The sequence below is a fragment of the Gigantopelta aegis genome, chromosome 8 (genome assembly GCF_016097555.1).
Source record: "Gigantopelta aegis isolate Gae_Host chromosome 8, Gae_host_genome, whole genome shotgun sequence".
In the NCBI taxonomy this organism is placed as follows: domain Eukaryota; kingdom Metazoa; phylum Mollusca; class Gastropoda; order Neomphalida; family Peltospiridae; genus Gigantopelta; species Gigantopelta aegis.
Window position 1 is genome coordinate 24,923,234 of NC_054706.1, and position 68,601 is coordinate 24,991,834.

At 38.0% G+C, this 68,601-nt stretch overlaps 3 protein-coding genes across 6 annotated transcripts in view; 1 reads left to right on the forward strand and 2 right to left on the reverse strand.

Moving 5' to 3' along the window:
• The window catches only part of LOC121380118, a 10,903-nt gene extending 8,373 nt beyond the window's left edge, over positions 1-2,530 (forward strand). For both annotated transcript variants that reach the window (XM_041508891.1, XM_041508890.1), the window contains one exon: positions 2,364-2,530. In XM_041508891.1, coding sequence (XP_041364825.1) covers positions 2,364-2,515 — 152 coding nt within the window. In that variant the 3' untranslated portion in view covers positions 2,516-2,530. The remainder of the gene's footprint in view (positions 1-2,363) is intronic.
• A 21,249-nt stretch (positions 2,531-23,779) lies between these two features.
• On the reverse strand, positions 23,780-36,648 carry LOC121378399. 3 transcript variants are annotated; one of them, XM_041506552.1, is made up of 5 exons: positions 36,184-36,638; positions 31,367-31,451; positions 28,332-28,451; positions 24,379-24,507; positions 23,780-24,015 (listed from the first exon to the last, which is right to left on the reverse strand). In XM_041506552.1, the coding sequence occupies exons 2-5, from the start codon at positions 31,437-31,439 to the stop codon at positions 23,876-23,878; spliced, it is 462 nt and encodes a 153-aa protein (XP_041362486.1). In that variant the 5' UTR covers positions 31,440-31,451; positions 36,184-36,638; the 3' UTR covers positions 23,780-23,875. The 3 variants fall into 3 exon arrangements, 2 of the variants coding, with proteins under 2 accessions (XP_041362486.1, XP_041362487.1); XR_005958722.1 differs by lacking the exon at positions 31,367-31,451 and having other exon boundaries at positions 36,184-36,648; XM_041506553.1 differs by lacking the exon at positions 36,184-36,638 and having other exon boundaries at positions 31,367-31,469.
• Positions 36,649-41,396: 4,748 nt separating this feature from the next.
• Positions 41,397-55,337, reverse strand: LOC121378400. The gene is made up of 5 exons (XM_041506555.1): positions 55,241-55,337; positions 52,917-53,001; positions 44,329-44,448; positions 42,994-43,122; positions 41,397-41,646 (listed from the first exon to the last, which is right to left on the reverse strand). The coding sequence occupies exons 2-5, from the start codon at positions 52,987-52,989 to the stop codon at positions 41,507-41,509; spliced, it is 462 nt and encodes a 153-aa protein (XP_041362489.1). The 5' UTR covers positions 52,990-53,001; positions 55,241-55,337; the 3' UTR covers positions 41,397-41,506.
• Between the last annotated feature and the right edge of the window lie 13,264 nt (positions 55,338-68,601).

The following is a 68,601-nucleotide window of genomic DNA, read 5'->3' on the forward strand; positions in this document are numbered from 1 at the left end:
TAATCCTTCAGTGGATACCATCTCACTGTGGCGTGCCAGGCAATGAAGAAGCAGACAGGCTCTCAAAAACAGGAAGTAAACGTCAGCAGGTATCTCAACGTCAATCATACTCGAAGGTGAAAACCATCATAAAGAACCGCTTTAACACCAACTGGAAGATACGGATGGAAGTGGGAAAAGAGGATAACCATGAGTCACTGGACAGAACACAGCAAGTAATTATCTTTAGAATGAGGACTGGCCACTGTCGCCTGCTCTCCCACCTCTATAGACTCAGACTTGCCCACACTGATGAATGTCCCTGTGGTACAGATGCCGAAACACCTGAACACATTCTTCAGTCCTGTCCATCATATACCACCCTGAGACAAGAAACCTGGCCGTATCCGGTGGACCTAAAAGAGAAACTTTGGGGACCGACGTCGTCCCTTCGACGGACAGCGGACTTCCTGGTGAGAACAGGACTGGAAGTCTGAGCATGGCCTTGGGAACGCAGAAGAAGAAGAAGAAGAAATCTCACAAAGTAATGTTACGTCCATGCTACGACTGGTCTGGAGTACAACTAAATTTTGTCATAAATATTAACATTTACGCCTGTCCTAGTTGCAGAGTAAAATTACGACTGGTTCGTGTTACACACCTAACATTTTAGTATTGCTTTCCATCAACCGTAAGTTTAGTAGGCCCTTCCGACTGCTTCGAGTTACAAGCCCCAGACTAGCAACTAGACAGTCGTAGAAGTCGTGAGATCGGCGAGTTCAGCAACTTCATCGTGACAGATGGTAGCCTGAGCCTAGCATCAAGCAGCCACACAGGGAGTAGACAGGTTTTAAGGAGGCTGATTTTATATTTTAAAATGGCCGCCGATGTCATTATAGAACTAATACCTTTCACCATAGCTTCAAAACTGAAGAACTGAACGAGTTAGAAAGATGCAACTCACTATGTCAAGGCAGTGCTATGCGATGATAATAGTTTTATGAAGGATTAAAACCATATTTGTCCATATTCCAAGATGGCCATTCATGCAATTACCAACGGTCACACTGTTGAATCGGCACAGTTTAAAATACATTTAATCAGCGCAGTCCTCTACAATGGCACAGGTGGTAAAGCGCTCGCTCGATGCGCAGTCGGTCGGGGATCAATCCCCGTAGGTGACCACATTGGACTATTTCTCGTTCCAGCCAGTGCACCACGACTGGAACATCAAATTCCGTGGTATGTACTACCCTGTCTGTGGGGTTGTGCATATAAAAGATCACTTGCTGCTAATCGAAAAGAGTAGCCCATGAAGTGGCGACAGCGGGTTTTCTCTCTCAATATATGTGTGGTCCTTAACCATATGTCTGACGCCATATATCCGTAAATAAAATGTGTTAAGTGCGTCGTTAAGTAAAACATTTCCTTCCTTCCTTCCTTCTAGAATGGCACAGTGCGCGTTACGTGTTTCTACGGACATATTTCCTTTTACAAATGTAAGTATGCCTGTCCCGTTACAACCAGTGACCCACGAGTGGTATATCAAAGGCCATGGTATGTGCTGCCCTGTCTATGAAAAAACGCATATGAAATATCTCCTGATGCTAATGAAAAAGGTTAGTGGGTTTCTTTTGAAGACAGTGCCATAATTACCAAGTGTTTGCCCCTCCCCCCTCCCCCCCCCCCCCATGCCCGATGAATAGTTAATCATTATGATCTAGTGGTGACGCTAAACAAAACACTATTTTAACATTTTGCATCCACACTTGATCAGCTAACTGAAGCATTTTGAGACTTTCGATTGTGGGGTTCAAAATTCCATTTCATACTGGTGTCACTTGATCAGAAACGAGTGTTACAGGACTCACACTGGGATAAATTTTGGTTTAGCCAATTTTCAGATTACGTATATCTATATCGGGTATTTCCTTGAAAATTATTAAAATGTGGTTAATTTAAGGAATATTTTATCAGCCAAAACCTAAATGTTGTAGCCACTTTGAATAAAAAATTAGCAATTGGCTAATTTGGTCATGTACTGTTATTCGAAAACTTGTAACAATAAGCTGGTAACCGATTTGGAATAACCGTGGGTTGTTTGTTTTTTTGTTGTTGGTTGTTGTTGTTTTTTTTGTTTTTTTTGTTTTTTTTTTGGGGGGGGGGGGGGCGTCTCTAGTGTATTAAATGGCAAAAAAAAAAAACCCATCAAACAAAAACAAAATAGTAAAAAAAAAAAAAAAAAAAAAAAAACCCCACCAACCATCAAAACCCCAAACCAAAACAAAACAAATAAAACAACAAATTAAGCAAATATACATTTTTATAGGGGGATGAGTGCGAACGTTATCAATTTCCAATGATTATTTCCATTATCTATTTAGAGTGTAAGGCTGACAATGGGACGTGTGTTCCATTTGGCACCAGGAAGATAGACTTGTGTCGAGTTAGCGAGTGTGGACAAAACGCCGCAGGATATATTGGCTTCTTTCCAATTGCAGGTTCAAATTATGGTATGTATATTAGAACCCAATAGCAAGATTCTTTCTCGCCTTGACCTGCGATATTATTTCATTTAATTTCAACTTATTTTCATGCTTATATAATTAAGGTTCAAGTAAGCTGTCCTGGACATACACACCTCAACTTAGTGGTTAGTTGTTGGTGGTTAGCGAGAGAGACGTTGGTGAGTGGGCTTACATATACTCATTGAGTCGTTAAAACTCGCTCTGGGTGGGAGCCGGTACCGGGATACGAACCCAGTACCTACCAGCCTTGGCTTAACCATTACATGTTGAACGATTAGATTCTATCAGAAATTCAAATAAAACATAAAACAAAGCAATCCACAATAGAGGTGTTTTATTTTTTTTTAACGATTTATTTGCATTTCATATTTTAAAGACTGCATGTCAGTGATTTGTGATTTTTTTATAACACAGAATTAAACGTGATAAGCTCGTAGGTATGTATCTAATAGCAGATTTCGTATGCACAGTTCAAATGTGCAGTTTGCTATTTAAAGAGAATGCCCTGGCATTGATGTCTATTTGGCAAATATTATACTGTTTTAGCCATTTTTAATTTCAAGTTAATTATCTCAGAAGTTATGAAATGTATGTGTATTCTGCGAAAACTGTTGCAAATTTTATATAGGCTCTTTTTCAGGTTTTACTCCCTGACTAATACTTCCTGATATAAAAGGTTAATACACGTACTTAAAGGGACATACCCTAGTTTTTAAACACTAAGGCATATTTTTTAACATTAGAGCAGTCATACTTTACTTAGATTTTATTGTTTAGATTATCCATTTCCATACATTCGAAGTGTTTTTGGTCATCCTGGTGTTTTTAATATCACAAAATGCATTTTTCATTTTTTTTTTAAAACGCACGTGCGTCTGCAAAGTTATGAAGTCGAGGTTTAGTCTATTTTTTAGGTTATTTCACCATTTCAAAGTCACATACTCATGTTTTACTCAATTGTAACTTCATCCAAATGTGTTACAGGTTTGTAGATTAACTGAACTTAATGTTAATTTTCACGGGTTGAAACTAGGGTCTGTCCCTTTAAGAAATTAGTGAAATGAAAAACCTAGTTTCAACGACTACAAACATATCTGGAACGACCATCAACAAATTAGTCAATGAGCTGAAATCCCAAATTTTACCAAGTGATACCATCCGAAGGAACCAAGCTTAATTATGCTCTTTTTTGGGCAGGTGTATGTATCTGGATCTCAAAACAGCATGATGGATTTTTCTACAGAGTAGCTTAAGGTCGGAAAACGAGTTTTAGGGGGTATTTAAAAAAAAAAACATTAATAACGTGTCTCTGCATTAATCGGTATGTCAATATATAGCTAATTTTAATCACACAACTGATATGCACCTATCCACATTCACAGGAATTCAGTTTGAACTATTCTCAGCTAACTAAGGCATTATAACATCATTGTAATCCAATATGGCCGCCAATGTATACGCTAGAACAAAGCAATCGTAATTTACCGCAGTTAATATCAACTGGTAAGAGATTTTTATGTTTTATGGGCCAAGGAATTCATTTATAATGACGTCTTGCTAACTGACATATTGCATCATTATTTCAATCGTTCTAGCCAGTGAACCACGTGGTATGTGCTATCATGTCTGTGGGATGGTACATATAAAATATCCCTTGCTGCTAATCGAAAAGAGTAGCCCACGAAGTGGAGACAGCGGGTTTCCTCTCTATATATATGTGTGGTCTTTAACCATATGTCTGACGCCATATAACCGTAAATAAAATGTGTTCAGTGCGTCGTTAAATAAAACATGTCTTTCTTTCTTTCATTATTTCAATCCAAGATGGCTATAAAAATAACAGACAAGAGTAACAAATGACCAGATCTTACATTCCACAAATTTCTTCCAAATAATAATTTATACTTCAAATACCGGCAAACATTTCAATTTTCGCATTCACTTTGTAATACAATTTTTTTTTATCATAGCATGAATACCACTTTTTATTTTTGGAATTCCCTAAAACAATCATTTTGAAACCAATGGCTTCGTTTTAAGGGTAAACCGATCTTTCCCTTCCAAAACATCTACATATAAAGTTGCTTGATATGGATGAAATTGTCCACAATGTCATAAATGGACATATGCACATACAATTTGTGTGATTTAATCACAAGTGACTAATGTTTAAACGATGGTGGCTGAAACGTTCCGAACTTAACTACGAACGATGTATTTTACATCCTTAACATTTTGCGTGTCATTAAGTACAATACCTTCTATGCTTATAGGCTGCGTTGAACCAAATACACAACCAGGTAGTATATCTCTAGAGTCGTCAAAGTGGTTAGGTACATGTATTTTCTGTTGGTGAAAATGGACAAAACTGGCTTCTACGCTGTGATCAAGTATCTCCAACTAAAAGGGCTGACACCAACAGCTATTCATACGGTATTTGTGTCAACTTTAGGGGATGATGCACCTTCTATTGTCACTGTTAAGAGGTGAGCAACGGAGTTCAAGAGGAAAAAGAAGAGAGCCTCGAAGATGATCCAAGACCAGGACGATCTTCAACTGCCAACACTAAGGAAAATGTTGATAAAATACAAGGATGGGCAACGACTCACCACACATCACAGACAATACAGTAGGCATTTCTCACGAGAGTTGAGGAAAAAGCATTCTGAGAGTATGCTAAAGCAACACATGTCCCCACCGGACACAACAAATGTTCATATATCCTAAGGTCAAGGGCAGAATTCATGAACGTCAAACTTGGTCTGTAATAGTACACGGTAAAGATATACACAAAATCTGACCTCAATATCTTGAGGCATTGGAAAATAAGTCCGTAAACAAATTCGTATCTTGTAAGTTCAAGAGACATATCTCTCAAAATGGGTAAATCCTCATGGAAGTAAAACTTGAGCTGTAATAGTATATGATAAAGCTATACAACAAATTTCAGCTCAGTAGCTCGAGGCATTGTGCAAAAAGATCTGGGAACCTCTGAGGGACAGACGGATGGATAGACAGATGGACAGACTGATAAACATACAGACATACCGGTTGGTTTCAAGACACCCATGCACAAGTCTGTTGTTGTCATGGCTGCAATGCATGACTGTGGGATCTAAGCACTCCAGCATCATTGGCAGCTGTGACAGCAGCGTGTAGACCTCGGAAGAGAAAACGATTAATAGAGCTACTAGCAAGAACTGCAATGGGTAATGGGGAAACAGCAAATAAACATTAAAAGGTTTGACGACCCATGCCATTTTAGGCGGTGATACTGCTGCTATAATATTTAAAGGGTTGCAAAAGCAACAGTTGTCCTAATTTAACGCCAGTTAAATAATGGAGTATCGTACTGCGGGTCAGATCATATACTGATGGGCACAAATAACAGATCCCACGGTAACAGCAAATGGTGACTGAAACTAAAACTCTCAGATCATAGTGCGAGAAGTTGGCCTTGGTACTGGCAGTTAATTTGACCTCTATTGACATTCAGTCCCACGTTACAACTTTGTATGAATTACATGGAAAGAAAGAAGTGTTATACTGTACCACTGAGCTACGTCCCGCCCGAAATACATGGAAGTAGTAAATTAAATTTGGTCTACATTTCTATGTGTTCCATTATTTATTTCTATCAATATATATTGGATGCGCAGGCGTTGTGTACAACAGTGAGAAATGATTCAGTAATATGGCCCGATAGATATACATATATATATGCATGTATAATAACAATATACAAACACTTTACAGATCGCGGAATACTTAATAAAATTAAAAATACAAAAGCCATGGCATAATTAAGGTGTGGTCAGGCCCTCGGTAAAACTATTGAGAGGAAGTCGTTTCCTTCCTCCTTCCCACACAGACTTAAACGAGAAGTGGTTTCAAAATATGGCTGTTGCTATAGTTTCCATTTCGACATATTAAATGCCATAAAACGAAGATGCAAATGAACCTTGTCAATTTCGCTGTTGATAAACTTCACTTGTTTATTAGTATAGAAGTCACGTGTTTTATTCGTCGACGGTGTTCGATGAAATGACCCTTCTGAGTAACGAACAGCAGTGTCAATTCTACTTTTGATCTGTTCGCCATCGTCTAAAAAATCTGAAATGCTGGCCAGCTCCGCAAATAAGTTTGTCTTCAGGTTGTCGTAAAACACGACCAGAAGCCTTCCTTTGAATCGCACCCATGACGTAATGAATTTACTCCAACGGTTAGCATACTCTTGGAAATATGATTGCCACTGTGTAAAATAAATAACTGAGTGAATGAATGAATGAATGAATGAATGGATGAATGGATGGATAGATGAATGAATGAACAAATCAATTGATTAAGCCCCCGAGCGTCCAAAGTAAAGACTGTACCCGAACTGTGTATTATTATGCAGATGATGCTATAGAAAAGGTTCTAGAATTCGGTGGCCCGATGCCCGATGGCCGACACCAAAACATTATATTGTGCGAGTCTAACAAATCTAACACTACGACAGGGGCGGGGCGTAGCCCATGCGCGGTCGGTCTCGGATAGATCCCCATTGGTAGGCCCATTGGCATATCAAAGGCCGTGGTATGTGCTATCATGTCTTTGAGAAGATCACTTGCTACTAATGGAAAAATATAGCGGGTGTCCTCTCCAACAGCCAATGATTAACAAATCAATGTGCTTTAGTGATGTTACGACACACAGAACATGACGACTGCCTTTACATCCTCTAGAGTGGGTGCATTTTTATTAACTGCTCACCAGTAAGCTTGGTAGGCAGCTTGGTTTGAGTGCTGCGGTAGGAGATCCTATGTGAATAGAATGATTTCCAGTGACTTCTCTTTCTGGTAGGTTAACACCTCCCTTGTTTCATCAGCATGTTCCCGGTCGCTGAGCTCATCATACATGATAACTGTGAGGATTTTCAGTAGCTGGAAGTGTATCTGATTTGGTGTAAGGGTTGAGTGCCATGTTGGTAAAGACACAGGGAAGCAGTTCCGTGCACACCAGGCTGTCCGTTTTCTTTTTCCAAAGCCTACTTTAAAGAGAGGCTAGGTCAGGGATTTCTCTTAACCCAGGATGTGATAATTATATACCATAGTGTTTACTTCCTAGAATAACTTTCTCCAGCTTTTCTCCTGTGAAAGCATTGCTGTTGGTAATGCAGGTATCAGCAACTCGTATGACATCGGGTGCGATTATTGGTGTCTCCCGAAGTGTATGGGAAACGATTACCCGGCATACACCACTTCATTAATATGTAGTGATTTCCCTAGAAATTTGGCAAGGCATGGTAAACCAAACACTTTTGGGGCATTTTCACCATTTTCGGGGCACTTGTATTTCATTTAAAGTAGACAAAAATTAATTGAAATAAACATTAATGTAATTTATGTGTTTGCTTTAATAAATGAATGGCAAAATATATAAAAGGCATATTTTATTAATTAATAATACCTTTTTTGGTGTTTTATAAAGGCAAATTTAGAATTAATTACTGAAAAAGGCTTCTTTAATCTCAGGGCAGCATGTGCTGATTAAGGCAAGATGGTGTTAGACTATTGAGGCATGGTGCCGCACCATGCTAAACCAAGCTAGGGAAAACACTAATATGTTCCATGTTACATGATAACTGTGAAGCGTTTCAGTAGGTGGCTGTGTGGATCATCTGAACCTGCTTTGGAAGCAAGGAAGGAAATGTTTTATTTAACGACGTACTCAACACATTTTATTTACGGTTATATGGCGTCGGACATATGGTTAAGGACCACACAGATATTGAGAGAGGAAACCCGCAGTCGCCACTTCATGGGCTATTCTTTTCGATTGGCAGCAAGAGATCTCGTATATGCACCATCCCACAGACAGGATAGCACATACCACGGCCTTTGATATATTAGTCGCGGTGCACTGGCTGGAACGAGAAATAGCCCAATGGAAAACCTGCTTGTGGTGTCAGGAAAGACACAGAGTAAGAGTTCCATGCACACGTTTACTTTTCTCAAAAGTAGTGACACATCATCTGAAGCTCTTTGAAGAGAGGCATGCCCAGAGATTTGTCTTGGCCCAGGATGTCATATATACTTTAGTGCTTGCTTCCATGAATCCTGTTCCTTCACTTTTCTCCTGTAGCTACTTTGATTATAGTTATATGTGTAATATTTCCTACATCACAGCAACGGGGTCGTCGGGTGCGATTATGGGTGTCTCCCGAGTGTACGACTCCACATGGGGAATGATTACCTGGCAGACACCACAAGATCCGTGTATCCCGGGCTCGGGTGATGCCGAGATAGCTCCACTGACAAAAAGCATGGAGGGTTTATGCCACCAAATCAAATCCCATAGACGACAATAGTAAAATATGTGGCTAAAATATGCAGCATAGCAATCGAAATAAACACCACGGATATAAATACTACCACTCCTCACCCTTAAAGTGAATCAGAAAACAATGTGGGTCAAGTTACTCATTTCAGAGATAACGGGTAGCGTCTATGACTGCCCTAGTTCTGCACACAATTTTAGTTCTTTTTTTTACAGGTACCCTATACATATTTCAAGCATAAGACTACTTGACACAGTGGTACAAGATGAACTAAAATTGCATACATTTTTCCCCAAGATGAAACTAATGTTGTTTTATAACAAACACACTCACATTTATCACCAATGACAGGACTCTTGACATCCCCCTCATTCATAGTTGGCACTCATGTGCTTAACGACTACCCTAACGAATAACACTTGTTTATTTACGACACTTTATTGTCTGTTTGTACAGTGAGTCATACCACCACAGGTTGTAATGTACCAATCATGTGATTCCCAGGTCAGAGTTCGAAGTGCACCATCAAATGTTTAAGGAGTAAACCATAACTATGGCTGTGAGTAGTGGATATATGTGACACTGGTTATTTGTGTAAATGCTATGACGAATGCCCCAATTAGTTCCACATGTTTTATTATCTGAACAATTATTACACTAGTGACATTTTGTACTTGCAATAAAAATTTCAACTGGGATTTTGTGCGGATCAGAGGGTTGGTACTGTAAACTTCCTGTGAGTGCTTAAAACGACACGTGATAGCAGAGTTTCTTTGAGTAATTATCAATGGGAGGTGCCACACTGTCAGTGTGTATTCTGGCCCAGTGGCTTGAAGCATTGCATCTGTTATTTTTATTAAGAATTGTTATTATGGTCGTCAATAGGAATTTATTTGGTCTAATGGAACCCATAGTTGTGTGTATTCCATTAAGCTCTATCTTGTGCACGTTTGAGTTTTTAAAGTTATTTGTGGCATTCATCCTACAGACGAGCACTTGATAGTGGATCATGGAAGCAATGGCAACTATTAGACTAAAATTGCAAATATGTGTAACTTGTTAACATTAAAGACTTTTTGAGGTAATTCCAGCCATGGGCGTCGATCGGTGGGGGACAGGAGGGACGCGTCCCCCTCACTTTTCAACGCCGGGGGACAATCTATATAAGTGTCGCCGCCCCCCCCCCCCCCACACACACACTTTTTCGTTTAGCAAAAGCAACAACAACAAAACCAACAAAAACAACAACAGCAACAACAAAAAACAAACAAAAATTAAAAGTTTAACCACTAAAGTGTAGCTTTATGATTTTCATTGACATTCCTCCCCTCCCTCCCTCCCCCTCCCCCTCCCCCTCTCTCTCCTACTTAGCACTACAGTCATGTTTAGTGGGTGTGTTTAATTAAACTATATCCTGGGAGAAAGGGCTGGACCACAGGGACTGCCCTTTTCAGGATATGTTGGCGCCAGGCAAGCAAATGTGCATAAACAAATCGACGGGTCTACTGATATTAATAAAACTGCTATAGCTACTAACGCTATATAGAAATTATTATTATTATTTTGAAGGACTCCATATTTTTAAATAATTAAAACTGCCACAGTGTATAATTTAAGTCACATACAGAATTTCCGTGTGGAAATGCACAATTACACCCTTGGATAGTTTTTAATTTTAAAGTTACTCCATATATGTTATTAGGGACACCCAAATAACACATCCATACATGTGCTCTTGATCACTATAAACCAATTGGATCACACTGCTGAACTACCCCACTTGTCCGGTAACACCAATCGCATAATGAACTTGTTCATAGAGTTGTAACGGATTTCATCCGAATATGATGGATCCCACCCCTTTAACGGAAGGGATTTTCGAAGTGTACCCGGGTCCAGCTACCCCTTTCGGTTGTAGACTTGCGAACTGAAAATTCCGCCTAGCGGAAATAGGTGACCTTGGTATACCTCGACCATATACAGATTAAATAACATGACAGGTTATATATTTATTTCTAGTAGGTAGCATAGGACATTCAACATATAAAATAATTATGAACTCTTCAATGTTCAAATCCCAACATTAAGCTGTGTCTAAATAAATTCCTCACCCCTTTCTATTGAAGCGTTCGAACACCAAAACACGTACCCCCGCCCTAACTAGGCTGAAACGGGCGTATCTGCTAGCTTCCCACTTCTAAGCAGAGGCCGAACACTCCCTATTATAGACTAGCGGCACCCTTTTCATTAGCTCCGATTTGCTAATTCGGCAAGTCGGTCCAATATCACTATAACTCAAGCAGACAACCCCCAACCCACCTGAAATAACGAGGCAACACGGCTTGGTGAGCGAACCTCCCCGCAACCCTGTCAACAATTAACCAAACATAAACATTTAACTACCTAGGTTTAACCCTCACCCCGCTATTAACACTTAGTGACTTCTAACCATTTGGAAGCAAGCACAGGTAACAAGAAATACAGACATAAAACTACGACCAATCTAACAATAGGAGCCAAACATTACAAGTGTTTGCTCGAGGGGAAAATTATTGTATTTCCCACGAGCTGATCTGAGCCCTTTTTCCATTGGTCAGCTAATCATAGTCCTAAAACATGATTGGTTAGACAATAGGATCATTCCGACAAAACCCGTAAAGTCCCGGAAAGACACGAGTAACTTTCCATAAACATGTAAAAATAAATACGGTCTCATACCACACTTTAATCCATTTATTACAGTCACGTAACGTTCCTAACATTCCAATATAAGTAAGGTTAGTATCAGTGATTAATATAATTAGTAAGAAGAATAATCAGAAGAAGAACTAAATAAAAATAATAACCAAGGAAATATGAAAGAATAGATCGCCAGAAAACCAGGAACGCTAAAGAGTAACGTGTTTGCACGTGCAGGCCGATTACAGTTCTGCATGGCCAGATATAATTTTATGTTTCTTTGTTCATCTAGTTTCCAAAAGTTAACAATAATTATTTATATCTTTTAATTGTTTTATCTTGAATTTGTATTTTGAAAAGTGACGCTTTCTGTAGAATGACCCCCAAACGTTGCTGCAAAGATGCGAACATATTGTGGCTTATGGTATTTTAAAATCTAAATGCGACTCAAATTCAAAGTCGACATATTATATGTACGTGTATGTCTCCATTTCAAGTCATATAAAACTGACGGTTGGACGGACTGATGGACGGATATATGGGATGAGTCATATCGGCAAAAAAGAGGGTCTAGAAGGAGGGGTAGAAGAGATAAAGAGATATGAAGAAACAGAAAGACATAAACGGGTGCGGCTCGGTGAAACTGTGAAACGAAATCTCCCTTGAAGTTGGTATAGCGTCTATGCTAGGCCGAATCTCTGGTTGGGACGGGATATAGCTCGCGGGATTCACCCACCATCCCAGCCAGACTTCCGCAAGTCGCAGTATGTAATGTTGTCTATGCGAAATTGTACACCAAAGATCCCTTGCTTCGGTTATTTCTTTTGTTTGTTGTTTTTTCTTCTTCTTTGTTTGTAGAAGTCTCCTATTTGGCGATAGAACTACCCGAAAAGAACATTAGGAATGCCGTGTTAAACATTTAGAGTTCAGAATATATTGATACACCACAACTATGGAGGTATATTAAACGCGACTGTGTAAGTGGCAATTAATGGCAATAAAATACCCACCAAACCCACCACCACCAAAAAACACAACAAAAACAACTACTAAACAAAGACAAAAACAAAACAAAAAATAAAACAAATGTTCTCAAAATAACAACCACCAAACAATAAATGGAACAAAACAAATAACAAAACAAACCAAACACTCAAATAAAACATTACTAAGTTAACGAAAATCATCTTGGTATGTAAATACCATTGTTATATTTCGACGTAAATAATCCCTCATATGAATCACATAAATTATTCAACCAGTGCTGAATTGCAAAAAATCGGAACAGTAGTACACATTAATACAACTAATTATCCTATTTTTCTTTCCTGTTGTAAATGCTAGAAAGACTGTTTTTCAATTAATTTAATGTTAGCAAGATGGCGTCATTTTCCCTTTAATAGGGCCTATGTCATAAAGATACACCGGCATGCATATGTCCTTATCCCTCTTAATCTTCATCTAATCCTTTACAGTTTGATGTATGTTATCACGCTGTTTTGTGGATTTGTGTCTAAACGTTGTTTCGAATCAATAGGTAACACATGTATATGTATGGAAACCCCAGGCAAGTACAACAAAATATATATACTCGCGGAAAAAGTTCCTGTGCACTAAATAATTGCATATAGAATATAATTTACTTGAAATCTGGTCATAAAAGTTTCAGTAATTGAACGTGTAACCACTCCCTTCGATATTCCAGCGGTGTCCTGTCAGTTGCACGAGCTATTCATGCTGTGTGATCACAAGTTGCATTACTAGCATTCTTGGTCACGTGCTCCTGTTTGACGTCATTTTTCTTATCATTGGACTCTAAAACTATTCTATGGATTCTCATCACTCAAACAAATATTTTTCTTAGGGGTCTAATCGTCATCAGTGTGATCCCACCCCTCAAATAAAATGAACGTCTAAGAACGATGGGTATGACTGAGGCTAGAATGGCACAAACATGTTGCTAGTCATTTTGGTGTTCATTGGTGTTCATCAGAAAACTAAGCAGTGTCTGCGGAGATGTTCTCGACAGTTTAGGGATATTAGGGATCTTCCATATTTAAGGGGCCGACGCGTGACGTCACGTTAACAAATCGTCAATATCAAGCGGGTACACATATGGAATCATTTGAAAATTTCAAGTTTAACATCCCAATATATATTTGAGTTAAGGCCAATCAGTGGAAGAACAATGCACAACCAATTAGGTGATGACAAAGTACGACCATGACCGTACATCAATACGATGTTCTGTTACATCATGACCGATAGCGCACCAAGCATTGTGTACATCGTACATCAGGTTCAGAAGGCAGGATAGGATCACTATACTTTTAACAGATAAACAGTGTGAAACACAATATTTTAAAATTTTAAAAAAAATGTCTCACTGACATTTTAAAGATGCACAGGAACTTTTTTCCGTGTATGTTCAGCCAGCAGGAATCTGTAAAAGTCTTTTAAGTACAGCTAGTGTTACGGTGCCTTTTCGATGAACCGTGATATCAATCAAACAATTGGCCTTGGCGGGAAACGTTACTCTGAACACGTCTACCAGACCAGTTTTCAGTGAAACCAGGGTCGAGGTACTCAGCTATCATCACTTCGGCAAGGATTAGGAAATAAATTAAGCTTGACCTAGTGCAAACACTAAGACGATCAGAAACATTTATTATACAGTACAATGAAGTGGCGACAGCGGGTTTCCTCTCTCAATATGTGTGTGGTCCTTAACAATATGTCTGACGCCATATAACCGTAAATAAAATGTGTTGAGTGCGTCGTTAAAGAAAACATTTCCTTCTTTCCACTGACAACGAAAAACTTAAATAGAACCCCCTTAACGGATCTCCGAAGAGATAGTGAAAAAGCACAGTTGACATTTACTCCCACAGACAGGATAGTACATACCACGGACTTTGTTACGCCAGTTGTGGAGCACTGGCTGAAACGAGAAATAGCCCAATGGGCTTACGGTTATATGGCGTCAGATATATGGTTAAGGACAACACATATATCGAGAGAGGAAACCCGCTGTTGCCACTTCATGGGTTAGTCTTTTCAATTAGCAGCAAGGGATCTTTTATATCCACCATCCCACATACAGGATAGTACATATCACGGCCTTTGTTACACCAGTTGTGGAGCACTGGCTGGAACGAAAAATAGCCAAATGGGTTCACCGACGGGCATCGATCCTAGACCGACCGCACATCAAGCTAACGCTTTAAGACTGGGAGAGAAGTCAATGTAGTGACATTACACCTACCCACTAGGAAGGAACCCAGTACGTCAAAAATTCCGATTCATAAGCACTGAGAAACAAATCGTCGAGTAGCGGAGCACAGATGGTGCCCATTTGGGATTCCTATTTCCTGTCTATATTAAAGACCATGCAATGCTAAAAGACTTGCAAAGAGGATGCTTTGTTGTCTAGCAGAGCCTAAGATACCTTTGTGAATTAGGTCCCATAAGCGTACGAGACAAGGGGGCAGGGGAGCAGGGTAGGTGCTGAAGCAAAACCTCAAATTCGGGCAAAATTATTAAGATATTCGGGGGAAATATGCCAACCTGAGACCTTTTTTACCGCGTATTTCTATCATTCTACCCTCAAAATTAGTTGTAATCTATTTTTAAATGCGTAGTGATTCGTTTGTAACCCTATATAGCTGTTTGGCAGTAACATGGGTGTCATATGGTGGGAGACATGGGGAACATACACTTTTTACGACAAACCACCCCCCCCCCTCCCCCCGAAAATCGGTATATTTTATTAGAGTCAACTTTAAAAGCTAATATTATTAACATTTTCACAAGACAACCACGAGTTAGGCTATATAGTAGTACTCTACAGACTATATTCGTACCAAGTTACCAACAACGTGGTCTATAGACTATACCGTCTAGACGCATTGTTTTATGTTTTCTGTGTTGACAAGAAAACAATAAACAAAACGTCGAGTTCGCATTATTATTGTGACTAGAAACCACGCGCACGTTACACGTGTGGTTTTGAATTCAGTTTACGAATCTTTTATCACACTGAATGCACGCAGTTAATGTGAGAAGATTTATTTAATTTTAATTGATACACTTGTTAAGCAGTTAATCATGGATATGTGCAGCGTGTTTGCTCCGGTCTCTGCAAGTGTGTCAAAAACGGTTACTAACAGACCGACATTATAATTCTTTAATAATGTTGAAAACTGGAAACGAAACTGTAATGGTCATATGTTTTACATCCAATAGCCGATGGTTACTTATCAACGTGACCCGGCGGAAGTTTCGTTAAACAAACAAGTCTGTGGGGGAAGAGGCAGAGGACGCTACTTCCTCTCATATGTTTTACATCCAATAGCCGATGGTTACTTATCAACGTGACCCGGCGGAAGTTTCGTTAAACAAACAAGTCTGTGGGGGAAGAGGCAGAGGACGCTACTTCCTCTCATATGTTTTACATCCAATAGCCGATGGTTACTTATCAACGTGACCCGGCGGAAGTTTCGTTAAACAAACAAGTCTGTGGGGGAAGAAACAGAGGACGCTACTTCCTCTCATATGTTTTACATCCAATAGCCGATGGTTACTTATCAACGTGACCCGGCGGAAGTTTCGTTAAACAAACAAGTCTGTGGGGGAAGAGGCAGAGGACGCTACTTCCTCTCATATGTTTTACATCCAATAGCCGATGGTTACTTATCAACGTGACCCGGCGGAAGTTTCGTTAAACAAACAAGTCTGTGGGGGAAGAGGCAGAGGACGCTGCTTCCTCTCATATGTTTTACATCCAATAGCCGATGGTTACTTATCAACGTGACCCGGCGGAAGTTTCGTTAAACAAACAAGTCTGTGGGGGAAGAGGCAGAGGACGCTACTTCCTCTCATATGTTTTACATCCAATAGCCGATGGTTACTTATCAACGTGACCCGGAAGTTTCGTTAAACAAACAAGTCTGTGGGGGAAGAGGCAGAGGACGCTACTTCCTCTCATATGTTTTACATCCAATAGCCGATGGTTACTTATCAACGTGACCCGGCGGAAGTTTCGTTAAACAAACAAGTCTGTGGGGGAAGAGGCAGAGGACGCTACTTCCTCTCATATGTTTTACATCCAATAGCCGATGGTTACTTATCAACGTGACCCGGCGGAAGTTTCGTTAAACAAACAAGTCTGTGGGGGAAGAGGCAGAGGACGCTACTTCCTCTCAATAGTTGAATTGAGGGCCTGCCCACACCTTAATTATGGGACCGGCCTCGGTGGCGTCGTGGCAGGCCATCGGTCTACAGGCTGGTAGGTACTGGGTTACGGATCCCAGTTTTAATCCAGATATCGACTCCAAACCCTGAGTGAGTGCTCCGCAAGGCTCAATGGGTAGGTGTAAACCACTTGCACCGACCAGTGATCCATAACTGGTTCAACAAAGGCCATGGTTTGTGCTATCCTGCCTGTGGGAAGCGCAAATAAAAGATCCCTTGTTGCCTGTCGTAAAAGAGTAGCCTATGTGGCGACAGCGGGTTTCCTCTAAAAAAAATCTGTGTGGTCCTTAACCATATGTCTGACGCCATATAACCGTAAATAAAATGTGTTGAGTGCGTCGTTAAATAAAACACTTCTTTCTTTCTTTCCTTAATTATGCTATGGCTTTTGTAATTTTTGTTAATTATTATTATTATTAAGTATTCCGAGATCTGTTTTTGTAAAGTACATGCACCTATATATCTATCTATACGCCCATATTATTGAATCATTTCCCTCTGTTGTACAGAACGCCCGCCCATTCAATATATATTGATGGAAATAAATAAGGGAACACATAGAAATGCAGACCAAATTTAATTGAGTACTTCCACGTATTTCATACAAAGTTGTAACGTGGGACTGAATGTCAATATAGGTCAAATTAACTGCCAGTACCAAAGCCAACTTCTCGCACTATGAACTGAGAGTTTTAGTTGTAGTCACCATTTGCTGTTACCGTATGATCTGTTATATGTGCCCATCAGTATATGATCTGACCCGCAGCACGATACTCTATTGTTTATCTGACGTTAAATTTTGATAACTGCTGCTTTTGCAACCCTTTATATTATAGCAGCAGTATCACCGCCTGGAGTGACATGGGTCATCAAATTAGAAGAAACCTTTTAAAGGGACACACCCTAGTTACGTTTATTTGTTAACCATTACGGCGTTGTTTTTCGCTATTAAACCCCATTTTTCACAAATAAAATTGCACTTTACTTAAATTTTATTATTTAGAATACACATTTCCATTCACCTGAAGTGCTTTTTGGTAATCCTGATGTTTGTAAAACCACGAAATGCATTTTTTGCATTTTTTCACAAAACGTGTTGTCGAGAAAAAACCGTTAAGCTAGCGAGGTCCAATCTATTTTTAGAGGGGATATTTCCATTTCAATGTCACAGACGTTGGTATATCACGTGACCGTTATCATTTTGGTTCGGTTTGTTTTCTCGTGCATGGTTCGCGCAATAAACATCCGATTTGTTGTTGTTCATTTGTGAGATTTTTCTTCACATTTCGTGAACATTTTCAGTAACAATAAAGTTCAGACAAGTAAGTGTCTCAATACAAAACGTTACAAACCCTTAAACAAATAATTTTGCTAAGTCTTACGATATCTGGAGAGGCGCTGATTTTCCGTTTCAGATTTTTCCCTTTTCCGTTTCATAATGTTACAAATTCCGGTTTTTTCCGTTTCAGTATTAAACAAATTCTGTTTTTGTTTCACACACACACACACCGCGCAATTAATTGCTGTTGTAAAGTAAATATGCATTGAGGTAAAACATGTCAGTAGTTTGTATTTATTTTTGGTTTAAATTTAAACACGAATACGCCACGACACAGACTTCGGACATTTTCGGTTTTCTTTACGATATGATCGGGAAAATAATTACAAACGATCACACTATAAACCACTTCCCTTGTATAATTTATTTTGAACAAAGCCTGGCATACAATATGCAATTACTGCATTCCTTTGTGAGATCGGAAATATGGCAATGCCGCAAATATTAAAAATTAATAAGCAAACATAACATATCTTTCACTTGAGTAAATATCGGACAATTTTAGCTCACAATGTTCGGTTTTTCCCGTTAAATCGCCGGGAATAAGCGAAGAAAACACGACTGGTAAAACGTCTAGATACTCTACATTTGGCGTAACATACAAAGGTACTATTATCCTGTTCAATTATTTAGACCCAAAGTTTTTTGCAAATGTTACGTTTATTTCCTATTCGATATTTGTTTTCTTTGCATTTACATGAAAACAAACCCAAACCCCGACAGGTTTTATATACAAATCATCATATAAAATGCACGAAGTTGACTTAATTCCACTTTTTAAAAATCTCTGTGTGTTCGGAATGCACGTTATTTCTCCTATAAATAACTAAGGTCATTTGCATATCAAAAGCATCATTCTATAGTGCGTTTCAAACTAATGTTCGGTTCTATCGTCCTATCCGCACAAATCGTAGTATGACCTATATTTAAGAAAATATCTGTAAACATGAAGCAGGCGCGGATTCAGGTGGGGAGTTCAAGTGACAAAACCTCAGTTTGAAAAAAAAAATATGTATCAAATATTATAATTATATTGTGGAATACACAAGCGCGCGCGCTGAAGGGAGAGACATACATACAGAGAGAGAGAGAGAGAGAGAGAGAGAGAGAGAGAGAGAGAGAGAGAGAGAGACGTCATTTATGTAACGACGCACTCAACATATTTTAATCTATGGTTATATGGTTATAGGGAGAGAGAGAGAAGAATATGGTATGCATGCGATTGGTGGAGGTGTGACCCTCTGCACAACCCCAACCCCACTTAAGGCTTCTTTTGTATATGGAGCGGGACATAGCTCAGAGGTAAAGCGTTCGCTCATGGTAGGTCGACTGATCGATCCCACTGGGTTGTGTCTAGTTCCAGCCTGTGCACCACAACTGATGTATAAAGGCTGTGGTATGTACTATCCTGTCTATGGGATGGTGCATATAAAACGTCCCTTATTGCTTATCAAAACTGCTTATTGGAAACAGTGGCCCGTGTGGCGGTAGCGAGTTTCTTTCTCACTGTCATAATGCTCCTTAACCGTTTTGTCTGACGCCACATAAACGTATATCAAATACGTTGAGTGTGTCGTTAAATAAACATTTCTCTCGTATGTATGTGTAGTCTATATGCATTTCTAGTCGATTAGTTTATAGGTTGTTAGGTTGTTTGATAGTGAATGATATGGAAATAAATTGTTTTTGGTGTTAAAGAGTTCATGCATACATTAAAGTAATACTCCTGATGGGTATGGAGAAATAACTTAATCAGTCGACAAACTCATTTCTTCATCACTATCTTCGTTAAGGGGGACTATCACAGGGGGTATTTTATTTCTTATAAAACTATTTTGTTTTCTAAAATCTTCTTCGATCTTTATTACATGTTTAACTGCGTCAGAGAAGTGTGTAGGTGTGACAGAGTTCAATGCATGTGCAAGTTCTCTCCGCACCGTGGTCATTTTACCATCATTATGACGAGCTATGTGCCCTTTGACTTGACTCCAGATCAGTTCTATCGGATTGAGTTCAGAATGTCTTGGCGGCAGTCTTAGATACAAGTGCCCATGGCGTTCAGCAATATCATCAGTAACAAATTGCTGTGCACATTTGTTACTTTTCACAATTTCATAAAGAACTGGCTTTGTCATGTTACTCTCAAAAGGTATATTTTTGTTTCGTAGCCACGACTGAATTTCTTCCTTTTTAGCGTTTAGTGCAGGACATCGTGTAATCTCAGTTAATTTGTTGTGGTAGCTTGCGTTATCCATGACGATAACAGAAGGTTCTGGTAGAGAAGGCATAAGTTGTTCTTCAAACCATTTGATGAAATTGTCATGATTCATCTCACCATGATAGTCTCCGTCTGTGTTTTTTAGCCTCAAAGATCAATTCACAGCCATCTATCAATCCATATTTATCACAGCCAGCATGACAAATAACAAGTCTTTTTCCCTTCCCAGTCACCGAACAGAGTTTAGGAACTCTATCAGCAGCGTCTGATTTCGGCAGGTGATTGGCGGTACTTGTGCCCGGGTGGATATCTGTCCATTGGTGGGATGTTGTGTGGTTGACATTCACCCAGGTCTCATCTTGATACACTATTAAATACCCCTGTTCTAGTAAACTGGATATTTCATGGAGATAAGACAGTCTCCTGTCTGATATATTGGCGTCCTCAAAAATCACTTTTCCGGTTGTAGACATATGTTGGTATTTAAAATCGAGGTCATGGAGTGTTCTTCGTAAAGTTGATATGGATATGTTGATTCCACATTCCTCCCTTAAAGCCACGTTAATCTTATGTAATGTAGGTAATTCGCCCTCTCTATAAAATCTGTATACTCGTCGTCTAATAACATCTTTATCAAATAAATCGATGAGTTTTCGGTCGCGTTTTTTAACAGTGATTTCTGTGCTCGGATTCGTAGAGCTTAGATTTTTCACAGTTCGTTTTACTGTTGAAACCGAAACTTTAAGTGCAGCGGCAACTCGATCGACAATTCGATAAGAAGCATACCTAGGTCTACCGCGCTGATATTCATCTTCACAATAATCGAAAACGTTCTTAATACACGATTTTACATCAACTGAAGTGTTTTTCGATTTACCCATATTTTTCCTCAAATAACAATAACAAGAATGTCGACTAATACATTTTCAATGAAATTATATACCCTACCTAACTTGTATTTTACGTGGTTTACACATTGCTACAATAGCACGTGCAGTCATAGATCGAAATAATGATGTTATTGACCAAGCAATGCTATCGTATTTTGGACATTCAGGGCTGTGTCTGCGGGATGAAAAAGTGGTTGAACCCATACGAGTCCGAACAATAGCCTTTTGGTTTTTCGCATTACAAATGTAACACCCCACCCCCAAACCCCAGCCCCTAGCACCACCATAAATACTATATATATATATACGTATGAGTTCCCAATTTAGAGGCAAATTAAATAACATTTTTATTATTATTTGATGTTGGTGGCCTTTGACATTTTATCCCCCCCCCCCCCCGGTCTTCTGGGTCCGGCCCTGCATTAAATTTATTTATAAATTTGGAAAGCACATTCCTGCGGTGTGTGAGGTGATTTGTGTTTATTACTGTGCTACACCTCAGTTGTGTTAGGTTAGGTATGGTATGCTGATATATAATTGATATAATAAAATAAAAATACATAATACATTAGCTAAATTTATTAAATATAATGCACCTACAAGAAAGGGTTACATGATCTGTTTGTTTACATCTATGTTTAACGGAAAGATTAGACAATGCTGTTACACACTGCAAAACAATAATAACCTTGATTTAGTGAAACAAGCTATAATGGCCTTCACGTAGCCTCAGATCCCAATCTTTTGATATGGAAATGACCTTAGTTATTTATAGGAGAAATAACGTGCATTCCGAACACACAGAGATTTTTAAAAAGTGGAATTACGTCAACTTCGTGCATTTTATATGATGATTTGTATATAAAACCTGTCGGCGTTTGGGTTTGTTTTCATGTAAATGCAAAGAAAACAAATATCGAATAGGAAATAAACGTATCATTTGCAAAAAACTTTGGGTCTAAATAATTGAACAGGATAATAGTGTCGTAGCGTAGCACAGGCAGATGTCGGTGTCCATAGTTTCTAGTTCGAAAAATAATTTTTAATTAATCAAATGCGCTATTTAAAGTTAAATAATGTTTTGGAAAAAAATCGGGAATTCCGTTTCAGATAGGTATTTCCGCGATGCCGTCCGCGATTCCGGAAAATCAGTGCCTCTAGGGATAAGACCAGGACAGAACAGTTGGAACATGTCCAGGAGACGTGAAACGAACGCACCCCAAACTCTGTGAAATTTGTCGTGACGTAGGCATTGTTGTGCTTCAAGCGACATCTACCGGTGACATCAGAATACTAACTTTCAAAATTATTTCAAGCAACTGGGACATGGGGATTCCCATGGTATTTATCGATATAAAACCTGCTTTTTCACTCCATTTGATAAAAACGTGATCTAAGTGTGTTACAGGTTTGTAGATTAACCAAATTATAATTTATTTTCGCTGGATGGAACTAGGGTGTGCGGCTTTAATATAGTGTTCTTGTTTCCCCGTTGCCCATTGCAGTTCTTGCTAGTAGTTCTGTTAATCATTTTCCCTTCCGAGGTCTACACGCTGCTGTCACAGCTGCCAACGATGCTGTAGAAGACTTCCTAATAGTGGTGTAAAATGTTATCCACAGCAGAAATGATGGCATCATTAATTGCATAATGCTTACCAAACACGGGGTTTGTTTTACAAGTTTGGGAAAAGGCAGAAATTTCGTGGTGCCAAATCTCATGAATCCGGAGGATGGTTAATGAGTTCAAAACCATAGTCATGCATTGCAGCCATGTCTACAACATACTTGTGCATAGGGGTCTTGGAACCAACCGGAGGGGATTATAGGTTTCATCTCCGTCCTTATGTCTGTATGTCCTTCTTATCTGTCCGTCCATTTGTCCCACGTAGAGTTTTCCTGATGTTTTTTTTCACAATATATCGAGCTATTGAGATGACATTTTGTATATAGCTTTATCATATACTATTACAGATCAAGTTTAACTTTCATGACGATTTACCCATTTTGACAGAGTTATGGCCCTTGTTTTTACGGATTTCTTCCCAAATGTCTTAATATATTGAGGTGGAATTATGTGTATAGCTGTATCCTGTACTATTACAGACCAAGTTTGACTTTCATGACGATATTCCCATTTTTGACAGTTATTGCCCTTGACCTTAGAATATATTAAAATTTAGCAGTACTCTCAGAATGCTTGTTCCTCAACTCCCTCATGAGAAATGCCTACTGTGTTATCTATGCGATGTGTGGTGAGTCGGGAACCATCCTTGTATTTTATTAGCATTTCCCTGGAAGTGGCAGTTGAAGATCGTCCTGCTCTTGCATCATCTTCGAGGCTCTCTTCTCCTCTTGAACTCCATTGCGCACTTCTTAACAGTGACAAAAGAAGGGTCTTTCAAACCTTTGTCCCCGTAAATTGGTCACGGAACTGTATTATGTTTCTCTACTATTGTGAACTATCTGAATGATTGTTTTAAGGGATTTTAAACATATAAAGTGATAGTTTCTTAGTTTTATTTTCAACAATTTTGGAATCTTAGATTCACACAAAAAAACTAAACACTTCTATTGTGGGTTGCTTTCGTTTATGTTTTATTTGAATGTCATATAGAACCGTTCAACATGTCTTGTTTTGCCGTGTCATGACATGTGGCTTGTAATTCTTCATGGCAACCAAGAGCATGCACTGTAACCTACAGTGTTGCCTTTTATCGTGCATGTGCAGCTGTAGGCTTTCGAGTTGATGACATGCGTCACCTTGTCCCCATTATGGTAGCCACATTTGCCATCCTTGTCTTGACATTCTGCAAAGGAAAGATTTGTTTCGTTTAACATTTGACGTTCAAACATTTGGTTATTTGGTTTTAGAGACAAACCCCGCAACGTTGTTACATTAAGGGTTCTTTTATATGCACTTTTCAGTAAACAGGACAGCATATACCACGACCTTTGTTATACCAATGGTGGTGCACTGGCTGGAAAATAGCCTAATGGGCCCCACCGAGCGCTTTGCCGCTGAGTTACACCACCCACCCCTCCTGACATTTTGTCGAGAGAAAGAAAGAGACGGGAAACCCGCGGCTAACACTTATATAGAGTTTTGATCTACCCGTGTCTTTATAATGTCAAGGCGAAAAGATCTTGCTATTGGGTCCTAATATACACACCATAATTTGAGCCTGCAATTGGGAAGAAGCCAATATATCCTTTGGCGTTTTGTCCACACTCGCTAACTCGACACATGCTTGTCTTCTTGGTGCCAAATGGAACACACGTCCCATCGTCAGCCTTACACTCTAAATAGATAATGCAAATAATCATTGGCAATTGTTTACGTTCGCACCCCACACCAACACCCCCCACCCAAACACTTACACTCTAAATAGATAATGCAAATAATCATTGGCAATTGTTTAAGTTCGCACCCCACACCACCACCACCACCACCCACCCAAACACTTACACTCTAAATAGATAATGCAAATAATCATTGGCAATTGTTTAAGTTCGCACCCCACACCACCACCACCACCCACCCAAACACTTACACTCTAAATAGATAATGCAAATAATCATTGGCAATTGTTTAAGTTCGCACCCCACACCACCACCACCACCCACCCAAACATTTACACTCTAAATAGATAATGCAAATAATCATTGGCAATTGTTTAAGTTCGCACCCCACACCAACACCACCACCCACCCAAACACTTACACTCTAAATAGATAATGCAAATAATCATTGGCAATTGTTTAAGTTCGCTCCCCACACCACCACCACCACCCACCCAAACACTTACACTCTAAATAGATAATGCAAATAATCATTGGCAATTGTTTAAGTTCGCACCCCACACCACCACCACCACCACCCACCCAAACACTTACACTCTAAATAGATAATGCAAATAATCATTGGCAATTGTTTAAGTTCGCACCCCACACCACCACCCCCCACCCAAACACTTACACTCTAAATAGATAATGCAAATAATCATTGGCAATTGTTTAAGTTCGCTCCCCACACCACCACCACCACCCTCCCAAACACTTACACTCTAAATAGATAATGCAAATAATCATTGGCAATTGTTTAAGTTCGCACCCCACACCAACACCACCACACACCCAAATACTTACACTCTAAATAGATAATGCAAATAATCATTGGCAATTGTTTAAGTTCGCACCCCACACCAACACCACCACCCACCCAAACACTTACACTCTAAATAGATAATGCAAATAATCATTGGCAATTGTTTAAGTTCGCACCCCACACCACCACCACCACCACCACCACCCACCCAAACACTTACACTCTAAATATATAATGCAAATAATCATTGGCAATTGTTTGAGTTCGCACCCCACACCACCACCACCACCCACCCAAACACTTACACTCTAAATAGATAATGCAAATAATCATTGGCAATTGTTTAAGTTCGCACCCCACACCAACACCACCACCCACCCAAACACTTACACTCTAAATAGATAATGCAAATAATCATTGGCAATTGTTTGAGTTCGCTCCCCACACCACCACCACCACCCTCCCAAACACTTACACTCTAAACAGATAATGCAAATAATCATTGGCAATTGTTTGAGTTCGCACCCCACACCACCACCACCACCCACCCAAACACTTACACTCTAAATAGATAATGCAAATAATCATTGGCAATTGTTTACGTTCGCACCCCACACCAACACCCCCCACCTCCGCCAAAAACAAACGTTTGTTGTTGGGGGGTTTTGGGTGTGTTGCTGTGTTTTGTTTTTGTCTGAAATTGTTTTTGTAAGGCTTTTTGTTAGTGTTTGTTTGATTTTGTATATGTATGTATGTATGTATATGTGTACATACATACATAAATATATAACAACTAATATGTTGTTGTTGGGGTTTTGGGGGGGGGGGGGGGGGGTGTTTTGATTTGGTTTTGGGTTTTTGTTGTTTTGTTGTTGTTGTTTTGTTTTGTTTTGTTTTGTTTTGTTTTGTTGTTTGTTTGTTGGGGTTTATTGGGGTGGGGGCATTTAATACACTATAGAACAAAAGCGAATGTTATTCAACAACACACGTTTCTGATCAAGTGAGACCTGTATGAAATCGGATTTGGACCACACAACCAGAAGTCTCAAAATTCTTCAGTTAGCTGATCAAGTGTGGACTGAATGAATGAATGAATGTTTAACGACACCCCAGCACGAAAAATACATCGGCTATTGGGTGTCTAACTATGGTAATGCAAACAAATAAGGTGATGATCAACATCAATATAAAAATTCAAGATTTAAATAAAAACAGTGTAAAGAACTGTGCAAAAATACAAATATCACAGATAGATAGTGACTTTTACTAAAAATTTCAATTTGTGCTGTATTGGCCATTCTCAAAGAGAATGTTACACCCCTGCACCACGGTGAGGTTACAGCACGCGCAGGGGTATCAAGTGTGGATGCAAAATGTTAAAATAATGTTTTGTTTGGCGTCACCACTGGAGCATAATGATTAACTAATCATCGGTTATTGGGAGGGGGGGGGGGGGGGCGGGTGCAAACACTTGGTAATTCTGACACTCTACCTTCAAAAGGAAACCCACTAACTTTTTTCTTTAGCATCAAGGGATCTTTTATACGCCTTATCTCATAGACAAGACAACACATACCATGGCCTTTGATATACCACTCGTGGTTAGAACGGGACAGGCAGACTTACATTTGTAAAAGGAAATATATTTGTAGAAGCACAGGACTCAAGTGCACACTGTTGAATCAGCACATTTTAAAATACATTTAATCGGTGCACAGTCCTTCACCGATTAAATGTATTTTAAAATGTGCTGATTCAACAGTGTGACCTTTGGTAATTACATGAGTGGCCATCTTGAAATATGGACAAATATGGCTTTAATCCTCCATAAAACTATTACCATCACATAGCACTTCCTTGAAATAGTGGATATATATTGTCTGAAAAATGTATGTAGCATACGTAATAGCACGTGTTATTGATTGTACTATTATTAGAATACAGTTGTGATGTAAATTGACTGAAACGAACTAGTGACCTTGTAACGTAGGTTGGCGGACACTCGGGACGTGTCCCTGTGGTAAAACGCTCGCTTGATACGCGGTCGGTTTGGGATCGATCCCCTGTCTGTGGGACGGTGTATATAAAAGATTCTTTGCTACTAATGGAAAAAATGTAGCGGGTTTCCTCAATGTTTGACATCCAATAGTCAATAAATAATAAATCAATATGCTCTAGTGGTGTCGTTAAACAAAAACAAAATAGATTAGCGGGTGATAATCATACAATTACCCGCTTTGACAAGTTGCATCTGTAATATCATGGAACAAATTATCAATCGTAGACTTGTCTGGTATATATACTGGTTGCATCTTTCTAAATTATTAAGGTATTATTTTTATATAATGGCGGTGGCAGCCATTTTAAAATATGACGAACATATAAAATCAACCTCCTTAAAACCTGCCTACTCCCGTGTGTGGCCGCTTAATGCTAGGCTCATACTACCAACTGTCACTACGGAGTTGGACAACTCATCGATCTCACGATTCCTACGATCGTCCCGTTGCTAGTCTGAACACTCTTACAAGCAGAGGAGCGGGACGTAGTCCAGTGGTCGGTCGATCTGGGATCGATCCCCGTCGGTGGGCCCATTTTAGGATATTTCTCGTCACAGCCAGTGCACCACGACTGGTATATCAAAGGCCGTGGCATGTGCTATCCTGTATGTGGGATGGTGCATATAAAAGATCCCTTGCTACCAATGGGAAAATGTAGCGGGTTTCCTCTCTATGACCGTGTCAAAATGACCATATTTTGACATTCAATAACCGATGATTAATAAATCAATGTGCTCTAGTGGTGTCGTTAAACAAATCAAACATTTCTTATAAGTAGATTCTCGTCGTATACGACGTCTACGGCCGATTAGGTGTTAATCTGAGCGCACCTCTCGAGAGTTGGGAGTTGTTGATGTTACACCACAACAATCGAGTTGACCAGCTCCGTCGTGACAGTTGATGGTCTGAGCCTAGAATGTGACAGGTTTGACTATGCATTAACTTAGATAATACGTACCAATCGTCGTGGGTCCGACGCTACCAGCATTGCAGGTGTATTTGATGCACGGGCCGCTTAATGCTATGGTAAACACTTGGCCGTCGTCATAATTCTGGCCCTGAAAATCACAGCCTGCAGCTGAAAAACAATTAAAGGTTCAAGCTACATTTTGTCAACACTGTACCAGGCTCATACCTAGTGGGGGAACGGGATATTAATATCAGAACAGAACAGGATAGATATTTATTACAACAAAATTAACATTAAAATTCTCCTCTTCCATATTCAGTACGTAACATGGTTTTCCAGTATATGCGTCACTCACTCCGACAGCTAATAGACAGTGTATCACCCTAATGTGGGTGCCCCCCCCCCCCCCCCCATAATCCTGGTTACGCGAATTGCATTACTAAAGGGAATATTCTTGGGTTTTAGCCATTTTAAAAGATATCCGGTAAATACAATATGTTTACATATATATGTGCGTGTGTGTGTGTGTGTGTGTGTGTGTGTGTGTTACTTTAGGGGGGGGGGGGGGGGGACAAACAGGCCAGGTCACAGATTTTAACGTGCACATTGAGAACAAGCTGCTGTAGCACACGTCTGTCATCAGCGCAGGTGTTGACTTTCGCCGGCTCCTCCGGCCAGAACAGGAAAAGGTTTGAGGGGTGGGAGAGGGAGTCGTCTGCGCTGACATGTGGAGCCGGTAGCGGGCGACGGGTTTTTGTTGTTGTTGTTGGTTTTTTTGGTGCTATGTTCCGTAGGATAAAAGTCAAAAAATGTTGCGTATGCGTGCGAGATATGGGGTTTTGCTAATCTCGATAATATAGAAAAACTTCATATTCAATTTTTTAAATATCTAGCTCCAGTTCGATAGAATACTCCTATAAATATGTTATATGGTGAATTTGGAAGAAAACCACTTTACCTGATTGTATTTTGCAGAATGGTCTGTTTTTGGGCTAGACTTTTAACAGGTAGAAGTACAAAATTATCCTTGTGCGTTTACAAACAAATGTTTTATGACTTTATTCAATATGGTACAGAATATAAATGGATTGTACATATACAAGATATATTTTACAGACTCGGTTATAATAATGTATGGGACGCACAGCATTTTATATCTATTCCATGTCTAAAACGAACCATAAAGTTACGACTAGAAGACCAATATACTCAGAACTGGCACAACAGTATTACTGAATCAGGGAAATGTTCTACACACCTGCTTTTTAAAGAGAAAATAGAATTTGAAAGTTACTTTAATATACTTAACAGGAAAAATTATATTACTTTTCTCCGATTTCGCATATCTAATCACGACTTACCAATTGAAAAGGGCAGGTGGTCCAGTGTTCCAAAAGAAGATAGAACATGTACATTATGTAATATAGGTGATATCGGAGATGAGTTTCATCATATTTTTATTTGTGATAAATTCAACAAGGAACGAAAAAGATTACTAAAGCCATACTATGTTATTAGACGAAATGTAATTAAATTCAGAGAACTGTTCAACTGTAAACGTGTCAGCATCCTTAAAAAAACTTTGTGCACTTATTAATATTATAAATAACCACTTTACCTCCTGAAAACCCATTTTATATAGCCTAATCTTACGTATTTGTTTGTTATAAACACTTGTCACTTAACGTATGCGTGTATATGTATATATAATTTATATAATGTACTCCTCTGATGTCACCGGATGGTGGCTTTGAGTTAAATAAAGTTCTGGACCCATATTCACAAAATATCGTAAGCCTAGTTTTACTCGTAAACGTAAATCTACGACTGAAGAGCTATTCACGAAACCACGAAAACGTAAGTTACGTGTAAAGTTGGACGTAAATATAAGAGTGCCTCAGGTTGCAACTAACGCTGCACGTAAGTTGTGTACATATAATAAATCAAGCACGATCGCCGTTATTTACTATTATTTACGGAAACTAGCAGCATTTCCAATAAATGAATCAGTTTGCTATGGCGAACGCCCACGGATTGAACATATTTGTGTTCCTGATCGAAGGGATGTTTTCGACTTGGCCAATTTCTCCTGAGTTATCTTTTCCTTTTCAAGAAATGTCCTCAAGTTCGTACCAAAACGCGGATCCCCACCAATACCAAAATGCCATGGTTCACTGTTCGCAATGTTTTTGTTAGCAGACGACAAACAAAATTGCGTTTTGCGCATTTGTTATTTACCCAGTAGCCATCGTTTCTAATGTGTTTTTATTAATTACTCCAGTGAGAATGTTAAATCGTAGATTTACATCCAACTAAGTTACGTTTACATTTACGACCATCTTTGAGAATAAGGTGCTTCTTGCACGTAAACGTAAATCTACGGCACACGTAAGTGCTAGTCGTAGACGTAAATTTACACTTTTTTGTGAATATGGGTCCTGTTCTGTTCTGTAATTTTTTAAAGGTAATTTTGACACCTAATTTAAAATGTTTCATCGAAATTGAAATGGTGCTGATTGGTTGATTTGAATTAGTTGATCTAAAGGTAGCTCTTTGCTGGAACCTTGCCTCAATGGAGGATGTGGTGGTTGGGCTCCCATAGGTGCTCTGTGATTAGTCCTTCGGTCTAAAAACGCAGGACACACCCTTTAAAGGGACATTCCTGAGTTGGCTGCAATTTTTAAGATGTTATCGACTAACAGAGACGTTTTAACGATTGTAATTACATATCAAATATATTTTTTGCATAAAATATTAGTGGTTGTATATTAAACGCATTTCTGATCGTTCTAATATTTATACTAAGTTAAATTTCATTTTATTTCCTAAAATATAATTTTTTCGTACATACGAAATTATTTGAAGACAAAATCCGGTTTGGGCTTCTTACAAGTATTAAGACAATCAGAAACACATTGAATATACAGACACTGATATTCTAAACAATAAAATATATTTAATATATAAATTTAATCGTAGAAATATTGTATTAGTCGGAAACATCTTACAATGCAGCAAACACAGGAATGTCCCTTTAATTCGGTGGTTTTCAATGAAAGAGTAAATAACAATCGTTCACTAACCTCTCTTTTCTCTCTCACTTGGGTGAGCAAGCAGCACTGTCGCCAGACACAAAACGCCAACCAGGGATAACATCTTCAGGGATATCTGGTTAAAATGTGTAATAGAATATCCTGGGCAGTCAGCACAGATAGCCGAGATGTCTGCCTAGGATAGCGTACATTAAAATGACAGACCCTAGTTTTTAAACACCACGGCGTATTTTTCACCATTAAAGCTACTTTTCACAATTAAAATCAGACTACTTATATTTTATTGTTTCGAACATCCATTTCCATACATCTGAAGCGTTTGTGGTCATCCTAGTGTAACGCGGGGCGAGACGTAGCCCAGTGGTAAAGCGCTCGCTTGATGCGCTGTCGGTTTGGGATCGATTCCAGTCAGTGGGCCCATTGGGCTATTTCTCGCTCCAGCCAGTGCACCACGACAGGTACATCAAAGGCCGCGGTATGTGATATCCTGTCTGTCGGCTGATGCAAATAAAAGATCCCTTGCTGCTAATCGAAAAGAGTAGCCCATGAAGTGGCGACAGCGGGTTTGCTCCCTTAATACATGTGCGGTCCTTAACCATATGTCCGACGCCATATTACCGTAATTATAATGGGTTGAGTGCGTCGTTAAATAAAACATTTCCTTCCTTCCAGGTGTAACGCGCGTACCTCTGACAAATAATGGTTATAGAGACAAGATCTAGTCTAGTTATATAGGGTATTCCTCCGTTTCAACATCGACCACAGACTCTTGTTTCAGTGTATTTTAACTTATCCAGATGTCTTACAGGATTGTAGATTAACCAACGTAATGTCTATTTTCACTCGTTCAAAGTAGGGTCTGCGACTTTAAGTAAACGTAGACCGGCCTCAGTGGCGTCGTGGTTAGGCCATCGGTCTACAGGCCGGTAGGTACTGGGTTCGGATGCCAGTCGAGGCATGGCATTTTTAATCCAGATACCGACTTCAAACTCTGAGTGAGTGCTCCACAAGGCTCATTGGGTAGGTGTAAATCACTTGCACCGACCAGTGATCCATAACTGGTTCAACAAAGGCCATGGTTTGTGCTATCCTGCCTGTGGCAAGTGCAAATAAAAGATGCCTTTCTGCCTGTCGTAAAAGAGTAGCCTATGTGGCGACAGCAGGTTTCCTCTAAAAAACCCAGTGTCAGAATGACCATATGTTTGACGTCCAAAAGCCGGTGATAAGAAAAAATCAATGTGCTCTAGTGGCGTCGTTAAATAAAACAACTTTACTTTAATCAAACGTAATGTCTATTTTCACTCGTTCAAACTGGGATCTGCGACTTTAACCAAACGCAGTGTCTATTTTCACTCGTTCAAACTGGGATTTTCGACTTTTACGAAACGTAACGTAGTGTCTATTTTCACTCGTTCAAACTGGGGTCTGCGACTTTAACCAAACGCAGTGTCTATTTTCACTCGTTCAAACTGGGATCTGCGACTTTAACGAAACGTAACGTAGTGTCTATTTTCACTCGTTCAAACTGGGATCTGCGACTTTAACAAACCGCAGTGTCTATTTTCACTCGTTCAAACTTGGGTCTGCGACTTTAACGAAACGTAACGTAGTGTCTATTTTCACACGTTCAAACTGGGGTCTGCGACTTTATCCAAACGCAGTGTCTTATTTCACTCGTTCAAACTGGGGTCTGCGACTTTTAACGAAACGTAACGTAGTGTCTATTTTCACTCATTCAAACTGGGGTCTGCGACTTTAACCAAACGCAGTGTCTTATTTCACTCGTTCAAACTGGGGTCTGCGACTTTAACCAAACGCAGTGTATATTTTCACTCGTTCAAACTGGGATCTGCGACTTTAACGAAGCGTAACGTAGTGTCTATTTCCACTCGTTCAAACTGGGGTCTGCGACTTTAATGAAACGTAACGCAGTGTCTATTTTCACTCGTTCAAACTGGGGTCTGCGACTTTAACGAAACGTAACGCAGTGTCTATTTTCAATCGTTCAAACTGGGGTCTGCGACTTTAATGAAACGTAGTGTCTTATTTCACTCGTTCAAACTGGGGTCTGCGACTTTAACGAAACGTAGTGTCTATTTTCACTCGTTCAAACTGGGATCTGCTACTTTAACCAAACGTAGTGTCTACTTTCACTCGTTCAAACTGGGTATGCGACTTTAACCAAACGTAGCGTCTATTATCCCTCGTTCAAACTGGGATCTGCGACTTTAACGAAACGTAACGTAGTGTCTATTTCCACTCGTTCAAACTGGGGTCTGCGACTTTAATGAAACGTAACGCAGTGTCTATTTCCACTCGTTCAAACTGGGGTCTGCGACTTTAATGAAACGTAACGCAGTGTCTATTTTCACTCGTTCAAACTGGGGTCTGCGACTTTAATGAAACGTAACGTAGTGTCTATTTTCACTCGTTCAAACTGGGGTCTGCGACTTTAACCAAACGCAGTGTCTATTTTCACTCGTTCAAACTGGGGTCTGCGACTTTAACCAAACGCAGTGTATATTTTCATTCGTTCAAACTGGGATCTGCGACTTTAACGAAACGTAACGTAGTGTCTATTTCCACTCGTTCAAACTGGGGTCTGCGACTTTAATGAAACGTAACGCAGTGTCTATTTTCACTCGTTCAAACTGGGGTCTGCGACTTTAACGAAACGTAACGCAGTGTCTATTTTCACTCGTTCAAACTGGGGTCTGCGACTTTAATGAAACGTAGTGTCTTATTTCACTCGTTCAAACTGGGGTCTGTGACTTTAACGAAACGTAGTGTCTATTTTCACTCGTTCAAACTGTATCTGCTACTTTAACCAAACGTAGTGTCTATTTTCACTCGTTCAAACTGGGTATGCGACTTTAACCAAACGTAGCGTCTATTATCCCTCGTTCAAACTGGGATCTGCGACTTTAACGAAACGTAACGTAGTGTCTGTTTCCACTCGTTCAAACTGGGGTCTGCGACTTTAACGAAACGTAACGTAGTGTCTATTTTCACTCGTTCAAACTGGGGTCTGCGACTTTAACCAAACGCAGTGTCTATTTTCACTCGTTCAAACTGGGATCTGCTACTTTAACCAAACGTAGTGTCTATTTTCACTCGTTCAAACTGGGGTATGCGACTTTAACCAAACGTAGCGTCTATTATCACTCGTTCAAACTGGAATCTGCGACTTTAACGAAACGTAACGCAGTGTCTATTTCCATTCGTTCAAACTGGGGTCTGCGACTTTATTGAAACGTAACGCAGTGTCTATTTTCACTCGTTCAAACTGGGGTCTGCGACTTTAATGAAACGTAGTGTCTTATTTCACTCGTTCAAACTGGGGTCTGCGACTTTAACGAAACGTAACGTAGTGTCTATTTTCACTCGTTCAAACTGGGGTCTGCGACTTTAACCAAACGCAGTGTCTTATTTCACTCGTTCAAACTGGGGTCTGCGACTTTAATGAAACGTAGTGTCTTATTTCACTCGTTCAAACTGGGGTCTGCGACTTTAACGAAACGTAACGTAGTGTCTATTTTCACTCGTTCAAACTGGGGTCTGCGACTTTAATGAAACGTAGTGTCTTATTTCACTCGTTCAAACTGGGGTCTGCGACTTTAACGAAACGTAACGTAGTGTCTATTTTCACTCGTTCAAACTGGGGTCTGCGACTTTAACCAAACGCAGTGTCTATTTTCACTCGTTCAAACTGGGATCTGCGACTTTAACGAAACGTAACGTAGTGTCTATTTTCACTCGTTCAAACTGGGATCTGCGACTTTAACGAAACGTAACGTAGTGTCTATTTTCACTCGTTCAAAATGGGATCTGCGACTTTAACCAAACGCAGTGTCTATTTTCACTCGTTCAAACTGGGGTCTGCGACTTTATCGAAACGTAAGGTAGTGTCTATTTTCACTCGTTCAAACTGGGATCTGCGACTTTAACCAAACGCAGTGTCTATTTTCACTCGTTCAAACTGGGGTCTGCGACTTTAACCAAACGTAGTGTCTATTTTCACTCGTTCACACTGGGGTCTGCGACTTTAACCAAACGTAGTGTCTATTTTCACTGGTTCAAACTGGGGTCTGCGACTTTAACCAAACGCAGTGTCTATTTTCACTCGTTCAAACTGGGGTCTGCTACTTTAACCAAACGTAGTGTCTATTTTCACTCGTTCAAACTGGGGTCTGCTACTTTAACCAAACGCAGTATCTATTATCACTCGTTCAAACTGGGGTCTGCGACTTTAACAGTGAGGACGAAAATAAATGAAGATATAAAAAAAAATGCGCTAATAGCTGAACTTAATAGTAATCCATTATTTCTTTCCAGTCAGTGCATAGCAAGCACCTGGGATATATATACTCACGAGAGCGTGCTTTAACCTTTCAGTAGGGTATACGTGTCAACATTTATACATTCCTCTAGCAGTCTGCGTTATCAAACTACATAAATGGGACGGGATTGATCTCAGTCGATTTGCTTATGTCACAGGATCGAACCACTTGAGTGGACCCCATTCTCTGATTGGTTATTTTGAAGATAGATCAGTTCCATCTTACACAAAAAAAAACCCCGACCATAACCCCCCCCCCCCCCCCCCCCGAAGAAAAAACCCCATTATTCTGCAACTAAAATAATTATTTAAAATCAACGAACTCTTGTCTGATTTTATTTTTCACGATACATAATTTGAAACAATAACTTTAAAGATGTAATTTTGAACGTGTTTCAGTTGCATCTTAGTTTCTCTAACCAAATCAACATATATAAACACACAATTGTTTAATTCCTAAACAAAATAACAAAGTTTACTATTTGCAACAAACCCTAATACTGTTTACCTTACGACTGTTGAACACTACGTACTGCAACGTCTGTTGATTCCGAGGGAGTGCGGTGATGTTCTAAGAACACGCTTTTTAAAGAGGAAGAATTAATTACCAACAAGGGGAACAGTCGATATTATAACCGTATTATTGAAAAACGTGTATTAATGCATATTTCTATAGGTAACAGATTGCGATATTACTTCAACGAAATATTTTCAATTGATCCATAAGAAAAACGTGTCTAAAAAACAATGTATGTAGCATACGCAATAACACGTGTTATTGATTATAATAATTTAAATTATGTGGTATATACGTAACTTTGCTCATGTCACGTTTACAAACTATCGTCAGAATACAATTATAAAATGATTGTTATGTATATTGACTCTAACGAACTAGTGGCTTTGGTTTGCGGGTGGAAATAATATAATTATACCCGTTTTGACAAGTTGCATCTGTAAAACCATGGAGCGAATGATCAACCGTAGACTTGTCTGGTATACCGAGTCTCACAAATTGCTTTGTCTTGTTAATTTCAAATGTTTTGTGGGGATGCTTTCATCCATAACCAGCATATTGTATCGGGGTTTTTTGTCCCCTGGAGAAAGCTTATGATACCACGTAGAAGCAATGGATTTCGAAAGACCTCCATAACATGGGCCTAAGAGGTCGTATGCCAGACTTTATCTCTTAACAGATACGTCTTTCAAGGTACGAGTGGGATCTACGTTATCCGATTCTCACTCCCAAGAGATGGGTGTGCCTCAATGTAGCATCCTGTCGGTAATCATATTTTTTTGTGTTTAATGAAAGGTGTGACCATCCTCTAAATATATATTAAAACCATTATTGTTATTGTGGAACTAAGTTGCATAAATTATGACGTCACAAACATGAAAAAGTGTTCTTTTTAAAACAAAGTCGCTTTTTATTTTTATCTGTGGATTTCTGGTGCATGTTTCCAGCTCAGTGTAGTGTCATTTAGTAGAACATATATCTGTGGTATGTAAAATGTATACTGTATGGGATGTAGTGTCTTGGTAATGTTGATTATTAGTTTTCATGTTGACGCCAATGACCATATTGGTAGTGGTATATAACGTTTTTATTACAGAAGCTAGAAACACAGTTCTGATGTTGAATGAAAGGTCTGACCAAGCTAAGTTGCATAAATTATGATGTAAAAAATGTAACCTGTTTCCTCAAAGACAATGTGTCAAAATGATTAATTAATCAATGTGATCTAGTGGTGTCGTTAAACAAAACATACTATAACTGTTATAATGGACAGTAACTTCTTTTTTTTTCTTCAAATAAATGAGAAACATAATTCAGTAGTTATGATCTCCATCCCACTCAATTTCTTGAAACGAAGAAGGCACAAGTTCAGTGTAGAACTAGGAAATCCCCTGCGCGTGCTGTAACCTCACCGTGGTGCAGGGGTGTAACATTCTCTTTGAGAATGGCCAATACAGCACAAATTGAAATTTTTAGTAAAAGTTAGTACCTATCTGTGATATTTGTATAGTTCTTTACACTGTGGTTTTGTTTAAATCTTGAATTTTTATATTGATGTTGATCATCACTTTATTTGTTTGCATTACCATAGTTTGACACCCAATAGCCGATGTATTTTTCGTGCTGGGGTGTCGTTAAAAATGCATTCATTCATTCATTCATTCAACTAGGAAAGTACATCCTTTGCCAAAAGAAGAATGGACAAAAACTGAGGCACGGTTCAGTCAATGTCTTAAAGGGACATTCCTGAGTTTGCTGCATTGTAAGATGTTTCTGACTAATAAAATATTTCTACGATTAAACTTACATATTAAATATACTTTCTTGTTTAGAATATCAGTGTCTGTATAGTCAATGTGTTTCTGGTCGTCTTAATATTTGTAAGAAGCCCAAACTGGATTTTGTACATAAGAAATAGAATAAATTTAACCTAGTACAAATATTAGAACGATCAGAAACATGTTTAATATACAGCCACTAATATGTTATGCAGAAAAATATATTTGATATGTAATTACAGTCGTTAAAAAGTCTCTTGTTAGTCGATAACATCTTAAACATTGCAGAAAACTCAGGAAGGTCCCTTTAAATCATTAATTGTTTTCCTAAAATAATCCTGCTTGAATATGCATTTAGTATAATGGATTGGAAACTTTGATACAAGTCAAAGACGATAATCAACTTGAATTTATCAAGCCACAACCTGATATATTGTGGCATAAGCAAAGTCAATCGTCATTTATATCAAAAAGGGAGTCCATGGTTTTGCAGTCGCCGGTCGAATGAGAAGCTGCATAGGTGTCGACAAGCCAAAGATTACCTCGATAATCATTTGAGTGTATTGGTTTAAACAATATTTATTTCACAAAGGAAATGGATTGGCAAACAGGCCATTGGCCTACATTAATGCCTCTCCTCTTGACTGCATGACATAGTTGTTGTCATGTGGCAAAAACAAAAAGATAGGTGTTTAGTCCAGTTAGGATTTTTCGAATTTGGAAAATCTCTTGAGAAAAGAGCCACAGAGAAGAATTAGTGGTAACGTCACTAAGCTGACTGCATTAGACGCAAGGTACAATAAAGTTTGTCACAATAAATATACTAAGTCAGCCTTAAGCAATCGGTTCAGTACAGGATAATACTTTTGAAGAACATGTTTCTTACATAGAACTTGATCTTGCAAAAGGGTAAAGCATTTGATATGAACTGCTTGGCCAATCGTGATCATCAACTTCCAAAACAATTATGAAGCTGACCACACACGCTAGGGGCATATGCATCTGTTAGAGACAAGGTAGAGTGACATCTTACACATTCAAAATCTGCCACTTTATTGATTTGAACCTGTATTTCGATGGATTTTACTAAAACGAAATCGGATTTCTTTTCGTACCCAATAGTTTCAGTGTGTTAGATGGCATTGCACCTTGTCTGTTAACTTATGTTTAATACCCAAGCGCATTTACAGTCCAGATTCCAGTACGGCCGCTTTTTAACGACTAAAATTAAACACTAAATAGTTGTTCTTGTTTAAATATCGGTTTGCGTATATCCAGTTTAGTCGATGAGTTATACCAAAATGTGGTATCATCTTAGAGCACCAAACCAAAACAAAAGAGCGTGATGGACTTTTCAAAAGAATTGCTTTAGTTTGGTATCATCCTATTAAAGACGTGTAATTCAGATGGTCAAGAAATACGAGAAATACGTAATTTTGTGCTTACTAAAACATTTATAAACCTTGTAGATCGGTGTTTCGTAAATACTGATTAAGGATCCTGGAGGTGTTAATTTGATATCCTTGAGCATTTTTAAATATTCAAGATGGCGTCCAAGATGGCTTTCAAAACAGGACTGAACATATTTCCGATACTTTATCAGCTATGACGAAACTGTTGATGTTCGAGGCGGTGTTTTAAAGGTCACATGATTCATACTGAACTAATCTCCGCTAATCAAGACATTGCAACATTATTTACATCCAAGATGGCCACCATTATAGTAGTCAGAACAGGACAAATGACTTGTATCGCATTTTACATACACTATAGTAAGACTGTGATGTTAGAGATTGGGTTTTTTTGTTCACAAATGAATTAATTTATAACAGATGCTAATTGAGATATTGCTTCATCATTTAAATCCAAGATGGCCCCGAACTTGGCCGTTAGGAGTAAGAAGTGGCCATATCTTAGATTCTATTTTACCACCTAGCAATAATCTTTACTTAAATTTAATTTAACGAGTATAGCAGAACGGTTCTTCCAGTTCAGTCAACCAGTAACAAGGTGTTAGAAAGCCGTGCTAAACAAATCATCTAGCATACGTCCCCTAGATGGTATTGCGTCCTTTCTATTGGTCCACTGTCTCGTCGTTTAGGAGGTAGACGGCCCTTACTACCTGTTGATTACGTCATTCTCTAAGCAAAAGTGGTACCTGACGTCATGTCATTCTCTAAGCAAAGGTGGTACCTGACGTCACGTAATATGTAACGCTGCATGTATTCCTTTTAGTGACATAACATATATCATTGAATTAGAAAAACGTCCGCTAGACTAATTTATGCGCTTCACAGTAAACCTAATTGTCATGTCGGGAACCAATCAAATAGTTCGCGATCGTTAGCGAAACGTTTGCTGGCTGAACTCAGGGCTGCCGAGAGAAGAAGTGACGTCACGGTACACAAATAAAATGCAGTGAATTTTATAATAATTATACTAAAATTATAAGAATCATTGAACTAGAAAATATTGCTTGCTAAAGCTTGCTCCAACGATTGGTTTTCTTGATACTTGTGTCAGAAATACCATCTACAAAAAGACTTGTGCCAGAAACTATTAATCTTGACCAAACAATTCAGCTTTGGCTCCTTGACTATACAATCAATGCAGTGTGGGCTACTATAAACCTTAGAACAGTGATACACGCACTTCATGTTAGAAATGATATTTTAAAGAGACAGTGTCATTAATATGTTACAGTTGCACACCCCTTGCCCCACCCCACCCCCGTTTCCTGCGCCAGTGTGTTATTTTAATCATTAAAAACATTTTATTTGCCTAAATGACATCCTTGCCAGGGTATTTGATTAAAATTAGCTCTACTGGGTCTACCAGTAGATCTAACAGCATTGCGTGGACTCCCATGTCCAGGTGACATTTCACCTATGAATAACAATTTAAATATCGACCAATTAGCATACAAATTCTAAAAATATCGGGCGAGACTATTTATGCAATAGGCGAACTATAAAACAGGGGTAAAAGTGCAGTAATAAACTCTGGATTGTATACTAGTATAAACAGATTTTATGGCTATACCATCACGGGTTTTGGTTGGGTTTTTTTGTCTTGAAACGAATTTTATATAAAGTTTTATATTGAAATTAGTTTCCGGCATACTTCGTAATTCACCCGAATCATTTCATATACCCTCGGCATAATCCCGAATGGTTTCAAATTCTTTTCAAATCACTGGCATGATTTTGCAAGGAAGGTTTTGATTGGTCGAATGAAAGGTCAACTGGACATGAGCTCCAATGGGTTGCTGTTAGATCCACATGTAATAGTGGAGCTAGTTTTAATTAGATTGGCCAACTGCATACTTTTAACTTTGCGTAAGGAATCTGCCATTAGATGCAAACATACGGCCTTATCACGTTTAAATACATTGTTAAAAAAAAAATTAAAAGTAAAACACCTCTATTGTAGGTTGCTTTGTTTTATGTTTTATATGAATTTCAGATAGAATCTAATCGTTCAACATGTCGCGTCGTGTCATGACATGTGACCTGCAATTCAGTTCGAATTATTCTTCATGGCATCGAAGAGCATGCTTCGTAACTGGCAGTATTGCCTGCTAGCCTGCATGTGCAGCTGTAGGCTGCGTTGCCGATCATACGAGTCACCTTGTCCCCGTCATGGTAGCCACATTTGCCATCCTTATCTTGACATTCTGCAAAGGAAAGGGAAACGAAAGGAAATGTTTTTATTTAACGACGCACTCAACACTTTTTATTTACGGTTATATGGCGTCAGACATATGGTTACGGATCACACATATATAGAGAGAGTGATCTTTTATATGCACCATCCAACAGACCATGGCCTTTTATATACCAGTCGTGGTGCACTGGCTGGAACGAGAAATAGCCCAATGGGCCACCTACGGGGATCGATCCCACACCGACCGCGCATCGAGCGAGCGCTTTACCACCGTCCCCTGCAAAGGAAAGGTTTAACGACACAACATTGATTCATTAATCATCGGCTATTGGATGTCAAACATTTGGTAATTCTCACATAAAGTCTTGAGACGAAACCCGCGACATTTTCCATTCCCTTCCCCTATCAGACCTTTTTTTCTTCTTTTTTACTGTATTAAATTTTTATAAAATCATATATACATACATAGTGTGCCCCCCTCCCCCCCCCCCCCCCCCCCCAAGAAAAGAAAGAAAAAGAATATTTGTTTAACATCTCACCACGTTATTAAACTACGGTTATTTGGTGTCTCTGGCTTATGGTGATTGTGATGCTTTGTCCATTGAAGAGAGAGCAGGTGCGTACGAGACAGGGAGGCGGGAGGGCAACGGACACACCCACCCCTCCCCCAGTGTTGTAGCAAAATCTTAAATTTGATCAAAAATGATACAGATATTCAGGCAAAATGTGCTAACATGAGACCTTTTCACCATGTATTTCCATCATTCTATCCTCAAAGTTAGTGTAAAAATGCGTAGTGATTTGTTTGCAACCCTATATGGCTGTTTGGTAGTAATGCTAATATGAATAAATGTTATTGTGCAGATTCGGGCATTTTCGTTTAATTTGAGTAAAAGCCAGCCTGCCCTCTACAAAAATAGCAGCCCATACACCATTGAGAGAGAGGGGGAAACCCGCGGCTAACCCTTGTATATAGAGAAGATGTTTTGATCTATCCGTGTCTTTGTAATATCAAAGGGGCGGGATTTAGCTCAGTCGGTTGAGTGCTCGCCTGAGCTTGCGTCATACAGGATCGAACCACCTCTGTGGATCCATTCAACTGATTGGGTTTTTCTCGTTCCAACCAGTGCACTTCAACTTGTCAAAGGCCGTGATATGTCTGTGGGAAAATGCATATAAAAGATGTAGCGGGTGTCCTCTGATGACTACGAGTCAAAATTACCAAATGTTTGACATCCAATAGCCGATGATTAATTAATCAATGTGTTCTAGTGGTGTCGTTAAACAAAACAAAAACAAATTGTAATATCACACGTCAAGGCGAATGGTTGTTACTGTTGCGTCCTATGATACATACCATAATTTGAACCTTCAACTGGATGGAAGCCAATACTTCCTGCGGCATTTTGTCCACATTCGCTGACTCGACACATGCTGGTCTTCTTGGTACCAAATGGAACACACGATCCATCGTCAGCCTTACACTCTAAATAGATAATGGAAATAATCATTGGCAATCGATTAAACTCGCATTCCACACCAACCTCCCCCGCCCCAGCCAAAAAAAAAGTATATTTCCTTCATTTGTTAGTGTTGTTTGTTTTGTGTTGTGTTGTGTTGTTGTTTTGTATTGTTTGGTCGATTTTCTCTTCTCCCTCGTATGACTGCTTAATGCTAGTCTCAGGCTATCAAATGCCAAGTCAACAATCTCTCGACTGTCCTATTACAACTCGATTATGCTAGGCGCAAACTACCAACTGCCACATCAAAGTTGGCCAACTTTCTTCTCTCACGACTTCTACGACTGTCCTGTTGCTAGTCTGAGCTCTCTTACAACTCGACTCTCGTCGCATTATGCTAGGCACAAACTACCGACTGCCATGTCAAAGTTTGCCAACTTTCTTCTCTAACGACTTCTACGACTGTCCTATTGCTAGTCTGAGCGTTCTTACAACTCGACTCTGGTCGCATTATGTTAGGCGCAAACCACCAACTGCCACATCAAAGTTTGCCAACTTTCTTCTCTAACGACTTCTACGACTGTCCTATTGCTAGTCTGAGCGTTCTTACAACTCGACTTTGGTCGCATTATGTTAGGCGCAAACCACCAACTGTCACGTCAAAGTTGGCCAACTTTCTTCTGTCACGACTTCTAATCTGTCCACTTGCTAGGCTGAGCGTTCTTACAACTCGATTCTCGTCGTACACAACACCTACGACCGGTTAGTTGTTAATCTGAGCGCACCCGTCGTAAGTTGGCAGTTGGGGAAACTACAACGCAGTCATCGAGTTAACCAACTTCGCCGTGCTAGTTGACAGTCTGATCCTAGCATTAGACAGGTCTGACTGTATCAGTATACTGAAAACACTGCGCATCCTTAAGGCCAAACAAAAATAAATGTCTGGTCTCGCGTCAAAAGTTGGGGGGGGGGGGGGGGGGGGTAATTACCCGTGGTATAACATCGATTTTAACCGGGCTTTTCTTGCAATGATGTAAAACCGCATTCTGAGCCAAAATGCCATTGGGCATGAACTAGGACGTGCATTATTTTAGTATCAAATATACTCACCTTTCCTGTGTCATCCATGCTTTAAAAAAAGAAACAAAAAGAAGAAAAAAACCCGCATCGCCGCATCAATTCTAGAACTTTGGTCTGGCCGTTATTTTTGGCCTAATATAGAAAATACGTACCAATCGTCGAGGGTGCGGTGCTACCAGCATTGCACGTGTATTTGATGCATGGGCCGCTTAATGCTATGGTAAATACTTGGCCGTCGTCATAATTCTGGCCCTGAAACTCACAGCCTGCAGCTGAAAAACAATTAAAGGTCCAAGATACACTTTGACAACACTGTATCAGCACCACACCTAGTGGGGGGAACGGGCAGTCCCCAATCATCATCACCCCACCATCACCCACCCCAAACACCCCAAAGTATTGTGAAAACTGCGAATGAACAATGATAACAATACTTTATTCATGTAATAACATTGTGACTTTGCTACATGTAAAATAACAATAAATAAATGCGTTGCATTATTACCATGTCATTCAGTAAACGGATACCTCCGCAAATGTTGGATTCATCGTACGTTATCGCCTTGTGATAATTGGTCGACTGGATTGTTGTTGGGTCGTAGGCTCCAATTCAGATCCGAGAATGCAAAACTCACAAAAGCCAGCCTGGTATGGGATGGGAACTCTATTTACGTGCCCATATCCACAGAGGTTCAGGCACGCCCACCCCGGACTTAGCCTCTGACTTCGCCAGTGACCAATTTCGGGGATGGAAGGGTGGGAAGGGGGAAGAGAAAATTAAAATGAAGGGGAGTAATTTGGAAGAATGGTATGACCAATTAAGAACCAAAAATATATAAGGGACTTTAACATTTTAATTAATTTTAATTTAGTATATTTTTAAAAGCACCATAATTCAATATTGATTAGATGAGGTTATGGATTTACAATTAGTATTTAGACGGTGCAATTTATTTTTCAGTCGGGCTAGTCTAAAAGAGATTAGAAAGATAAAAAACAAAATATTATATTTAATACTATTTAAATAAATAAATATATCCTTTAAGCCCTGGAGCCAGCCTGGTGCATCCTAAGACCGCACTAAGTAGTTTTAAGGTCAAACTACACTAAGTGGATTAGTGTTCATGTGAGCATACTAATCAAAATATACCTGAATTTCTAAAATAAAAAAAATGGCTTTAACCTATACTGATTTGACTTGTAATTGTCATACATCGTAAACTTAGTGTCTAGTCATAGTTTTGGGGGGTTGAGGAAGTAATTTATGAACATATTAATATTATTAAAAGTAACTATATATTTTAATGTATACAATTTGTTTTCACATATTGGGTGCTGTCAGTGTTATGAAGTACTAATGCAAATATGGGCGAACCCCAATTGTCAGCAAATTTTATCAGACGTTTTGTTTAGACAGTTTGGTAATCTGACAGTCGAATGCGTTTAACAAAAATGCTAAACTAGGTATTTCCTTGCAGAATGTCGCTCTAGCCATTTTTAAATGGATATCCACAGCAACGAAAGTGTACAATGCACGACAGTAAATTCAGAAGGCATAACTTCATTACAGGAGCTTGCTGATAGATGGTTCAGTACTGAAGAAAGTTTTTGTTCTGAACAACCATATTATGAATTCTAGGTAGTGAAAGATTGACTGTCTAAATTAAGGAAAAGTGCATTTGTACTTAAAACCATAGAAACGAAAAAGGGCAGCAATCGAACAGCATCACAGATGTTATATATAATCACATATATTGCACAAAAGAAAAACCAAAATCCATAAACATAATTGCACAGCTAACTAGAAAACGTAGCTATGATTTTTAATTTTTGTTTGCAGTAAAGTGCCAACACATTATAACAAGCCATATTATAAAGGTGTCTTTGGCCGACATTCCAAATGCTGTTGATAACGTTTTAACACCATATGGAAAGGAAATTGCTAAATGTGGATGACAAATACCACGAAGCAGGTACACGTGGCGTATGTGACATATTAGCTCTAGATCTTTATTATTACAAGCACTGCTATAACTGTCTTGTATATTCCTACAATACTGCACACTTTCATACATATAGAGCTATGCTTGATAGGCAAGTGGTAAATAGTTTATTATTACAAGCACTGCTATAACTGTCTTGTATATTCCTACAATACCGCACACTTTCATACACATAGAGCTATGCTTGATAGGCAAGTGGTAAATAGTTTATTATTACAAGCACTGCTATAACTGTCTTGTATATTCCTACAATACCGCACACTTTCATACACATAGAGCTATGCTTGATAGGCAAGTGGTAAATAGTTTATTATTACAAGCACTGCTATAACTGTCTTGTATATTCCTACAATACCGCACAATTTCATACACATAGAGCTATGCTTGATAGGCAAGTGGTAAATAGTTTATTATTACAAGCACTGCTATAACTGTCTTGTATATTCCTACAATACCGCACACTTTCATACACATAGAGCTATGCTTGATAGGCAAGTGGTAAATAGTTTATTATTACAAGCACTGCTATAACTGTCTTGTATATTCCTACAATACCGCACAATTTCATACACATAGAGCTATGCTTGATAGGCAAGTGGTAAATAGTTTATTATTACAAGCACTGCTATAACTGTCTTGTATATTCCTACAATACCGCACACTTTCATACACAAGAGCTATGCTTGATAGGCAAGTGGTATATAGTTTATTATTACAAGCACTGCTATAACTGTCTTGTATATTCCTACAATACCGCACAATTTCATACACATAGAGCTATGCTTGATAGGCAAGTGGTAAATAGTTTATTATTACAAGCACTGCTATAACTGTCTTGTATATTCCTACAATACCGCACAATTTCATACACATAGAGCTATGCTTGATAGGCAAGTGGTAAATAGTTTATTATTACAAGCACTGCTATAACTGTCTTGTATATTCCTACAATACCGCACAATTTCATACACATAGAGCTATGCTTGATAGGCAAGTGGTAAATAGTTTATTATTACAAGCACTGCTATAACTGTCTTGTATATTCCTACAATACCGCACACTTTCATACACATAGAGCTATGCTTGATAGGCAAGTGGTAAATAGTTTATTATTACAAGCACTGCTATAACTGTCTTGTATATTCCTACAATACCGCACAATTTCATACACATAGAACTATGCTTGATAGGCAAGTGGTAAATAGTTTATTATTACAAGCACTGCTATAACTGTCTTGTATATTCCTACAATACCGCACACTTTCATACACATAGAGCTATGCTTGATAGGCAAGTGGTAAATAGTTTATTATTACAAGCACTGCTATAACTGTCTTGTATATTCCTACAATACCGCACAATTTCATACACATAGAGCTATGCTTGATAGGCAAGTGGTAAATAGTTTATTATTACAAGCACTGCTATAACTGTCTTGTATATTCCTACAATACCGCACACTTTCATACACATAGAGCTATGCTTGATAGGCAAGTGGTAAATAGTTTATTATTACAAGCACTGCTATAACTGTCTTGTATATTCCTACAATACCGCACAATTTCATACACATAGAGCTATGCTTGATAGGCAAGTGGTAAATAGTTTATTATTACAAGCACTGCTATAACTGTCTTGTATATTCCTACAATACCGCACAATTTCATACACATAGAGCTATGCTTGATAGGCAAGTGGTAAATAGTTTATTATTACAAGCACTGCTATAACTGTCTTGTATATTCCTACAATACCGCACACTTTCATACACATAGAGCTATGCTTGATAGGCAAGTGGTATATAGTTTATTATTACAAGCACTGCTATAACTGTCTTGTATATTCCTACAATACCGCACAATTTCATACACATAGAGCTATGCTTGATAGGCAAGTGGTAAATAGTTTATTATTACAAGCACTGCTATAACTGTCTTGTATATTCCTACAATACCGCACACTTTCATACACATAGAGCTATGCTTGATAGGCAAGTGGTATATAGTTTATTATTACAAGCACTGCTATAACTGTCTTGTATATTCCTACAATACCGCACAATTTCATACACATAGAGCTATGCTTGATAGGCAAGTGGTAAATAGTTTATTATTACAAGCACTGCTATAACTGTCTTGTATATTCCTACAATACCGCACACTTTCATACACATAGAGCTATGCTTGATAGGCAAGTGGTAAATAGTTTATTATTACAAGCACTGCTATAACTGTCTTGTATATTCCTACAATACCGCACACTTTCATACACATAGAGCTATGCTTGATAGGCAAGTGGTAAATAGTTTATTATTACAAGCACTGCTATAACTGTCTTGTATATTCCTACAATACCGCACACTTTCATACACATAGAGCTATGCTTGATAGGCAAGTGGTAAATAGTTTATTATTACAAGCACTGCTATAACTGTCTTGTATATTCCTACAATACCGCACACTTTCATACACATAGAGCTATGCTTGATAGGCAAGTGGTATATAGTTTATTATTACAAGCACTGCTATAACTGTCTTGTATATTCCTACAATACCGCACAATTTCATACACATAGAGCTATGCTTGATAGGCAAGTGGTAAATAGTTTATTATTACAAGCACTGCTATAACTGTCTTGTATATTCCTACAATACCGCACACTTTCATACACATAGAGCTATGCTTGATAGGCAAGTGGTAAATAGTTTATTATTACAAGCACTGCTATAACTGTCTTGTATATTCCTACAATACCGCACAATTTCATACACATAGAGCTATGCTTGATAGGCAAGTGGTAAATAGTTTATTATTACAAGCACTGCTATAACTGTCTTGTATATTCCTACAATACCGCACACTTTCATACACAAAGAGCTATGCTTGATAGGCAAGTGGTATATAGTTTATTATTACAAGCACTGCTATAACTGTCTTGTATATTCCTACAATACCGCACACTTTCATACACATAGAGCTATGCTTGATAGGCAAGTGGTATATAGTTTATTATTACAAGCACTGCTATAACTGTCTTGTATATTCCTACAATACCACACAATTTCATACACATAGAGCTATGCTTGATAGGCAAGTGGTAAATAGTTTCATGAAGATGAATGAACGTATTAGGAATCATGAAGGGGTTTTTTTTCTGAATAAACACCGCAGAATTAAGTGAAGATGTGGTTTTGATTAATCACCAATTGAATATAAACATACCCACGAGCGTAGGAAGGTGCCAAAAAGTGGGGGAGGGGGCAAACTTTTATATTTACACACTTTTACACTATTATAAAGCAAATATAAAACTAAATATCTGAAAAGTGGGGGTCACATTCCCCCTTGCCACCACCCCCACCCCCACCCCCACACCCCGCTTCCTACGCCAGTGCATACCTCTCAGTTATGGTTTTGTTTGTTCTTTCGTGCAGTCATCTTCGATACTATATAAAATCTGTGATACTGTTCGATTGCTGCCCTTTTTTTTTCATTTAAATCTTCTTTTCTTTTACTTCGATTTCTGAATGTAATTGGGCATGTTTTGCGTACAACTGTATATTCCCTTTATTAAATATTCCAGCCTTCATTTGCCAGACTCACAATATGGAGATTCTGAACATAAACTTTATAGTAACGAAATATGTACTTATGTTCAAATGTACTGTAATGTAGCTGTTGTAAGCATCTTTCTTTCTCAGCTGAAACAAAATTTATAAATGGCTAGAGAGACATTCTGCAAGGACATACCAAGTTTAACAAAATAACTAATTTGACCCCGAAAACCTATGTCCAGACACCACCTTTACATTTGCATGACAATTACAAGTCAAATCAATATAGGTTAAAAGCTATGTTTTTATTTTAGTGGCCGTCTTGAATTTGAAGTCGAAACTTAAGTGGTCCCAAGGCATATTTTGATTAGTATACTTATATGAACACTAATCCATTCAGTGAAGTTAAACTTAAACATATTTAGTGCAGTCTTGGGATGCACCAGGCTGGCTTTTGCGGGTTTTGCTTTCTCTGATCTGAATTGGAGCCTACGATCCAGTAACAATACAGTTGACCAGTTATCACATTTTGGATTTTGGCGGCCTTCTTTAATATGAAGTCGAAATTCACGTGACACCAAAATATATTTTGATTAGTATACTCATACAAACACTAATCCACTTACAGAAGTTTGACCCTAAAAATATTTACTTAGGTCTTTCGACAATTGTCTAATAAGGATACAATCGACCGACTGTCAGTGGGTTTGATTACACAGATTTTCAGGACAACAGGTATTGTCGACATACCATCGGTAAGAGTTCTATATGTGAATTAAAATAACACCTGTCACACACAGTTTGCAAGCATTCAGTTCAGCACTGAAGCGTTTGGAGTAAGTTAATTATTTTTTCAATATTTGTTTAATAAATAACATAGCAAAATACCTTTAATAAATATGCAACAGCTGACATCGCAATACTTTCTATCTGGAAGTTGGGCAGCTGTTGGCATCTCGCAATACTTTCATGACACAGTACGTAATGGTTCTACCGTACACACACACACACACACACACACACACACACACACATATATATATATATATATATATATATATATATATATATATATATATATATATGCATGTCTGTCTGTATGTCTGTCTCTCTCTGTATGTAATAGTATGTATGTATGTGTATATGTATATGTGTATGTATATGTATATGTGTATGTGTATGTGTATGTGTATGTATATGTATATGTATATATACATCCTATTACATACAGAGAGAGAGACAGACAGACAAACAGACAGACAGACATGCATACGCATACATACGCATACGTATATACACAGGTTCGGGTCTCGGTAACGGCATGAGGAAATTTGTGAAGGCAATAAAGGATTTTAATATCCCCTGTGCCAGTGCGTCATTGAATATATGTATGTTTAAGTCAAAACCCGACATACATACATACAATAGAGATATTCAAAATATAAAATTACATATATAGCCAGTGCCAGGTCTGTCTACATCTGCATGTAAGTCAAACGTTGCCAAGCCATGGGGCCTTAGAACCGCGTGGTTGTTGGACCGGTACGAATATGGTCGACTAACGATCGTTCTATTTTTGTGGACCGTAGTTGGTCTGATTGGTAGCGTTCCGGCCCGACAATTGCGGGCGATTCGGTGCCACTGGTTCGGGTCTCGGTAAAGGCATGAGGAAATTTGTGAAGGCAATAAAGGATTTTAATATCCCCTGTGCCAGCGCGTCATTGAATATCTGAATGTTTAAGTCAAAACCCGACATACATACAATAGAGATATTCAAAATATAAAAATACATATATAGCCAGTGCCAGGTCTGTCCACATATGCATGTAAGTCAAACGTTGCCAAGCCATGGGGCCTTAGAACCGCGTGGTTGTTGGACCGGTACGAATATGGTCGACTAACGATCGTTCTATTTTTGTGGAACGTAGTTGGTCTGATTGGTAGCGTTCCGGCCCAACAATTGCGGGCGATTTGGTGCCACAGGTTCGGGTCCGGTAACGGCATGAGGAAATTTGTAATGGCAATAAAGGATTTTAATATCCCCTGTGCCAGCGCGTCATTGAATATCTGTATGTTTAAGTCAAAACCCAACATACATACAATAGAGATATTCAAAATAAAAAAATATATACATACATATATACGAAAACTTTACCTTATTAATTTTGAATGTGTTGGTGCGTTGTTCTTTTTGTTTGTTTGTTTCGTTTGGGGTTTTGTTGTTGTTGTTGTTGTTTTTGTTTGTTTTGTTTTAGTTTGTTTGTTGGTGGTGATGATGTGTTTTTTCTTGATTGTTTGGGTGTTTTTGTTGTTCTTGTTGTTGTTTGTTTTGTTGGGGGGGGGGGGGGGGGGGATTTGGGGGATATCGCTGTTGTGTGTTTTAAAGTTTATCTAGGTACGGCCCTCGTTCATTAATAAATATTAATATTGGAGGAAACATCGTGTCCGGGTGTGGATCTTGGATATCAGAACAGAACAGAACAAAACAGGACAGATCTTTATTACGACAAAATTAACATTGAAATTTTTCTCTTCCATATTCAGTACGTAACAAGGATTTCCAGTATATACATCACACTCACTCCGAACGTGAGTTCGTCTTTCCATCGGTCCACCCTGTCCCAGTGGAGGTTATACCCTGCCCAAGCACACCTCTTTTCTTCAACCATCTTTTATATTTTCTTATCGCCCTATAACATAATAGACTAATAGACAGTATACCACCACCCCACAATGTAAAACACTGGATACGCCAATTGCCCGTCCATCCTTAAAGGAACAGTCCTCAGTTTTTAGCCCTTTTTAAAGGTGTTCGGCAAATAAAATAGTTTTACATTATTAAAATTGCAATTTACTTACATTTCCTTTCTTAGAATATGAATATCTCTATAATTAATGCATTTCTGGGCATCTTAATGTGTTGTAGTATCTCACCAATATCGATGTTTGTCTAAAATCATTTCATACGTACGATTTTATTAGTTTTTCCAACGGCCAAAGGGAATTTGAAATAATTCGGCCAAAGATCATTCCAAATGTATTTATACGTATACTGCCTTGTATTTACTTTGTGTGTTTACGTTATTGTGAGAACAAACGGAAGACTTGATCGGGCTGAAAACTCGGGACAGCCCCTTTAATTCGGTGGTTTTATATGAAACAGTAAAGAACTCGTTCACTAACCTCGCTTTTCTCTCTCACTTGGGTGAGCAAGCAGCACTGTCGCCAGACACAAAACGCCAACCAGGGATAACATCTTCAGGGATATCTGGGTAAAATGTACAATAAAATAGTTCAACCTGCATCCTGGGCAGTCGGCATTGACAGTCGAGATGTCTGCCCAGGGCAGCGTGCTCGAACCTGCATTAAAGTGACAGACCCTAGTTTTTAAACACTACGGCGTGTTTTTCACTATTAAAGCCACTTTTGATAATTGAAATCAGATATTGCTTATATCGTATTGCTTAGAATATCCATGTCAAGTGTTTATAGTAATCCTAGTATTTGTAATGCCATAAAAAAAAAAAAATCTTCATTCTAAAAACGTGCGTACCTCTGGAAAGTAATGGCTATAGAGACAAGCTCTAGTCTAGTTTTACGGGGTATTCTCCCGTTTCAACGTCGACCACAGACTCTTATTTCACTGTATTTTAACTTTATCCTGATGTCTTACAGGATTGTAGATTAACCAACGTAGTGTCTATTTTCACGCGTTCAAACGTAGTATTTAATTTCGCTCGTTCAAACTGGGGTCTGCGACTTTAACGAAACGTAGTGTCTATTTTCACTCGTTCAAACTGGGGTCTGCGACTTTAACGAAACGTAACGTAGTGTCTATTTTCACTCGTTCAAACTGGGGTCTGCGACTTTAACGAAACGAAACGTAGTGTCTATTTTCACTCGTTCAAACTGGGGTCTGCGACTTTAACGAAACGTAGTGTCTATTTTCACTCGTTCAAACTGGGGTCTGAGACTTTAACGAAACGTAACGTAGTGTCTATTTTCACTCGTTCAAACTGGGGTCTGCGACTTTAACGAAACGTAACGTAGTGTCTATTTTCACTCGTTCAAACTGGGGTCTGCGACTTTAACGAAATGTAACGTAGTGTCTATTTTCACTCGTTCAAACTGGGGTCTGCGACTTTAACGAAACGAAACGTAGTGTCTATTTTCACTCGTTCAAACTGGGGTCTGCGACTTTAACGAAACGTAACGTAGTGTCTATTTTCACTCGTTCAAACTGGGGTCTGCGACTTTAACGAAACGAAACGCAGTGTCTATTTTCACTCGTTCAAACTGGGGTCTGCGACTTTAACGAAACGTAGTGTCTATTTTCACTCGTTCAAACTGGGGTCTGCGACTTTAACGAAACGTAGTGTCTATTTTCACTCGTTCAAACTGGGGTCTGCGACTTTAACGAAACGTAACGTAGTGTCTATTTTCACTCGTTCAAACTGGGGTCTGCGACTTTAACGAAACGTAACGTTGTGTCTATTTTCACTCGTTTAAACTGGGATCTGCGACTTTAACGAAACGTAACGTAGTGTCTATTTTTACTCGTTCAAACTGGGGTCTGTGACTTTAAACAAACGTACCGTGGTGTCTATTATCACTCGTTTAAACTGGGATCTGCGACTTTAACCAAACATAACGTAGTGTCTATTTTGACTCGTTCAAACTGGGGTCTGCGACTTTAACGAAACGTAACGTAGTGTCTATTTTCACTCTTTCAAACTGGGATCTGCGACTTTAACCAAACGCAGTGTCTATTTTCACTCGTTCAATCTGAGGTATGCGACTTTAACCAAACGCAGTGTCTATTTTCACTCGTTCAAACTGGGGTCTGCGACTTTAACGAAACGTAGTATTTATTTTTCTCTAAGACTTGTGTCAAAAATGACTAAATGTTTGACATCCAATAGCCGATGATTAATAAATCAATGTGCTCTAGTGGGGTCGTTAAACAAAACAAACTTTCACAAAATATAATGTTTACTGTAATCCGGGGGTGTCTTCTATTTCAATGATTTATTTGTGACAAATCTTTCTCATTTTGTTTTCTTTTTCTTTCTGACGTTTTTTTTTTTAAAATACGCTTTCTTTTGTTTCAGTGTTTTACGAGCAATAGCCGATACTTATTTGCTCTAGTGATGTCGTTAACAAAAGAAACTTTAACTTTTGTTACCTTTTAATTTTTAAGACAATGATAACGAAGCATTTAAAAATTATATGAACGTAGTTCGGTTCCATATTCTACACACACAAAAAAAAAAAAAAGTAAAAAAAACCCACAAAAAAACCCCACATTTTCTGTAAGTAAAATAATTATAAATAAAACATTTAAAATCGACGAACTCTTGTCTGATTTTATTTTTCACGATATATAATTTGAAACAGTAACTTTAAAGATGTAATTAAACAAAATCAATATTGTATAAAAAAAAATACTGTTGTTTAATTACTAAACAAAACAAAGCAAAATTTACTTATGAAAATATACTATTTACCTTACGACTGTTGAACACTACGTACTGCAACGTCGGTTGATTCCAAGCGAGTGAAGTGATGTTCAAACACCACGCTTTTTAAGAGGACGTTACAATTACCAACAAGTCGATATTATAATCATAATATTTCGAAAGATTTATTAATGCACTACGGTTTCTCTTTCATATTCATGCAGTCTAAAGATAGCAGATGGCTATATTACTTCAACGAGACATTGAAAATTGATCCATCTTTTATTTAACTGAGAAAGACTTGACGTCTAAATATTTTATGTAGCATACGTAATAACAGGTGTTATTGATTCTAATAATTTTAATTATGTGATGTATACGTAACTGTACTCATGTCACGTTTACAAACTTTCATCAGAATAGAGTTATACATTGGTTATGATGTATATCGACTCTGACGAACCTAGTGGCTTAGGTTGGCAGGTCGGCAGGTGGTTATAATATGATTACCCGTAATATCCAATTATTGAATTAATTGTGTTATATCAGGACGTTCATGTCAGCTCGAAAGCGGTTTTAAACTTTAGTAATTATGTATAAACAAGTGATAAACAATGTATAAACAATCAAATTTATAGAACAGAACAGAACTTTATTCACCCGAAACACCATCGGTGTTACATTTGAGGTTGTTAACAAACACTGCAGCAGCAATTATATCGCATATATGTATAATATAATCAAACCTACAAATAATGAAATAAATACATATACGACACACCGTTAATCAAATTCATAAATGAACACAATAATATGCATGTAATATAGTCAAACTTACAAACAAGAACTCACGACAGATAAATGTTTTTAAACACATCGTTAATCAAATTAATAAACGTGCATAATTTCTTGATATTTGCACAGCTTAAAGGGATGAGAAGGGTTGCATCCCGTCAAGAAAACCCCTAGATTGACAGTCGATAGACGTTGAAGGTGTAGTGCTGTGCTGAAATACAGATCTTGAGAAGCCGGATCCGTCTGAACGAGAGAGAATATCAGACTAGGGTATAGTCCAGTCGTCATGGGTTGGTATAGTGGTGCGGACGGGCCCGACTCCGGAGGATACGAGATAGTATCACTATAAAGCAAGGTAAAGTCTAGAAAAAGAGTAGATGGGGCCGACCCCGCTTCCTATTTCTTCTTAGAGTGGGGCGGTCAATCTTCCAGTGCTGCTAGAACAGGCTCGGACGTGTAGAGACTAAACGCGAACAACCGTGGCGTTCTGCAGAATGGCCGTCATACGAATCACGAAAAAAACAAGTCGACAGTCAGACGGAGAAATGACGTGGAGGCAAGGAATCTCGCTAAAAAAGAATCCAACCTGGCCCCGTCACCGAAGACCAGGAGGTCCCCTTCTGTTTCAACAAGACAATGCCCGTCCACATACTGCAAGAATTACCCAGGCATTCCTGCAACAAGCCGGTGTCACCGTTATGAACTGGCCCGCCGTTTCATCGGATTTGAATCCAATTAAACACGTGGGATGAGATAGGACGGCGTGTACGTCACCGCCAGCCACCACCGCGTAACGTCGCTGAGCTTGCACAGGCGTGCAGGAGGAGTGGAGGAACATTCCTGTGGCTTATTTGAGATGTTTGTGCCAATCCTTTCCCCGTCGTCTTCACGCATGCTCACGGGTCAATGGTGGACACACCAGATACTGACCTTGATATGAGGGGGGTTGAACTTTTCGATTACGAATGCAACTCGATTACTGATGATAACTGGTCATGTTTCCATGTGAATGTATCTTATGAATACCAGTCATTAATGTCATATTACATTATCCATCAATTCATTAATAGTTTGTCGTTATTTGCAATGAAAAGTTGCTTTTGCGTAGACACAGGCCTATTTTATAAACTGAAACTACGATTTTAAGTGTTCGTTCACTTTTGTCTCACGTTATATTTGTACATGCAATTTGCCATTCGTACACATACAGCTGCAGTCATTCAACAGTAATGTTAATATAAATAAAATAAAATGTTGTTTTTTAAAATCAATTTTCCTTTAATTCGGGCAAAAATCAGTCTGCCCTGCCCACTTACAAAAATGGGAGCCCAAATGGCGTATGTTAGATCGCCAGTCTAGACCCCACATCTCTGCTAAAATCGCTGCACACGTGTCTTGCATTTGCCCCATAAGACTATTCAGTATTGTTGCCCACCCACCTCAGTGTGAGAGCCGTCCACCCCATTACTTGCTTGATTTATTGAGAAAACAAACACATTATTTTACTGTACAAAGAAAAGAATCGGCACAAGTTTGACAACTTTGAGGACCTTTATAAAATCCTGCCACCGCCAATGTCTGTGTCGCATGTGCCACTGCACGTGCTTTTCGCATACTTGACTGCTCGACTTCCGGAGAGGGGGGAAGGGTCCTCTTATAATCTCTTATACGGCTTCTCATTTCAACAGTGTACCACTATATGGTGGATTAATTTTTTCAGTGGGATTTTTGTTTTATACAATCGCATTCTGATGAAGGAAAATTATCTGTATATTCGCAAGGTCAATCTGAGCTAGCCCTAGCCTTTAGACCGTCGTTGAAAATAATTCTACATTCAGGAGCAGATCCAGGAAATAGTTTGCGGGTGTGGGGGACTAACCTGAAAAGGACAAATGGAACAACACGTCAAAAGTGCATCCCAATAAAGGAATTAAAAATAATAAACATAATTCCACTTTGTGACTGTTTAGTGTGTAGGCCTATCACTATATTAATATTTATCATTATATTAATGAGGGGTCTAACCGTCCTGCTCCAAAATTACTTGCTTAATTTTAATATTATGATAAATACTAAACAGTCCCAAAGTTGATATTTTGCTGATATGTTATTTCTTTCTATTTCCAATAAAAGGTGCTGATTTTTCAAGCCTTTGTTCCTTTCACAAAGAACATGTGACTTTTAAAAGTCATCAAAATAATGTAATAATAATTATAATATTTTTTATTATTATTATTATTATTTTATTTATTTATTATTATTAGGACTCTATTATTATTCAGGGGCGGCGCAGACGGTACGGCCATGGCCATACTACTTTTCAAAGAGCCGTACCACTTGTATGTGTGTGTGTGTGTGTGTGTGTGTGTGTGTGTTTGTTATATCTGTGAAAATGTCCTTAAAAGTAATTTGAAAGGTGGCAACCACAAGCTGTACCACTATTTTGTTTTACACTGTGTCGCCTCTGTTATTATTATTATTATTATTATTATTATTATTATTATTATTGATATATACGGTAAAAAATGAAAAACATAATTTATTATAATTATTATATAATAGAATGCCAGAAATCAAATATAATTCGTACTTGTTGAAAGTACAAAACGAAAATAATATAATAACGTATATCTGACGTCATGGGACGTCATCGTTGATTTTCAATCGATTTTAGAAATTGCTAATTAGGGGCGTAATCGGGGGGGGGGGGGGGGGGGTACCTCATGGAGTTGCAAATGGCCATTAAATATGTCAGGCAGGACCCACGAACGTACAGAAAGTGCTAAGATTTTGGAAATAGTGCTTTTGAAGGCGTAAGCCTCTAATTTCTAAAGTGATCCGGAACTGGACAAAGTGATCCGCAACTGGTGTAAGTACGCCAGCTCGAACAACATTGTTTTTGGTGTTAAATGTTTACCTAAATTTACATTTTATATCACTGTTTATTGACATGGTTGTTTGTCTTTATTACCAAGAATTTCTTTTAAAGTCATACGAGCACATGTTGACATAATTCACAATTTTGTTTGAAGTGATCCGGAACTGGCGCATCACCTGTACAAAAAATTATAATTGACATTTATATTTTTTTTAGAATCGCCAAAAAGTCAAGTATCGCCTTAATTTAGCCTGTATGAAAAGCGAATAGGCCTACAGTAGGCTACAGGGCCCGTATTTATCAAAGAACTTATGTTTTGAAAAGATGTGGGGGAACAGAATATAGATGATATTATATGATTGTCCATGACAGACGATGTTTATCATATTTACCGAGCGACATCCGGTGTAACATCTTTCTTTCTTTAAAGAAATACATTATAATGGGGTGGGGGGTGATAGAAATAAATTAAAAAAACTAATTAAATAAATAAGATAATTTTCATAAAAACCTATTTTTACTATTTACCAACATATTCTATTTATTTACTTTTAATTTATAATTTATTTTTGTGTGAGGTAAACCAAGAACGTTAATCAAGACAGTTGTCAATACAACACAGCTTGCTTATACAGATAAAACAAATTTTTAAAAGTTTTTGTTTAACGACACCACTAGAGCACATTGATTTAGTAATCATCGGCTATTGGATGTCAAACGTGGTCATTTTTACACAGTCGGAGAGGAAATCTGCTATATGTTTCTATTAGTAGCCAGGGGTCTTTTATATGCACCATCCCACAGACACGATAGAACATACCACGACCTTTCATATACCAGAAATAGCTCAATGAGCCCACCGACGGGGATCGATCCTAGACCGACCGCGCATCAGGCATACGCTTTGGGATGGTGCATATAAACGATTCCTTACTACCAATGTGAAAATGTATCCGACTACGAATCAGAATGATCAAATGTTTGACAGACTATTTTGTAAACACTAAGGCAGACGGAATAATAAAAACAAAAGAAAAGAAATGATAATAGGTATGTAGGAATAAGCCTAGGCGATATTTTTACGTCTATTATTTTTCTTTTTTATCTTAAATTTAAAAAATAAATAAAACTTCACTTAAATATTTGTATTTCAGCCAGAGGTTAATGAATGTGCATATGTTATTTATATACGTAAATATGTACACGCTATAGTAACAGTAATCAATGATCATTGCCGACTATTTAATTTTTGTTTCGTTTGTTAGAAAGTCATACAGACCATTTGACTGGAACATGATTTGATGCACAGTACTCTGTGGCATATTGACCAATCAGAGCTATCGGGGTCAGATTACTTTTCACTAATTGCTATTTTCAAACTTCTGCCCATTTTCAACTCTTAAAAACCCATGCCTTCTGTCCCGGACCCAGTCACTGGCGAAGTCAGATATTGTGTCCGGGAGATATGTGCTTGAATCTTTATTGGATATAGGCACGTTAATATGTTATCCAATCCAATCCAATAGGTTACCATATTTGTGTGGGGGGGGGGGGGGGGGGGGGGGGGGGGGGGGGGGCTTATTTTTACCCGAATGCTTGAATCTGGATATAAACATTTATTCATATATTAACATTATCACCAAACAGCTATATAGGGTTTCAAACGAATCATTTTGCTTTTTTTACATAGATTGCTCTTGTTCTCCATATAAGCATCAAACAGCACGTCACATAAGACTTGAGTCTTGCACTTGAGCGAGCATGACTGCAAACATTTCTTTCATGTTCTGCCTTTATAAAATATGAGACTAAAAAGTATGTCTGGTTACACAGATTTATTGTATTAACAAATCTACCTAGCCACGGTTACTTGGTCACCTTAAAGACACGGTGCCAGGGATTACACAACTAGTATCGGAAATAGAATGAAACTGATTTTCGTCGATTAGGTCTTTCATATTAAACTGACATGTAAATATTTTGTAAATATCTATTTAATGATACGTACTCTACCTAATTTAGCATTTACTTGTTTGGGCTCTCATTGATGTACACCGGCCTCGGTGGCGTCGTGGCAGGCCATCGGTCTACAGGCTGGTAGGTACTGAGTTCGGATCCCAGTCGAGGCATGGGATTTTTAATCCAGATACCGACTCCAAACCCTGAGTGAGTGCTCCGCAAGGCTCAGTGGGTAGGTGTAAACCACTTGCACCGACCAGTGATCCATAACTGGTTCAACAAAGGCCATGGTTTGTGCTATCCTGCCTGTGGGAAGCGCAAATAAAAGATTCCTTGCTGCCAATCAGAAGAGTAGCCCATGTAGTGGCGACAGCGGGTTTCCTCTCAAAATCTGTGTGGTCCTTAACCATATGTCTGACGCCATATAACCGTAAATAAAATGTGTTGAGTGCGTCGTTAAATAAAACACTTCTTTCTTTCTTTCATTGATGTACAAGGTGGTGTTTACTCTTGAAATTAAAAGAAAGATGTCAGTAAACAGGTGATTTGTGTATTTTATTGGAACAGACTGTAACAAATTTTGATTATTAAGGTTAAAATCAACAAAATCATATTCTGTATTGGTAAATATGAAAATGGGTGTCCCCAACTGGAATATAAAGAGATTTTAAAAATACAATGTGTCTCAATATCTTCATCATACTATATCAATAAACATTATTTCTTTTTAATAATTATATTTATATCATTTATTTACATTTTATTGTTATAATTTTTATGTTTATGCACAGACCAGTAGACCACAAATTATTAAAATATACAATGTTAATATTATCACAGCCTTGTAATTATCAAAATAGGCTCCACGGCATTTTCCATGGCAGTTTTGCGGAAAATTTGTAAGAAAGGAGTTTAATTTATCAGTAATACAAAACAAATTAAGAAAGTGACATTAAAATTTTAAGAATTTCACGGCAAAATACATGTAAATGTCGCGGAAAATAAAAATACCGCGGCCATCTCCACGACATTGCCGATTGCCTTGATTAATGCCATGGTTATCATAGTATGTATTTTAATCAGAGAAAACTTGTATTAAACAAAGAGGGTTAATGTAAAGATTTAGCATAATGCATGGAAACTTGCAAATGATAATGCATGCCAAATATAGGAGGGGCGGTGTTCTGATATGACGTCACATGACATGTAGGGAATCTGTTGTGTTGGTGCTCTTGTCACATTTTATTCTGCATGAGATAATCTAACTGTATGCAAATCTGCTATAACATGTTTTTTTTATATATGTCATACTTATATAGTTAAAAACAAACCAGTATAAACCACTACATATCAATAATAACCCTATATCACCTGCTCATTGTCAAAATCTTAGCTGGAACACACAAGTTGATCACATTTGTTCACAAGCGACGAATTAGCACATTTCTCACCCCAGAATCAAAATCTCTATTCTATAATGCATATATTCTTCCCATATTTGATTATGGGTCAGTAACATGGGATCGCTGCAATAAAACATACGTTGACAGATTAATTAAGCTACAAAAAAAGAGCGGCTAAGCTAATCCTTGATAAACCACTGCTAACTCCTTCAGCAGATCTCTTTAAGGAATCACAGTGGTTGCCTTTTGATTATAGGTGCACATACCATACAGGTACATTAGTATATAAGGCGTTGAACAATCTGACACCTGCATATATAAGTGATTACTTCATACCATCACCAGGCTCAAATAAATATAACCTGAGATCAGCAACACGTAATAATCTTGTATTGCCAAGACCCAACAATGAATTGTATAAAGACTCCTTCAGATATTCCGGTGTTGAAACATGGAATACAATCCCAGATTCTATTAAAAAAAAGTGTATCCTTACCTTCATTTAAAAGACAATATAAAAAATTAATAACAACACTGGCTCTTGGTAATGTTCAGTAAAATCTTTACTCAGGAGTCTGTACGTTTAATTATATTTGTTTATGAGTATATCAAGTTGTGATAATATTTGTTTGTATATGTAAAAAAAACCCAAACAAAACTGTATTAATTATGTATGCATCATGGGCATTTACCTTATAGCTTCGATGCATTTAATGAAGAATAATTATGTTGTGTTTTGTTATTACATTGTTTATTTCATTATATGTTGAGTAATCATGTTTAATACTTAATAGATAGAAGGCCAGAAGGGAGATTAGTGCACTACTATTTGTGTAACCTTCTTTAAATAAAGATTATTATTATTATTATTATTATTATTATTATGATATCATGGTTAACTTTTGACGAGTTAAGTGTATTTAGACGGCGGCACGTACGAGACGGAGTCGAGTGCCCGCCGTCTAAGTTATAGTTACATCATCCTTTTCCGAGAGATTTGTCTAGTTAGACCACGGTTTTTGCGGCCGTTGAGTGACGGGTGTAATGATCGAGGTCTATCTCTCTCGGAAAAAGGATGATATAACTAGCTTGTACCACGCCCCCATTACAGATTTATACTGTAGCTTTATTAGTAATGTTAGTGAAAGTGTTACTTTTTAAAACAATGTTCTAATTTACTTCCTACTGAACTCTATGTGACCTGTAGGCGTAGCTTTCTTCAGCCATTCAGCAATCGCTAAAATTTAGATCAGACACGCCCGTGGTCTAACTATGGGATACACCACGGGTAAAATCAAAGGGATCGACACCAAAGCGTGGTACAAATACAGTTAACGAATCAAAAGCAATGATATAACTGTTTTGTACCAGGATTGACGCGTCTGTGAGGGGCGTGGCCTAAAAACTGTGCAGTTAACTTCAGTTACCCGCCCAGTTTCACTTGTACTATGGTATTGCAGAACAGAACAGAACAGAACTTTATTACACTCAGGCCGTTATGCAACGGCGTAAGAGGAACATACATATTTTGACAAGATGGTTAACAGGAGGATACATTGATTGGTACTTATATGAATACAAATACAAATACATGACATAACATTACATTATAAAGATATGTGTATTAATAATATAAATACATGATATTACATTATAGAGATATGTGTATTAACCATATAGATGCATTCTGCGATGTAACAAAGTAGAGGTATATTGTAAAATATAATTATTCAGAAAATTTCAGTTACAACTGTGTACTTTATAATTATTGGTATTACAATATATAGGTATAAATAAAATAAATAAATAATAATAATAATAATAATAAAATTTTCAGAAAATAACAATAAGACATAAAATAATGAAATACGATTTAAAATATATCAAGTGTAGTTCTATGTTGACCTTTAGTTTCATTAACTGGTTAATGTATGGTAATTTTGGTTGTTGTTGGGTATTGTTGTTATGGGCGTTTAAATACTTGAAAAATTATATTCATGAATTTGGCTAATTTTTTTTAGTGTGTTTATTCTTTTACTGCTCATAAGTTCTCTAAATTTATATCTATTTGGTCGTATATAATAATATGGACGTAAACATTCTTTCCGGGTATTATTGAAAAAACAACATACAAATAAATAATGAAATTCGTCTCCTATGTCGTTTTCATCACAAATAGTACAAAGTCTATCTTTTAATAGAACTGTATTCCAACGTCCAGTCTCAACAGGTAAATAATGGTTAGAAGTCCTAAATTTTATCATAACAGTCCATAATTTTTCAGGAATAATATTAAGATAATTTTCAAAATTTAGTTGGTCTTTGAAATATTCGTAGGTTTTACCTCTCGATGATTCTGAAATATTATTTTTCCATGTTTGTAAATATTGGTCGTTTTGTCGTATGCTAATTTGTTGTGATAGCCATTTTACCGATAGAAAGGTTTGTGATAGCCATATATTACTCATTCCTAGATAATCTAAAATATTTTTAACAGCAGTAATCCAGTTATAGTTAGTTCCATTGCTAATATGGTCTTTCATCATTGATTTGTATAATAATAGAGATAGTTTAGATTGTTTCCCCGAGATAACTCGTGCCCAATAACAAATTAATATTTTGTGGATAGACAACTCGACTGGCATTCTACCAAGTTCACCATATAACATGCAAATTGGGGTAGCTTTTTTCACAGGGAGAATATGTCTAATAAAATTGATTTGAACAGAGTTATAGATGTCGTTGTTTTCGAATCCCCATATTTCACATCCATATAATAATATTGGCAGAACCATCGAGTCAAACATTTTGAGTTTACATTCTATTGATAGATGACGATCTTTTGCTTTTGCCAGAACGAAATACATAGCCTTTATCGCCTGTTGTTTAAGTCTAATCTTAATATTTTTGAATTTATTTAGTTTAGTAAAAATGGCACTTAAATATTTGTATTCTTTGACATTTTCGAGAGTAGTTTTTCCAATCTTAAAAGTATATTTATAATCTTTAGAATTTCCATTAAAAATTAAACTTTTGTTTTTGTAGTATTTATTTTAAGTTTCCATATATTACAATATTGATCGAATATATTTAATGTGTGTTGTAAATTGACCGCACTTGTTGCTAGTAAAGCAGTATCGTCAGCGTACAATAAGCAAATAAGATGTATTCCAATGTCTAGTGTGTTATTTTTATTATCTGCGATGGAAGAAACACCTTCGCAACCGTGGTTAAGTAAATAGTTTTCTAGATCATTTAGATACAGGGAAAATAAAATCGGGGATAAATTTTCACCTTGACGTACACCATTATGGCATGCGAATAATGGTGATTTCTTGTTATTTACAAATATTAATGATTTTATACCTTGATACATTTGATATATGATTCTAAAGAATTTACCATTTATGTTATTTTCTAGTAACTTGTGCCATACATGTGCGCTTGGGATCATATCGAAAGCTTTTTCAAAATCCACAAATGCGCAATATAGTTTCTTTTTCCTTTTTTTCAAGATATCAATTAGTGAATGAAGTGTAAATAAGTGATCTATAGTCGAATAACCTCTGCGGAAAGCAGTCTGGGCTTCGCTCATAACATCGTTTTCTTCAATAAAAGTAGTTAACCGGTTATTTAATACTGTTGTAAATAACTTTGAACAGCAACATAGTAATGTAATTGGTCGATAGTTTTCAGGGGATGAACTACTACCTTTATTTTTAAAGATTGGTATAATTATTCCAGTCAGCCATTCTTCTGGATACACACTATGGTCTAAACGTGTATTAAAGAGTTTAACATAGAATGGGAGCAATAAGTGGGCTGTCGATTTAATATATTCGTTAATTATTTTATCTACACCTGCTGCTTTATTGTTTTTTAGTTGTTTTATTGATTTGAGTATTTCGTCTTCGCTGAATCTTCCATTTATGATATCATCGTTGCTTACTTGGTCTACGAGATCATCAATATTTATGTCGGGCACTGTATCGGCCGATAGGTCCTTATTTAATTCGCTGAAATAATTAAAGAAGTCTTCAACCGGTGGTACACTTTCTGTCCTGCTTTTTGTCTCTTTAAATATTTTATAGAATTCTTTGGGGTCATTTGTTTTTAATAGCCTCATGTTCTGCTCTGTTTTAAATTTGTAATGAGAATAAGATTTAAATATATATTTCTTATCACATTTACTTGCGTTTGTTAAATTCATTTTATTTGCTATAGTTTTATGTTTCGAGAAACATTTTTTTGCCTCAAAATATTTTGTTCGTAGAAGCTTACACCGTTTACTGAACCAGGGTCGCTTATTATCTGGAGGAGTGCCAGATCTATGTTTACGTGTCGGCACGTGGCCGCATGTTAATGGAGACCGGACACCAAACCATATATACGGCGTAATGAATTGTTTGCCGTCATAAACCACAACACGCAACTACCGCGCTCCCCTTATTGAGTAAGTTAAGCGTGCCAGTCTTGGTTGGGGTTTTTTTTTTCGCAGATCTCCGATGTTTGCCGGAAACTGTCGACAATTGATGAGCTAGACCCGTGACGTCATCGATGAGAGGAAAACTGAAGAAACTACCAAGCAGCATGGACAAACTTAGCGATTCGAGTGACGAAGAATTGTGTCCAGCTTGTGCTAATGGCATCAAACCGCGTCAGTTTGAACCACTTATCAGAGACTTTGCCCCTAATCCTGGAAATGTTGTCTTAGACGAAAATTCGGATGAATCAACTGCCGACGAGGACGAGGAAGCAACAAGCATTTTTTTAAACATAATTTTTTTATGACATTTTTAATGTAAACTGAAGCAAATGGACCTAATTAGAAGAAAAGCACACACAATGTAATAATATTTATCCATAAATCTTGTTCAGCATAGATATAAATATGGCACGTCAGTGGATATTCCAAAGGCTGATTTCGCAAATTTGCAAAAAGCGTCCCCTCCTCACCAAAGCAAGATATAATAATTTAACAAAAAACTTTGTTCTCTTAACTAGTTACCCTCCAAGTTTTAATGTGCTTGGTTAAACAGTGTATTTTTAATTATTAAGAAAATGTGTTGCCAGTCTGCCGAAACTGTCCACAGCCGGGTACAGAAACACAGAAATGTTGGAAAATATACTGTTGCCACATACTGACAATAACTTTACAACTAATATGTCTTATCGACAATATTATTATGTAGTCTTTGCATTTATTAATATAAAATACAACAGGCCCGTAGGAACAGGGGCGGGCCTAGGGACTTGTTCTCCACCACACACTCTAGGATAAAAATATATGTTTTAAATTTTCACTACTCTGCATAACTAAAGATGATATAAAGATAAAAATCTAGTTTGTATCCCTCACTAGAGACTGTATCCCCCCTCCCACTTCAAATATCGTTCATACAGGTCTGTACAAATGTTGATAATATGTAGAGGGTGAGGTTAGGAGCCAGTTCCTTTTATCTTTAGGATTTTGTAATCATGATTTCAAACCAACTGTTTCAGGTAGTTTGCTCCACGTACTGACATAAAACACATTTGTTATATATTGGAATAAAATAAAAATAATTACAATATATCCAGTGTTATTTTCTTTAATCATTCATGGAGGAAGAAGGAAGTCCTGATGAAAATATATTACAGGTAAAATATATAACAGGTAAAACAAAATAATATATGATGCTTATTCCATGTGGTAATAACTATTGTTAATTTTGCTTTAAATTGCTAGATGCCAAAAGTGATTAATTATATTATTTTATGGTAACAGTCGAAAATTAGACGACCAATTGTTTCAACCTCTGCCAAAGGTACCAGGTTTTCTGCCAGAAAATAATTTGAGGGTACGTAATAAAACAGGCCCGTAGGGACTGGGGGGGGGGGGGGGGGGGGGGGGGGGGGGGGGGGGGGTGCGCCCCCCACTTTTTTTTACCATTGTAACCAAAATCTGATGTAGAGTTTATACCCGGTCCGTCAGTGCCCCCCCCCCCCCCCCCCAGTCGTTCCTACGGGCCTGTAAAAACTAAATATATTCAAAGGAGTATATTGGGTGGTTATAGGTTTGAAATGGGGGTTTTTATTGAAAATTTTATTTCATGCACTTTTATACATTTTAAACAGCAATTATGTTACTATAGTCTATCGAAAAAATAAAACTTATATATATATCTACTCAAAAGAATTTAAGGGTCAAAAATTTATAACCAAATAAGTTTCAGAGTGTATTAGATTGATGATGTAAACTACACCAAAAATTTAATTTATTGTTCCCTATTTACAAAAAAACACAAATAAACGTCACTGTATACAAGAAAGTCACATGACATGCTGTCAAAATTGAAGATTGTCAAACATGGATTTTACACATTAGAACATTC

Bases quoted from the DNA above. Each gene is read 5' to 3' on its own strand.
- LOC121378399 (XM_041506552.1), bottom strand. From the start codon at position 31,439: ATGTTATCCCTGGTTGGCGTTTTGTGTCTGGCGACAGTGCTGCTTGCT. The intron at 28,452-31,366 runs GTTAGTGAACGA...ATTGTTTTTCAG, and splicing joins AAGTGAGAGAGAAAAGAGAG to CTGCAGGCTGTGATTTTCAG. The intron at 24,016-24,378 runs GTGTGTATATTA...TTTCCTTTGCAG, and splicing joins AATTGCAGGCTCAAATTATG to AATGTCAAGACAAGGATGGC.
- LOC121378400 (XM_041506555.1), bottom strand. From the start codon at position 52,989: ATGTTATCCCTGGTTGGCGTTTTGTGTCTGGCGACAGTGCTGCTTGCT. The intron at 44,449-52,916 runs GTTAGTGAACGA...ATTGTTTTTCAG, and splicing joins AAGTGAGAGAGAAAAGCGAG to CTGCAGGCTGTGAGTTTCAG. The intron at 41,647-42,993 runs GTATGTATCATA...TTTCCTTTGCAG, and splicing joins AGTTGAAGGTTCAAATTATG to AATGTCAAGATAAGGATGGC.